General features: G+C 38.5%; 2 protein-coding genes across 2 annotated transcripts; both read left to right on the top strand.

Annotated features, from left to right (window-relative positions):
- The first annotated feature begins 1,431 nt into the window (after positions 1–1,431).
- LOC117409327 (programmed cell death protein 4-like) lies at positions 1,432–36,867 on the top strand. The gene is made up of 12 exons (XM_034015197.3): positions 1,432–1,678; positions 1,813–1,904; positions 9,134–9,427; positions 10,323–10,420; positions 12,505–12,618; positions 14,533–14,754; positions 15,289–15,386; positions 21,924–22,038; positions 24,082–24,189; positions 27,696–27,806; positions 30,515–30,654; positions 32,145–36,867. Exons 2-12 carry the CDS (start codon positions 1,859–1,861, stop codon positions 32,194–32,196), a joined length of 1,398 nt encoding a protein of 465 aa, XP_033871088.1. The 5' UTR covers positions 1,432–1,678; positions 1,813–1,858; the 3' UTR covers positions 32,197–36,867.
- A 3,827-nt stretch (positions 36,868–40,694) lies between these two features.
- On the top strand, positions 40,695–50,654 carry LOC117408679 (mannosyl-oligosaccharide glucosidase-like). The gene is made up of 5 exons (XM_034013880.3): positions 40,695–40,903; positions 41,655–42,054; positions 45,063–45,286; positions 45,992–46,185; positions 46,872–50,654. The coding sequence occupies exons 2-5, from the start codon at positions 41,670–41,672 to the stop codon at positions 48,634–48,636; spliced, it is 2,568 nt and encodes an 855-aa protein (XP_033869771.3). The 5' UTR covers positions 40,695–40,903; positions 41,655–41,669; the 3' UTR covers positions 48,637–50,654.
- The last annotated feature ends 10,294 nt before the right edge of the window (positions 50,655–60,948 follow it).

Genomic DNA, 60,948 nt, shown 5'->3' with positions numbered 1-60,948 from the left:
TTCCAGTCTGACCTTGGCGCACTTAAACTCCTCGGTTAGAGCGGAGACTGGTAGCTACAGTATTCCTTTACCATAAAGTCCCACTCTGCTCAGAACACCAAAAGAGTACTGCACGTTAAGATTAAGAGGGAGCAAAACAATAGTGCAACCGGCTTACCTCGTCACAGGGGGAACCACGGGAACACAGGAACACCAAAACACAGCTACACATCGACTACCTGGCGCTCTTGCACCCTTATGGTTCCCACGGTCCCACCTGTTACACACAGAATATATTGTTGCAACCCTATTGACTGATCAGGAAGACTGGAGATCAACGTGTAACCCCCAGTCCTGCTGCCTGACCAGTAGAGGTTGCCGAGGATTATAAAAGTGCTAAAAGTGAACTATACCTAGCAAACGCCTGTGCGGAGATCCCTGTGGGGCCCTGGTCAAGTTTAGCAGCTTGGTAGAAGCAGAGTTTGAATTTTTTAATTTTTAAAATGCAGTGTCTTCTTTCCACCAACAGATGGTGCTAAAACAACGTTCCTTAATGTAGACTACCACAACTATGAGCCTTAATGATCCAACAATCACATATCATTGCCCGGACCAGTCGCAAAGGATCACATATACATTTAGGAAAAAAAAACCGACAGTTTATTATTTATTCAAAAAATAGTTTAGTAAACATTAGTGTTTTGGACCTTTTTTATGGGCACCACCAAATATTTCAATTTACAGTGAATAAAATAAAATGTAACTTTCTAATTGCAATAATAAGAACAACAAAACACCAGAGGCCTACGATAACCAGCAGACATGTTGTATTTTTCTGCATTTGCATAAGGTTTTCAATTACAAAATGAAACATTTATCGACTTCCTTACATGTATTAAAACACTGCCTTTATATTATTGTCGACGACGAGAAACAATAACCTACCTTGAAATATCTATTAGTGTAAGAATACATTCGGTATCTGGAAAATAACATTACATTTATATTTATATTGAGAAAACAAAAACGAAGGTATAATGTTACAGCATTCTGTAGGGGTACTATAATGTGATTATATGTGTCCTCCTGTATTATGTAAAAAGACTCAGCGGTTGGTACATTCTGGCACATTACGTCATCATTCCTTGTTTTTACTGCAGCTGTCAGAGCACAGTCAATGTGCTTTGCAAGAAAGGTTTGCCACTGTCTGTCAAAAGTAATGGATGACTGTGCCTCCCAATGTGTATATCTACTTTTAAAAATCTGTCAAAAACGTCCTTGAGCATTTTCAAACACCCCATTCCCACAGCTGGCTTTATTTGTTTACTGTTCTGCTGCGTTTCTTCATTTCACTTGCAGCATGATTGGCTGAAACTCCAAACCGCCTACCTCTTTAACAACCAATCCACACTCACATTTTCACCGTGTGACACCCAGTGTTTTCCAAAGTTAAAAACATAATCTGTTTGCGTTCCAGAAGGTGTCTTTAAAAAATGTGCACGGGCCCTTTAATATTTGTGTAAAAAAAAAAATAAATAAAATAAATAAAAATAAAGAAGATAAGTTTTTTTTTTTTTTTTATTGTTTTTAGAAACACAGCATAAAGCTTTAACGTAACATTCTACACAAGTACTTTTTTAAATATAAAGACAAGTTTTTGATTTGTGCTGGTGCCAGTTTTAAAGACGGAAAGAGGAAGGTGAGATGTTTTTTTAAAATTTACTGTAAATAATTGTGGACAGAAACAATGCATAATATCTGAAAAGCGCAATTTTAGACAATTGTGCAAATGATTCACGTTGGGAAATTAACATTTTATTTTATTTTTTGCAGGAGTGAAAAAGCAAGAATTTGAAACATAACAATCACAGAATAGGAAATGGCGACAGAAGTGGAAGCATGGACCGCAGTGCCACAACGGGACGGTGAGGTTTATATTTTGTTCAAAATGTAAATGTGTATATAATATATATGTATATGCCAAAGCCTATTTACTCATTTGCATGTAATATTTCATTTTACTGCACACAATGCAATTTGCTTAACGCTGTTTATAGGGCGTAAATTGTGCAGACCGTACCATGTGCTGTTATCGTACAAGTTTGCGACATGCAGCTGTGTATTTAAATTAATGGTGAATTAAATTATATTGTAAGTCGTGGTTATATTTTTGCATTTGCATGTATAGTAAGTGCTGTACCAAAGCATTTCTATGGGCGATGCACTTAGTAATTTTTAAAAAAAATTTAAGACTTTAACACAGTTTTGTTTACATATTTGTATGTGCAATTTGCTTTTTATACAGTGTAAATAATAATAATAATAATAATAATAATAATAATTCAATATTGCACTGAAGGCAGCAGAGGGTTATTTTGAAAAAAAAAAAAAGTTTAATTGCTGGAAGACGTTTATAGTTCAAACTTGTTTTATATAGTTCGAAAATGTTTTGTATGTTCTCTCACTGCTGAATTCTTTAAGGAGCCTCCACATTTTCTGTTTTTATTTTGAATCGCCACTAGGCCAGATTTCCATTAGCTCGAAAAAAGATTGCCAGAAAGTTCCATAATGATAAGAAATGCCAACGCTAGAAAACACTGACTGTTTTAGTGTTTCACGCCATAATCGCAGTGTGTCATTTTCGATCGATTATGCTTTGAATTATTACAGTACATTACAACACAATTGCCACATATTTTTATTGCCATTTTTTATTTGTTCTTTTGTGTCAAGGACCACGCCCCCTTGGTTTGATCTGTCAATGGGTTGCAGGGCTGCAGTAATAACTGTACACAAAGGATGGCTTTTACAATACAAACACTGTAGTATGTGGCGATTTTGATACAAACAAACACAACGGATATTAAAATACATTTTACTATTGTCTGCTCCTTTGTGTCGAGTGTCGTATCATAAACAAAACGCCACTCACCTTTATGTAAAGGAAGCCTAGTGTGTGTGTGTGTCGTTTTCCTGTCCCGGCCATAGTGCACCATGCTGACCGTATTTCACATGTTGAAGTGATTTGTGGCATACTGTATAGGCATGTGATTATTTTTAGTTTTGGGTGTTTTTACAAAATGATTCCTGTTTTGATATTTTTACAGATCTCTTGCTACCTACCTGCCTGTAAAACCATTAAATAAGATAAAAAAAAAATAAATACATAAAAGGAATGGATGCAGGATTAGCATAGACTGTTTTTCTAAAGTTCCATAGAAAATAGTCTTTGGTAGAAGTCTTTAGTCAGTAGATAAGCACACACCCAGCCACAGCACACAAAAACACACCGAAGCACACATGCAGCGTACACACCCTCTCACTGCCACTGCAGGCCCTGCCATACCAGAAAATAATGAACTTGATAATGGAGCTTACACATTGTTAGGCTCCATGGCCAGCATGTGGTTACAGTCAGACAATTTCATGAGGTGACCATGTTTAGTAAGGACGTTAGTCTCTTTAATTTCCTAAATGTTTAAACATTAGTATTAAAAGAAAAAAAAAAGGTTTGGGAATTTTTGGAACCAATCAAAATTGAGAAGCCCTCCTCACTCCAGTGCTGTAACATTTTGTATGATAACTGGCTGCACACCTTTAATTGAGGCTATGTGAACAAGATTAATGTGTATATGGAAAATACTTTCCTTACTTACACTGCATGCATGCCACTTTATAAACATTACAGCTGACCCCTATTTGATACCCATGTCTTTGACACTTGAAAATTGTTTAAACTCTAAACTTATCAAACTTTTTTCTTTGTGGACCACCAGACTTTTTTTTTTTTTTTTATCAGCGGACCACACAATAAACAGTGTAACGGACTGAAAAAATATCACTGTAATACTAAGAATAACCGTAGAATTACCTTTCTTTGTTGTAATGTGATGGGTGGGCCTGTGTCTGTGAGCAAAGTTATTTTGAAATTGGAGTTTTAAAGAATGGTTCTAGTTTATTTTTCTTTAACACAAATTTACATAGATCGGGAAAAAACAGAGTGCTTTATTTTTAAATTGATAATTACAGCAGAAAATGATTTATGCAAATTAATAATCTGTGAAGTTACACCCATGAGGTACCAGCACAGTCTGAGCTACAAATCTCCAGCTAAAATCTTTATTTATAAAACAGAATGTTTGGATGCTGCATGCTGATTGGCTGTTGAGGATTTTTTACCCTGCAGTTAATAGTACAATGCATGGCGAAACATATTTTTGCTGAAGCACAGTTCAAATAAATATACACGTTGTTGTGAGAGGTCTTTTAAATTTTTAAAAAATGAGTGACATTCCTTTCATCACATTTGATCTTTTCAGAGGCATGACAGTAGAATGGCTAGAATGACAAGAACCAAATCTCTGTTGGGGGTGGGGATGCAAGAGACAGAAAGATTTAACAAGTAAACAACTTAATGAAATTGAAGAAAATAAAAATTCTTGGGCAGCAGGTGTTTTTATTGATTTGATGAAACATAAAGAAATGGTAATCGACTTGAAAACAGTGTAAACTGTAAAATGTAAACAATCTGTTAATTCTATAGAATCTTGTTTGAGTGATTCATTTTTCTCCAAAGCGGACGGATATATAATAATATATATACATATTTTTTTAAAAAATAAAAATATATATTTTTTTATTGTATGTGTTTTATAAGCAGGATAACACTGCAGGGCTGTCCTTGTCGTGTGTTATCCCTTACTTTACAAGCTGCTGTGTTGTGGACATGAGCGCAATACACGAAAACTCCAGTAAAGAATACATTTTAGACACTCAAAGTATACATGACAGAGAATTTAGACCTTTTTTTTCTCCATGTAGCATTTTCTTCCTGCTTTTGTAGCTCAGTTTTTAAGGTCTCAAATTTTGGGTTTGCAATGGGATCTGTAAACTATGCTGCCGCTTCCTTTCTGTAATTATATAACTTTTCCATGGACCACCTGAAGAGAGCCGGTGGATCACAGATTAACCACTGCTCTAAACTATACAGCCTTGATGTTTAAGTAAAATAAAGACTGTAAAGTCCTGTATTGTTGTGGTTCAAGCACGGGACTAACCACTAGGGAATTTCAGGCCCTGACTCACTCACTGTGTGCCCTTTAGCTTGGTGTCTGTGTCGCATTGGGCTATTGTGGATGGGGTGACACTAACATGAACACAGAGGAAGTTGGCAAGTCTTGACAGATGCCAGTAGCCATGGTACGGAGATACCCGTCCTTGAAAGCTGGCACAAATTAGGCAAGTAATGTAAAGTAGACTTTAAAAATATAATCTGACCCACAAACATACATTTATTATGCATGGAACTCCCTGTTCACAAAATATCTTTAAGCCCAGCAAATATATTTCTGCATTGAAGACTGACAGGTAGTCCATCCATCCATCTGTTAATTTGATTTAAAATAATTAAATAAATATTGAATTTGCACCACCTGTAATTTAAGAGCCCTAGCTGTATAGCATGCCTCACTTAAGCGCAATCAACTTTCTGGCCATACTGTATTCAGATAAGGGCAGTCAATGTGTGTCTTTGAGTACACAGCACCCGTAGGCCTGGGAAGAGAAGTCATTTCAACTTGCCTGTGTAAATTCTTCACTCTGTCATGGCACACCACTTTGCATTGCAAATGGATTATACACACTGTTTTTGATTAGACAGCCTTTTACCTAGCCTCCAGGCAGTGAGATGGGCATGCATAATTTACCAACACCCCAGGGTGACGTGTTGGGTCACTGTGCTGTCAGAGGTGCTTTTGTACGAGTTGCATAACCTGTTACTGATAGCTTTTGAATTGCAGCATCAGCGTGCAAGCCATACTGGCGGACGATATTGTGGAAAACATTGTATACTTCCACTAAACTCTTTCAGGTTTTATTGGACTCACTGACTTCACCCAGTGCAGTGTACAGTATTAACCAGGGGTTACATACAGGAAGATAATAAATAAAAGGGTTTAACAATATCTAGAACATTTTCGGGACTAAATCTGGATTAAAAAACAACAAAAATTTAACAATCTGAATGATAGTCGGAAAACCTTAGCCATTTCTATAAAAAAAAGGTGTGCGAATGGGTTAACTTAACTTGTATTATGTAAGTGTTTTTAAGCAAACAAGTGGAATAACTAATTAAATAATTTTAACGTGCCATTTCACAGTTACAGTACATGCATTTTGTTAAACAGCTGACCTAGCAAAAAATACAACCTCCACATCTGTGGTTAAATCTATGACAGAACATTTCCTCTGTACTTTTATACAGTGAACTGCTGCTGCAGTATTCGTGATTAATTGTCTGGTTTCATTCCTCTGTTAATTGGATAATGTGGGGGTTGAAGGGCAGATTTGATTGCTTGCGCAACATAAGAGGTGTAATTGCTGTAATTACACTGGCACAGGTAGAAAACAACAGAAAATAAGATTGTGATAAAGGTATTGTCAGGTGAACAATAACTGGCATGCAGTATCTTTGACTCTGAATCGCTGTGTGATTGAAATATCATTAGCATACTTGCATGATGCTATTGTTACAACAGAAAACATGTTGCTGTTAATACACAAAATGATTATCTGAAATGTAGGGTTAAAAGAGACTGTCTTCTTAAAGTGCCTGTGCAATGCTCTCTCTTCATCCTGCCTGCCACCTCCAGGGTTCATTGTAAGTTTGTGGATGATGCTGCATGAGCAGTACTGCAGAGATATGTATTCCATACCTCAGTGAGCAGTGAGAAGCTTTGTGTTTGTTGACTTGCATAAGTAGTTATTGTGACATAAGAACTGTTGTGACAACTGCTGAACTAAAGGTGTGTCAAGAGAATATAAGAACTCATCCGGTTCTGATAGATGAGTCCACAAGCTTGTGTCGTTGGCTCTTAACAGACCCAAAGGACCCAACAACAACTTTGCTTGCTAGCCCAATCGATACACTGTCCTTTTTTAAAAAAGGCTTTAAAGTCAAAATAACTCTTAAAATAAACTTTCCATGGCATATTTTTTCACTATGTACTGTTGGTCTCAAATATGTTTGAATCAAATCTATGTTTTGTACCTTATGTGGATTCCTGCCTCCTGTTCATGGTCTATGTAGATAATAACATGACCGGAATATAAATCTTGACGTGTTCTGAGTAGTGATACTGGTAGACATGCTCCAGGGTGTTCTATTTAAAGCAGCCACACCTGCGTCCCAGCTGTTCCTCAAGGAGTGGTAAAGGCAGGATAACCATGGATTTATACAGCAGTTATTTATTTTTTCACCCAGACGATAAAAAATGGCGTAGCAAACTGTTTTCATCCAATTTTATGTAGGTCCACGTTATGACATCCTATACCTCTACTAAAAGTCAGACTGTGGCAGCTGCAATGTTAAGATGTAAATCTGTGACAGGCTTTTTTTTCTGCATTCAACCCTCAATGTTCCTATTTCATTGCAAGGTTAACAAAGTCTTCAAACCAAATATGAAGAAGGGCTTCATTACTGAATGCCAAATGTGTGTTTTATTGCTGTAATTATGAAGAATGTAGCCTATACAATACATAGGTATTGTTTTTTATTTGTAATAATTTTATAATAAACTGTCATCATTTGGTTGATTTAAATCCAATTGGTGCTTCTTCTCACTGTTGTGGCTTTTATCTTGCAACAAGAGGAGCTGTTCTGTGAAGAAGCTTTCTAAACATCACTATTCATTCTTGGAAAATGCTTTTATCATAGGGAGTGAACACAACACAGCCAGAATGAACCATGGCTGACCCTGTACTTTGTACTGTATAATCTAAATAAATCAGATTGATTGTATGCTGCTGACACGTCTTTGTTGGGTGCAGGTGTTAACAGCTACATAGCACTGTATTTGCCCAGGTTGTGGCTGCACAGGGTTGGAGTCCACCTCGGTTGAAGCGTGCTGTGTGTTATCAGATAACTGCTTCTATTCTCTATCTGCTGGGCTACACTGCCTGTACTGTAAATCTATTTCAGCAATATTGTAAGCCTTTCAGAGATGGAAATGGTTTTGAATTTGAGATGTATGCAAGCTCCACCACTCTTACCCATTGAGGAACAATCTCCCTCAGAATCAGTACCTAAAGGAGAGATCATTACATCTAGCTGTTTCTAAAACCACGTCCAGCCCTCTTTGAAATGTGCATGATTTCAGCCAGAGGGGATAGTTGTATTTTCCCTCCTTGAACTAATGGTTTCCAACATTAAGTTAAATCTACTGAATCTGACCCTGAAAGTGCAACCTGTTATGTGTAGGAAATAGCTGATGGCTCTTAACTAATTTATTCATGTGCAGTCAGTACATCCTGGTGACCTTTAAAACTCAGAAGTGTAAAGCACCCCACTGGTCTCAGTAGCGCTCTTATAATCTCATCCTCCAGTGCACTAGAGTGTCCCCATGCAACACTATGCTGGACAAGGGAGTTTTCACACTCTTGATATATTGAAAACAATTACTAAACTTCCAGAGTAGTAAATTCCCTTTTAAAAGTAAATTATTCACATTAATGGAGAAGTTGCAGAACTTTGATTTGAACAAACAAAAAAAACAAACACACAAGTCTGAAGTGAAAACTTTGTTGGCTTTCATTACTTTAAATTAAATGTGTACAAAGTTGTGTTCTGTTGTAATGGTATGCTAATTTGTAACAAAATGAATAGTTTCTCTTGAAATTAAAGTGAAACACACAGTTTTGGCACCAAAAAGAGAAGTGAGGTAGGACCAGAAAGAGAAGCGAGGTAAGAAAGTTTTAGAAATAATAGAAAGCAAAACAGTCAGTTATTGTAAAATTACAGTCAGTGTTTCTTTGTTCAGAAGTGATGATCTGAGCACAGTAACAAATTGGGAATGAAGGTTGTTCATAAGACTGAAATGCCCGTAATTCTGAAACTTGAATTTTTACTGTGCAGGGGTATTGTAATCGCAGAAGATCAGCGCATTCAATTTGAGGATAAGAAATAAGAAAACTGCAGTTAACCTGCTAGAGCCGTGTTGCATTGGTAAAATGTGTGTTATTTAAAGTAGGCAGGAGCCCTGTTTCTGGTTTCAGGTGGTGTGTTTGGTTATCAGTTTGTACATGTGGTGCTTGTAACTGTATTTGTAATGTGTGTGTGTGTGTGTGTGTGTGTGTGTGTGTGTGTGTGTGTTTGCAGGTGCGTTCCTTGTGGGAGCCCCGGAGGAGGAGGAGGAGTTTGTGGACGATGACATGCTGGCGGAGGGGGAGGTGAACGGGAACTGGACCCCCCAGGAGAAGGCTCTGCACGAGGCCCGGCTCAAAGCCAAGGCCAAGCGGAGACTGCGTAGGACCTCGTCCCGGGATTCCACCCGGGAGTCCTTTTCCGAGACAGGAGGGGAGCCTGGCACTGACCCCAACAGCCCCAAGGGCAAGATTAGCATCAGCGACCGCAAGTCCAGGATGGGCAAGGGCCGAGGGCTGCCCAAGAAAGGTAAACAACCAAGCCAAAATATGCAAGCTAAAATTGTACCTTGTACCATAAAACAGGATCAACGGTCATAAGCAGTTTGTTCTGTATGAGTATATGCTACATTAACCCCTTGTTGGGCTGAAAAAAAACTGTGCAGACGATCTGGGAATGTGGGTGTGAGAGAGGGACAGCTACAACACCAATCAGAGCCACTATTTTCAAAGTGAACAGCCTATCCATCAAGCTGTGTAAAAGTCTGGTAGGTTTGCAAAGGGCTTGACTGTCTCTATTCAGAGTTTACTGCAGTTTAATGACGGAATGCTGTAGTTACATAGCTAAGACAATCAATGGTGGCTACCCAAAGACCACTAGGGGAATCGAACATAGCTAATGGAGGCTGCAAAGGGGTTAAAGCTCACACACCCAAAGCAACTGTCAGAATGGTTCTTGGATCAATCACATGTTTAGTTGAAGCAGTACAATACCAAATTATTTCAAAACATGCCATACATTTGAAAAACACTAAATATTGAGGGCCGTGAGTTAGGATTTGGATCCTGTATAGTAAGTACATGCAAAATTTGCTGTGGAGGTGTTTAATACTGTGTTCATTTTGCATATATCTAGAGAATTGTGTATCCAATTCAGTTGGAATTTGTTTTCGGACATGAGCATTTTTATCTGGGGATATAAAGACATGCTTGTCAGTCAGTCATGTGCATGGTTCACACTTTTATGTTTTGGCAGTTTTATAGTTGATAAAACTTGTTGCTGAGGGCCGGGGGGATACACTGGATTGGTGAGGATGTTGGTCACGTGATGTTTTTCTTGATACTCATAACTGTGGTTTTGTATTTCCAGCAGTGGCGGGGGATGTGTATGTTAGTAAGATGCATGCTCTTGTTGTGTGTTGCAGGGGGGGCAGGTGGAAAAGGCGTGTGGGGGGCAGCTGGGATGGTTTATGATTACGAGGAACCAGATGCCAGGGATCCGAACTATGATGAATCCTCACAGGTATGGGGTCTCACATTGATGTGTATGTAAAATGTGAACTATGATGAATCCTCACAGGTGTGGGGTCTCACACTGATTCAGTGCTCGAAGTAGGCTTTTTATTTTAGGCGCCAGCAGGCTCCTATTCTTTTCTTTATGGTCGCCAGAAAAAGAAAATGGTTGCCTATAACTGCATTGAAATGTATTAAATATAAATAAAAACTATTGTTCAAAATAATATAATATTAATGTATACATTTTTAACTTAACAATAATGTGCATCGGGGTGGCACGGTGGTGCATGGTTAGCGCTGCTGCATCACAGCTCCAGGGTCCTGGGTTCGATTCCGGCCTCGGGTCTGTCTGTGTGGAGTTCTCCCCGTGTTCGCATGGGTTTTGTCCAGGTACTCCGGTTTCCTCCCACAGTCCAAAGACATGCTGGCTAGGTGGATTGGCCTCTCCAAATTGCCCCTTAGTTACCCTGCAATGGACTGGCGTCCCATCCAGGGTGTAGTCCCACCTTGTGCCCTGTGTCTGTCGGGTTAGGCTCCGGCTCACCGCGATCCTCTATAGGATTAAGCGGTTACATCAATAAGCAGATACATAAATGTACTCATTTATTATTATTATTATTATTATTATTATTATTATTATTATTATTATTAATAAGGCTGGGATTTTGTCACGGATGTTGTTTTTTTTAATGCCTGTGACTTGCAATATATGTGGTTTTTGTTGACGTGTCTGGTTTTTCATTGAAGTGAAAGCATTCAACTTTACCAACACGACTAGTGTAAAATGTACGATAGCAGGCGCTCCATAGACAGGAAACCTCGCAATGTACAACATGCTGTATCAGAAATAATATGTAAATAAAAAACGAACAAAAAAAAACTTCTACGATGACAGAAGAAAAAAAATGAACTGTTTTCAAAAGGTATGCAAAATCAGCATTTTTTAAATTTATTTTTATTTTATTATCTTTTGTTTTATTTGTGCTGTCCTGTAATGCCGGGATGACAACATGGCGAAAGTAAAACAAACTCTTCTGATTGTACAGTAGTTATTGGCTGTGAAGCTAACCTATTTACATAATTAAATACCTGCACATTAAGTGATCAGTTTGCCGCTTCCATTTAGACTGATGTAGTGAAAATCGTAATAAAAATGTTTAGATGCATTTTCCTGGTTTTCTTTTTTTTTATGTGTCTAAAGATTACAGATACAGTAACATAACGATCTGTATGGACAGATGCGCCTATGACATAAGCACTAAAAAGCCGTATTATGTTTAACATGAGTCCAAAGGTATTTTTAATAATAATAAAAATAAAAAAAATACAAATTGTTATTAAATATTGAGAGGTACATATGTTACAAAAAAATAAAAATCCAGCACATAGTGGTTGCCTGTAGGTGATTAAAATAATATTTACAGTCTCCAAAAGAAAAAATGGTCGCCATGGTGACTAAAATGGTCGCTACTTCGAGCACTGTTGATGTGTATGTAAAATGTGAACTATGATGAATCCTCACAGGTATGAGGTCTCACATTGATATACAGCAAGTCTAAGTTAAGCCATAACTCAAGCCCATACGACTAGTTTCACAGACTAATCTTGGACTATTCCATGTTAATTTACGTAAAGTAATCCGAGATTAGAGCTAATCAGGGTCTGTGAAACCAGCAATACGGTTCTAGCCCCTGAAAGATTTCAATTAAGTATGTGTGTGTAATATATATAATATATATTAATTATATGAGCACTAGCGGCACACAACAAACTAATGAGAGCTGTGTTTTGACTGTTTGTACTGAGTTGCCATAGTGACTTGGTTACTAACCTGACCAATGTAAGATTACATTCAGAATGCGACTTACACTAGCATTGCCTCCTCTTGTTATAACTTAAATTCCCTTAAATAATAATTGTATGCCCTTAGAATGTGCTTAACATCATGTATTACTGTTTCTGAACTGATATTTTACATGTTTACTAAAATAATTATCGATGCACCCTCTAGTGTTCCTTTTTTATACTGGCCTCATTACACAATTTCATAAAGGCTTGTCTAATGAGTTAATTTGTGTTTTTCTGTTAAAGGGTGACACAGTTTATGCGACTGTGGTCCCTGAACTGGATGAAGAACAGCTGGAGAAGACGGTGAACCCCATTGTGCAGGAGTACTTCCAACACGGAGACACCAAGGAAGTTCAGGCAAGTGCTTCCTTGCAAAAGAAACGCAACTATATATATATTACAGGAGATAGTTCCAGGTTTATTATTTAAACCAAAAATGATAACAAAACAAAACTCCCCTTTGCACAGAAATGCGATATAAGGGAAATGTTAACTAAATTAAACAGCCAGAGGTCTTTCCGACTATCTCCTTCTTTAGGCCCTCCTTTCCTTTCCTCATGCCAGGTTTTCTGGTTCTGTAAAGAAAAGATTCCACCTCTGCTGGTATTGTGGTTATTTCCCTTTTTTGTGCGAGTCCTACGCGTTCCCATGGACCAACCCCGAGTGTTGCAACCAGAGCCCTTTTATGTGACTTGGAACGCCACCCAATCAGCGATTGACATTTAAATTGCCTGCTGATTCTGGAGTTTTCCAGCACATTCTGCTATTGCTGCCCCCAACAAAGATGGCGACCGCTCTTTTGGGACTTCGCCCAAAAGCCGGAACTTCCGCGTCACGCCCGCTCTGTTGAAAGGCTTGAGGTTGGCTCACAGCCCCCTGGTGGATGGGAGGTCGAATTTTAGCATAAGATTGCTTTACCTCGTCACATATTATTTGTTTATTTAGCAGACGCCTTTATCCTCAGCTGCAGAGTCACTTACAACTACGTCTCACCCGAAAGACGGAGCACAAGGAGGTTAAGTGACTTGCTCAGGGTCACATAATGAGTCCGTGGCTGAGGTGGGATTTGAACCGGGGACCTCCTGGTTACAAGCCCTTTTCTTTAACCACTGGACCACACAGCCTCCCCCCCTTAGAGTGGAGCTGAAGGAACACTCAGATTCACCTAACCGCCCCAAATGACCACCGTCCCGGGAAAAATAGTCTGCATTTTCATAACCGCTTCTTTGTTTCACTCAATAGTCCACAATGCTCTGGTTACATAATTCCGTTTGCTCCAAATCTTTATCACTTAAGATGGCAAAACAATTCTCGTTCACACCAGCATTAGATGTTGTGGCCTTGCAGGTGCATGTACTCCTAAAACTCTGTCCATTCTCTAATAAAGTTTTAATCTACTTATTCTGTATCTAATGAAGCAGTAAACGCATGCAAGTTTCCCATGACATATATAATAGATTTTAGTGGCAGAGTAGGGGAGGGAAGGTGTAGTCCTTGAGGTTCAGGACTGCGCCCTCCAGAATGCCATGAGAATGGAGCAGGTGGAATCACCTGGCACTAATTTAATGAGAGACACCTGCCTGGTAATTTAGACAGGCAGGTATATAAAGCAGGTCAAAATGTTTGGTCTTGGTGTGTGTGTGAAGGCTAGGCCTGGGAAACTTTGAACAGTGGTACATATGGAATATTGTATAGGGTGCTATATCAGAGTCTACTATATATTTTACATCTTTATCATAACAGAAAGCCTTTGAGAATAATGGATGTTTTATTACCATTAGATATGGAAATGCCAGAGGAAACAATGGCATGCTCAAATCAATTGCTGTGATGGTGTGTCACACCAAGCATTGTGCAGTTCATGCAAAATAGTGTCCTGAATAGCTGCTACAGGCTGATAAGGTGGTACTCTTCAAGAGCGTATCTGATAGGCAGGAGTGCTGGGTTTGGAGGTTTCAAGTTTCCATTCCTGGAATAAAAAATGTATCCAAGGAATTTACTGTATGCTGTAGCTTCAGCCTGATCTTTAGCCACATACAGTATTGTTTAGCAGAGGGGATCTTTTACCACTTAAACTGTAAGCAACAGGATTTAATTCAGTTATTGAAATGACGTTTTAAACATGCTGAATTGGATATACATTCTACAGTGATCTATAATTAAGGGAACGTGCCTTGCAACGAGAAAACAAGTGAAATGGCATCGCAGAGAAAATGGGTTCTGTGACCGTACTGCTTTCTAATGAGTTTGCTGAATATATTCTCCTTCCAGGCCCTTTTGAAGGAGCTGAACCTGGGCAGTAAGAAGTTTCAGTTCTCGTCGTTGGCTGTGTCGCTGGCGCTGGAAGGCAAAGCCAGTCACAGAGAGCTCACATCACGGCTGCTCTCTGACCTCGCGGGCAAGGCCCTGAGCAAGGACGATATATCGAGAGCCTTTGACAAGATGCTGAAGGACCTTCCCGAGCTGATTCTGGACACACCTGAGGCGCCACAGGTAACCTTCTCCCAACGCAATCCAATTATACAGCAATAGCAAGGAGAATATTCACATTGAATTGCTTTATTCATTCTATGTGTGTTACAAAGTGTATTTGTTTACCATGCATTGATGGCCAGTTCCTGAGGTCACAAAGCAGGTGTTTTTTGGCAAAACGTCTGGTTTCACAGACCCGATAAGCACTTGTCTTGGAGTTCTTTACACAAAAAAAAAAACATTGGGTAGTCCAAAATGAGTACTAATTGGGGTCTGTGAAACCAGCCCCAGGAATAAAAAAGGTGGCGAAGTTGTCAAACAGTTGTAATGCTGGATGAATGAACCGATGCTACAGACATAGCTTTACAGCTTCTCGTAGATAACTGAGTTGTATGCAAATATTGGGCTTTACTGCATCATTGTGTTTCCCATGTATTGTTCTGTGCCAGTCCCAGAAATCAGCTCTCTACATCTACATCTGCAAGGTAAGCCTCAGCAGTAACTGTGCCAGGTTCTGTATATTGCACTGAACTCTGCTCTCTCTTTATTTCTCAGATGCTGGGCCAGTTTATTGCCAGGGCGATGGCAGATCATGCTCTTCCAATGAATTTTCTTGACCGCTACAAAGGATGTGTGGACTGTGACCATGCAAGGTGAGAAATGCAAAGCAGGCCCCGTCAGTCAGTCATGTCATGAGTCCCATTGAAACCTGTGAGCGGCAATCTGAGATTTTCATGCCAAAGTTTTTAAACATCCCAGGGGGAATTCACAAAGCTGTTCACTCTGAAGTGTCATTAGCAAAATGTTTTCTGAAAGAGAAAGAAACCTCTAAAATAAAATGTTGTGACATCAACAGTGCTCATGACACTTTGGAGTAAACGGCTTTGTGAATTTTTCTCTCTTCGACAATCTTTATATACCAGCCCTGTTTTTCAGTTTTGTGACTTTTACTTGATTTTTTTGTTAGAGTTGTCCATCTGTTGTCAAAAAAATGCCTTGTTGACAATTTTTAGGACTGTTTTTAAGGATTTTTTTTTTTGTTTGTTGATTTTGACTTAAATGGTTTACAGTAATTGAAACCCTTTTCAACTGTTTTATTATATTTTAAAAATATTCAAAGCAATGCTTAATCTAAAATAATATTTGTTTATCAACACTTAAACAAACCAAAACACACAGTTTTGTGAATAAAGACCTACTGTCACATCAGTGTCACTAGCATAAGTAAGTACTGTAAAGAACAGCAAGGTATGGTAAAGAATAGCAAACTATGGTTAAAAAAAAAAAAAAAAAAATCAGTGTTAAAGTCTTATGTGGGTTATAAGGTAAAACCTTTAAGGACTACAGTTAATTCTCAGGTACTGGCTAGATATACATTATTATTATTATTGTTATTATTATTAATTTCTTAGCAGACACCCTTATCCAGGGCGACTTACAGTCGTAAACAAAAATACATTTCAAGAATCACAGTACAAGTAATAATACAATTAAGAGCAAGACAAAATACAATCACTTTGGTTCTAGCAAGTACAAGTATATGACAAAATACAATTCAATAACGGAGCAGATAACAGTGTCAGTGATAGTTACATCAGGATATAATTAAATACAAAATACTACAGATTAAATGACACTTGACAGATTACAGTACTCTAAAGTACAGGATTAAATGCAGTAAAATAGGGAGCAGATAAGAGCAAGTAAAGTGCATTTAAGGAAGAGTGATAAGTGTCCAGATGGAAAAGAGGAGTTTCTTCAGGTGCTGTCTGAAGAGGTGAGTCTTGAGGAGTCGCTGGAAGATGGTCAGGGACTGGGCAGTCCTGACATCTGTAGGAAGGTCAATCCACCACTGCGGGGCGAGGGTGGAGAAGGAGCGGGCTCTGGAGGCAGGGGAGCGTAGAGGAGGTAGAGCCAGTCGTCTAGTGCAGGAGGAGCGGAGAGGTCGAGTGGGGGTGTAGGGAGAGATGAGGGTCTGGAGGTAGCTGGGTGCAGTCTGGTCAAGGCATCTGTAGGCGAGTACAAGGGTCTTTAACTGGATGCGAGCGGTGATTGGGAGCCAGTGGAGTTGCGTGGGAGAAGCGAGGCAGAGAGAACACCAGGCGAGCAGCGGAGTTCTGGATGAGCTGGAGCAGACGGGTGGCGGACGCAGGGAGGCCAGCCAGGAGGGAGTTGCAGTAGTCTAGGCGGGAGAGTACCAGGGCCTGGACCAGGAGCTGGGTGGTGTAGTTGGTGAGGAAGGGTCGGATTCTTCGTATGTTGCTCAGGAAGAATCGGCAAGTGCGTGCCAGAGTGGAGATGTGGTGGGAATAAGAGAGGCAGGGGTCCAGGGTGACTCAGAGGTTCTTAGCTGAGGAGGGAGAGAGTGTGGTAGATTCCAGAGGAACAGAGATAGAAAGATCAGAGGAGGGGGAGGAGGAGGAGGAGGGAAAGTAAAGGAGGTCAGCTTTAGAGAGGTTGAGTTTGAGGTGATGCGAGTGCATCCAGGAGGAGATAGCAGACAGACAGATAGAGATACGAGAGGGGATGGTGGAGTTAGAGGTGGGGAAGGAGAGGAAAATCTGAGCATCATCAGCATAGAAATGGTATGAGAAACCATAGGATGCGATGAGGGGGCCCAGGGAGCGGGTGTAGAGAGAGAACAGGAGAAGACCCAAGACTGACCCTTGGGGGACTCCTGTTGAGAGAGGGCGAGGTGTGGAGGTTGCTCCACGCCAGGTTACCTGGTAAGTGAGGTTGGAGATTTCTCCCTCCTGCTTCTATAACATTAGCTTCTTGTTGCCAGAAATCCTTACAAGTGCAAGTGTGCTGCCGTGTGCCTGAAGCTTCTGTACTGTAGAGAGAGGAAGGCCTTCTGAGTGCAGTGAAGTGCAATGAAAAGAAACCATAACACATGGGTAGAATTTAAAGAACTGTACATGGGGCCGGGGGGGGGGATAATAAACAAAAAAATAAACTGCCAGTGAAAAATATTTAACGTTTTAGTAACGGTAATTATAGACCTCTATTTATTAACCATTTTGCATCCAAATCTGTTGAGCATTCATGCAGTCTTACAAAGAAGCCTGTGTGGTGAAATATCATATTTCCTGTGGGGTCCTGCCTGGGCTAAACTGAGGCACTGGGAAGGTTAGCTGACCTGTCAATCACGCAGGGATTAGTTTGCATTTCGATTGGCTCTCTGGGATACCCCTCTGAAGTACCTCTTCGAATACCTCTCTGATGCAATGTGCTTTTTCACTGGCATGGATCTGATTGGAGACCCCCGGAATGGGTCGTTTTGAGAAACATGAATAATGTACATGAAGCATACTTTTATATTCACCACAAATGAAGCATGATGCATTCCCTGAGGTGGATCTTTTTTCCTTAGCACTAGTTATTGAGTGCATAATAATCTGTGGGTAGGGTTGACAGTTAATCATGTGATTGATCTCTCTTTCTCTCGCTCTCGATCTCACTCTCTCTCTCTCTCTATCTCTCTCTCTCAATATATAAATATATAAATAAATGGCTGTTTATCGAAACACAATTGGAACCAACTAAAAATGCTAACTTGGCTAGTGGCACCAGCAAGATACAATTTTTTAAAAAACTAGACATGGTCAAAGAAGATAAGCAAACTAAATGTGAATAATTAAACAAAAATGGCAGTAGCACAACCTAATACATTACTGTTAACCTTCTGAGCACACCGCTACAGTTTTGTAGGAAAATGTGACTACAATAGAAAAAACGGGACGATTTAAAAATGTTACTGTTTGTGTCCGGGACAAAAAATGAAGGCTGAAAAACTAGGATTGTCCCAGTTTTCCCGGGTAACCCTATCTGTGGATATATGGGGGCTGTCGCACTTAGTTATATCAGGGTTAGAAACTAACAATATTGTGCTACTAGTCCAAAGGACTAGTACCTTTTGAAACTTGCTAGTCCTGATGTAAACTTGCTACTCCTTATGTGAAGTGCTTAAGATGGAATCAACAACAACAGTTGGGGTCCCTAAAAATAGGCTTAGATTTTATTTTGCTAAAAAATAAACAGTGTTATAAATTTAGATTTACATTTAAAAAAAAAAAAAAAAAAAAAAGCACCTTCCTAAATGCTCATACAGATCAATCAATCACCTGTTTGCACCTCGTTACTGAGCGACTAACTGTACTGTGTGCTGAGAAACTGACACTGACAGCACCAGACGGGATGACAAGAGGAAAAAATTCTCTCAGCTGTGTCACCTTGCCGACCATGAAGCTCCACCTGGAACTGACACCGATGACACAAATAAAATGTTTATTTTATTGTACATTACATGTGTTACTATTTACAAATATGCTGGCTGGCTGTGAATTACTGTCTACAATAATTAATGTGCTCACTTAGCCATGCGGGCTTCACTAAAGTCTCAATTTAAAGACAGTACATTTCACTGTAGACCTCGGGATGAAATTGTTAGCTAGGTGGCTTTTTTTTTTTTTTTTAATTAGCAGTGGGAGAAAAACACTTCAGCAAGTACAGTACAGTAGAATCTTCTGTATCTACTAGGTTTAGATACTAATGAGAGCATAACAAATACAAAAGAAAAATGAGGGAAACGCAGATCTTTTAAGAAAGCTGGAAAACTTTGTATAAATGGATTTTGTATTTTTTAAACGCTGCAATAACAGTTGTTCTTGTGAAGCATCCACACTATAATTTAACGGAACAGGTGATTTATTTGCACTGTGCAGGACCATATTTTCCCCCCATTGGTGCTTGAGCCCCGGAGCACTCGCTCAAGCATTAGTACATTAACACCATTAGTACTTCAATACAGTAATACAAATATGGTTATCATTTGCTTAGCCTTCAGGCTATAAAATGCAAAAAGCTGAAGTGCCCACCGCTACGTTCTAGAACATTCAATATATCACTCTCGACAGCTAAAATACAAATCCTATACCTTACAGCAATGCATCCAATATAAAAGAGATACTAAATTCAAATATATGCTTACCTTCCAGTATATGGAAGTGTAGTGTAGGATATATGAAAAAAGAAAAACTGTCTTCAAAAGGCAGAGACTTGTGAATACGACCAAACAGCAATCAGTTTTTCAGAGATCTTCAGAGCATGGACCACACAACTTGTAGTTAGCAAGTCGAGCGATACTTGACTGGGGTTTTACATTGGTTTTTGTAGAATTTTTCGTCCATTGAATACATCAGGAGTCCCAATTAAATCTGATCGTCAGTCTGCCTTGACATTTCTTACCTTTGAGTTCTAGATATATTCTAGAAGGATCCGGTCAACTTTTTTTTTTTTTTTTAACTAATTGAATTTGAGCTCATGGTTCACTATCTTCCACCCCTCCTTTCTCTAAAATGAGGTGAACTGGAGTTCACAGGGTCCTTGCTACCACATACAATGCAAGTATATTTGTATATATGAGAGGTGTTTTTAATATGTAACACCAGATCTATTTAATTATATTAACCTGGGTCAAAAAAATGTATGTCCCTCTTAGCCGCATATTATGTTACCTTTTCAGTGTGTTGTCAATGGGTCAGTTTAACTTCATATACAAATGTGTGTTAACAAGGTATTTGAGAAAGAGTGTCGGGGTTTATCATAAGCCTTTGAATAAGACCACTAAGCATACAGTGGCAAGTCCAGTTATTTTCATTTAAATTCAGGCTATAATAAACATGTTAAATATAATAGCCTTATATTAAGCTTGGACCAAGCCTGACCTCTCTCCTCTCTGTTTCTAAAAACTCGCCTGCTCAAGCAGGATTCAGACACCCTGTTTACTTGCCAAGGCTAGTGTTTTAATTAATATGAAACTCCACTGTAAGCACTTTTCCAAATTCACCGCATGAAGTAATTTTTTGGCCGATTCAAGAGACACCTGGACCGGTATCTTTTCAGATAATACCAAAAAAAAAACATCCTAATTTTTCTAACTCCGCTGTCATTATTTTCTTATAATATAGAGATACATATTCCTGTCTTTTTTTAAAGCACCTTCCGTTGGTTATCATTCAAGGTTAGCAAATCTCGCTTTTATGAGCCAACACCAATTTGTCATCTCCAACACGGCTTCTGTTACAAGCAGGCAAAGGATGAGGTCACAAAATTAGATATATTCCTTCAGCAAGTTTACTGTAGACTAAAGTTTATTAAATACAATCTGCACTATATTATCTTATTTCAAACTTAACAGTTCCTCTGTTTTTTATTGCAGTAAAACCTTTATATAAACTAAACATTTATATTCTTTAATGGATATTGTAATGTCTAAAAGATTTTTTGTTTAGTTAGAGAAACTGAACTAATTCTTAAATTGAGTAAATGAAATGCTCGCTCCTGCTTTTACAGTCTATTTGTATTACAGTAGATCCTTAACAAGCAAAAACACTTGTTAGTTTAAATATTATGTTTCTTATTAGATCAAAATACTTAAAACATTATTTCTCTTCAGAGAGTTTTGTCACTCTATTATTAGATCAGAATACTTTATTTAAAACCTCTATGCTTAGTAACAACACAATCAAATAAAATCAAATAGGTCTTTTTAGTTTCAAATATCTTTCTGTTTAAAAAGGGTTACCCTTTTGTTTTTGCTAATTTGCAATACCTAGCCTTTGTCTAGCTCGCCAAAAACCATGGCTCCACTTTCAAGCCAATCATGAGGTCCCTGCTTCTGCCAAGGCCACAGACTTCCATGTGCAATAGTCTTTATTACTTAAAACAGGGAAGATCCTATTTTTAAATCTGACCAGCTTCCAAGAGTTTGTACACTAATAGCAAAGGCATACAGACAGCCTTTTTTCTAACATTAACACTTGTTCAGTTTTCTTAGTTCAAATCATTGTAACCTGTTGATAATTTGCTGCAATATTATTTATGCTGGTTTTATATTCTTTAAAACACAGTACAATTATTACACTATTCTGACAGTGTCCGTTAGTACTGAACTTCTATCGTTTTTAACCAGATTATTCTGCCATTTATTACAATTACGGTACTATTAAGTAGAGCAAACATTTTAAAGGGGTACATGAGCTGAAAACTCCAGAAGGGGTACAGTTTAGAAATGTTTGGCAATCACTGGTATAGCAGGTATATGTCAGCCCGTCTGTCAATATTCCATTTTTACATGCACTTACAGTGGGTGTTTGTTGCTGACTTGCATGTTTCCTTGTTTATTGCAGAGCTGCCCTGGACCGTGCTGCGGTGCTGCTGTCTATGAAGCGAGAAATCATGCGACTGGACAACGTGTGGGGCGTGGGGGGAGGACAGAGGCCTGTGAGGCATCTCATCAGAGAGGTAGGAGCAAGGCGTGAAGCCCACAGCAGCAGCTTCTTAAATACAGGTGCATTTGTGTCCTTGGCGAGTCATGATCACAAATGTAGCCTATTTTCTGCAGAGGGGCCAGTAGGGCTGGAAGCTGGAGTCCTTAAGTAAGCTTCTGTGTGCTTTCAGTGCAGTCAGTTGCATAACTGTTTCAGCAGTAGACTGCCAGCTTGTGTCATTTCCTGTCTTCCCACGCAGTTTTTCACTCTAAAGAACATTCTGTCATAGGGAAAGAAAAACACACCTTTAGCAAGATACAATTTAAAACCACATTCATGCACTCAGTCAGTATTTCTTTTAATTTATTTATTTTTAAGAACAATAATGTGTATGACCTGCCCCATAGCAACATTACTTTCTGTGCTCAGTGTTTCTAGATAATTTTTTATTTATTTATTTTTAAATGTACAGATTAGCTGTCTCTAGATTTCTGCTATTGGTTGACTTGAAACAACGCAATATATTGATGTATTTTTATAATTAATTTAAAGCTATTTTTAAATAGTACACGACTGCGGTTTAAAGCTAGGAATTAGGATCAATAAGAACCCTACAGTTTAAAGTTCTGTTATATTCTGACGTTTTTTATGATTCATACAAACCTCCAGATGTGTGTTGTGATCATGGGCAGGGGTCATGTTTTTGATAAGGAAAAAACTTTAATGAAGTTTAAAGCACCCACCAAAACCAATATTTTAGATATTAATTTGAGCCTGAAGGTGCCTGCCCATGGTTCTTCCCCGGTTCTTTCTGTTCTCAGAGTATTAGTTCTTATGAGTAAAGGCCGCCACACACCAGACGCAATGTGATGTGTTCATTGGCTGGCAAGACACTTTCGCAGTCACATGGCCAAACACACTAGAACTGACACGGTGGCAATGCGACAGATTGGAAAACTGCCAGATCAATAAAACTATAAAAAATTGCTATTGACAAAACTATGATGAAGACTGGTACATGTTTGTCAACATGATGTAGTAATTATGATTATCTTCTGTGATGGTATTTCAACATATATGGCAACATACCAGGCTTATCCAGTTCCTTCGAAATCTGTATCTTTATAATTGTCATAAAATTCTGGGTATTTTTCTAAATATTATTTTTTCCTCCATCATTTTGGATACATCTTCACCATGCTGGATCACTTGCATTGAAGCTGTTCTCTGATTGGTCAATTCTCTAGTTGTTGCATGAAAAATCTCAAAAAGTAGGATTCAATTCTATATATTTCGTGTCATTTCGGTGTCACCTGTGGTGTGAAAGATACTTATCAAAAGTATAGGTTCTATTCATTTTGTCGTATCGCTCCGGTCTCGCTTGTCTCATCACGTCTGGTATGTAGCAGCCTTAAGGCTGTATTTTTTTCACGAGTTTTCACGATTCCCGTTCAGTTTACCCATTGCCGTGCAATATGTAGTTCCCTGTGAAAATTACCCTTTCTAAAAGAATAGTGTAAATGTACATATTTTTATCACATACAGCAAACATTGCCGGTTTAGAGCTGCATAATTTCTGTAAAATGTCTTCAACGAAAAAGACACCGGCTGCATCAAAGATCGGAAATATTACAGCTGTAGATCGCTATATCCAGTACAGGAAGGAACCATGACTGTTATTTTTACATTTATTCTTGTTTTTAATATTGTTTGATAATTCATTGATGGTGCAAATAGACTGTATTTAAATGGTGGACACAAAAAACAAAATATTCTACAATTTAGCATTTACGGTTTTGTAGGTATACATTTGTATAATAACTAGAGAAAATGATCAATTTTGAATGTGACAATGCTATTTTTTTCTGCTTCATAATATTATGTTTAATCATGAAATATCTTGAAACACCTATTTTTTAGACCGAAATGCTGAAAACTAAAAAATACGGCCTTACTTATGAGGCAAAGTGCATACTGCTGTTGTGGCTGTCCGATCACAGTTGATCGGTGTAATTGGGATGTGATCAGTCTGTCTGTCTCCCCCTGCTGGTCATGCAGAGCACTGCTTCTGTTTCAGGTGAACCTGCTGCTTAAGGAGTACCTGCTCTCGGGGGAGGTGTCTGAGGCGGAGCGCTGCCTGTGTGATCTCGAAGTGCCTCACTTTCACCATGAACTTGTCTACGAGGTTGGGACTTTTTTTACATTTTTTATTTTCGTTCATTGACTGATACTGTGGACTGCCTAGGTATAATCTTTGATTTACTCATTCCTAAAAGATGATGTAACCTTCCAGCCCTATAGTATGCAGCATCACAACTCAAAGACTGTGCCTCTGCATGTAGAATATAGTATAGCTGCTAGCCAGATACAGAGGAGAGATTAAAACAGCTCAATATTGGAGCAACAGAGCGTCAAAAAGGGGATGTATTAAACTTACTTTAATTAGCAACTTTCTTTAGTATTTTTATTGAAGTTTCCAAATTCACCAGACTGGTGTAGTCCATTTAGCTTGCTACCACACTGCAGATGCACTTTCTGTGTAACAGTTGGAGGGACCTGACCTGAAATCTGAAACTCCTTTTGCTTTTACATTGGATTTTACAGTGGGGTTAGGGGGGATCCTAACAGCTGCTACACAGGAAGTCATTCTGCAGTGCTGTGGAAGGATACATTCACTTTGTAAGATTCTAAGTGTTTTGCCCGAATGTGATAACATGTCACAAAAGGATGCAATGTTAACAGTCTTTATTATTTACTAATATAACAGTGTCTGTTATATTAAGCCATATGCGTACGTAAAGAAAATATATTGCCCCTTCCAATATGGACAGTCAGGTGGCATGGAGGAGATTGCTTCTTGTGTGTCTGGAGCCTGAACTGTGAGTTGTTAACATTCTCAAAAAGCCTTATATATTTTGTCCCTACCTACATAGGGTGAGAAAGGAAACCAACAACTATTTACTTGTCAGCAGTCTCCTACGGCTGCAGGCTATGGCAAGTTAATTAAAATAGCTCCTAGTGTGACCTTTCAAACTATGCTTCCATAACAATCACAAGTACACAATACATTCTCACCTACCTAACCTACTACTGCTGCGTTTACACTGCCACCTGGGACCTAAGCCAACTCAGGTCCGACTGATTGCTGAGATTCTTATAATTTTTCATGTGGCGTTTACACTGCGTTTGTGCCCTGAGCTGGCATAGGTCTAAATGCACACGCATACCATCTAAATTACAGTACATGATCGGGGACGTCATAACGACCACTGAAGGGATGACGAGTTTTCCCCTCCCCAAACCACAAAGGCGGAAGAGGCAGAGTGGCATAACAAACAAACAATACAGTGCCGTGTTCATATTGCAGGGACTCCTCTTAAAAAATATATACTTATCTTGGAGTCTATGAGAAAAATGGTTATTCGTTTAGCCAGTGTTTGACAAAACATAGCGATTCCTGACCCACTTGTTATGTGAAGGATTTCACCTTGAGTAAGAAGTCAATTTGCTGTTTATTACTGTAATAATAAAGACCCTTTTGTTTTCAAAATAACTATTCTGTTTCTTCACCAATATTATCTCACCTTGTGTATATATACATAATTGTATGAAGCTTCAGTCCTTTATTTTTAATTAAAATGGGCTAAGCAGCCACAGGAATACTACTGCTGCAAATGAATAAATAATAATAATCATCATAATAATAATTTGTTATATAAGTACACTATCTAAATTGTTTGTAATTATTAAAAACATTTAATTCCTTTAAAAAAAAATGAAATGACAGGGACCGCAAATAATTAACACAATCTTTATTTAAAACTTAGAACATAACATGTAAAACGCAATTGTGTAACAGATCAACTGTAATCAAAAAGTGCAGAGAGGGGATTGCACAGATCTCTCTATTCTACAGTGCTTGAGAGGCAGCTTTCACAGACAATGCCAGGTGTGAGGTGATGCTGGCACTGGGGCAGGTATACGTTCATTGTTCTGGTAAATTCCTGTGAGGGGTAGAGGTTGGGGGTGAATGGTCCTGGTTGCTGACATGATGGGAGTTGCACAGATCTTGGTTCGCCAGACCTGCCGCTATTTCTCTGTATATGTATTCATTTGTGTTTCCGCTTGGCGCACTCTGGATTTGAGTTTCGCCCTACAACGCTATGACAGCTCTGCTTTCTTGCTCTCCCCACTTCACGCTGCGGTAGTCAGAAACAAACAAACTAAAAAAATGATTTTGTGTTTTTAAGCTAATCATGGATACAATCAAAATTATTTATTTAAATAACAATAAAAACAAACAACAAAAAAGACGGTGTGTTAAAGTGTGAAACTAAACCAATAACTAACTGGTTTACAATAAAATAACTGGGAAAAACACAATCCAGGATAGTTTTTGGATAAAATTATTTTTGATAGCATTTTTTTTAAAATAATTCTCGCCGATATACTCAAATAACTACACCAGTGTCTGCACCTGTTTAACAAAGCAAAAAAGTTATCATCAAAAGTTTACATAGCCCAGTGTATGGATATCTGGGGTATGTACACTTCTGACGACAACTTAATAGTAAAACGTAGATATTTACAAATACTCCCCAATATAAACAGTTAATAAAGTCAAATCTTCAGGATGCTTGTGTCTCTTTTTGTGACGCTGCAACGGCACTGCAGTTTCTTCCTGTTTTAGATTCCATGGGGGAGGAGCCGAGCGGCACTCGCGTCGTGTGTGAGCCGTTCTAAAGACCGAAGACGGCGCCGAGCCACGTCTTTAGTTGGCCGTTTTTCAGACCGCTGAGAGTCACCCGTTTGCGTTTACACTGCAGAAAAAAGACCTGAGATTAAACTTGTAAAAGTCCTACTTCAGCAAGAACATATCTCATACCAAATTAATAGCATTTTACTCATAGCATGCCATATTAACCCAATAAATGCTTGATGCCCATAAACATTGATAATGTAACGGCTTCACCTGATTCAGTCTGGAAGTCTGGAAAACTATAGAATGTATTGAAGTTCTGATCCCCTGTGTGAATGGGTTATAATGACATTTATTGTGTGAAATCAATGACTGTATTTTTGCTGAGGTTGTACGATTTGAGAGCCAAATAGCCTAAGGCCCAATGTATATCTGTAGTGTTCCAAACCAAACTTCATCTACATTATTCCAGGTTGTGTAAACTAAAATGAATGAGTATGTGGGTGGTGGATCCATTGCATTAAACCAGTGGGTTAAATAGCCTTGGAAACTGCTCTGTCTGACGTTCTTGTGCACATTAATTCTCCCTTTTCAGAGCACTGTAGTCTTTATTGAGGAGGGGGCAGGGGGAGGGAGAGCATTAAAGCTGGTTTCACTGATAATGTTTAGCACTAATCTTGAAGTACCTACAGTAATGTTTAGTGTGAAGACCAGCGGCCACGCACGCACACACACACACACACACACACACACACGGCAAGCAGGCATCTTAACCGCTCAGCGACGGGTCAGAATCTGTAACAACAGTGCATCTCATTATAGTAAAATTCAGTGTTTCAAGTGCAAAAGACACATTTAACTGTACTTTATTGAAAGCTATCAATGCCAGTTACACGGCTGCATATGTTTTCATTCAGTAACATTTGTTGCCACCTTGCCAAGAGCCCATGTTTTGTGTTGGTTTAGTTAGTTTGTTTGTTTCCTCTGATCAGGCTGTGGTGATGGTTCTGGAGTCCAGTGGAGAGACCGCTGTGAAGATGATGGTGAAGCTACTCAAAGTGTTCTGGGAAACCGGGCTCATCACCATTGACCAGATGAACAGAGTAAGTGCAATGTGCTTTCACAGACCTGCTAACCTCTACGCATTTTGCGTATCTGCTACGCATTTTGATTTGGTAATACGCGGGTACGCTTTTATCAGAGATTATGTGCAAAAATACGTAATCCATATTTCACTCATTGCCTGTAGTTAGAGAAAGTGTTGCATTTAACGTCAGGCCGGCTTTAGGGCAAGGCAAGCAAGATAGATTAACCAATCAGGTTTTGAGTTTAGTTAGGTGATAGAATAACCAATCAGCTTTTGAGTTTAGTTGACGATCCAACCTCCGTTTAAAAAAAAAAAAAAAGGGGTTGACTGACAGAAATTCCTACCACCCAGTTTCTTTGTAGAATCACTGACATTCTACTGTAGCCTGTCAGGCTTTGTTGAGCTGACTTGCTTGTGTTTCAACTGCCAGTTTCTGACACACTGGAGGGAGTGTGAAGTACTGTGACTTGTGTGGAAATTATTTATTTCAAACTGGCTACGGTACCTTTGTTTTTTAATTAATGCATTAGTTATGCATTCATTTTTGTCTGGGGGAAAAACCCACTTGCGTTTAAAAAAAAAAAAAAAAAAAAAAAAAAAAAAAAAAGAAAACGTGCTCGGTTTAGATAACTGCATCGCATGAAAAGAAAATACAGCTGAATGAGGATTTTACGAAAATGGCGAGGGAGTAAGTACAAACATTTATTATAATAATATAGTACAATATTTAAGTTTAATATTCTGTTTTTGGCTCGTTGTCCCGTTTTTCACAAACGCCTGTTGCCATACAGGGATGTCAGTAAAATTCGATTTTTATAAAAATGAGCACATTGTTACTGTTGTTAATGTATTGTTAATGTGGGTTAAGGTACATAAGGCTTCTGTTTACTTTGCAAGTAGCTTACAATTACATTGTAGATAAATGCCGTTTCATTGTGCTTTAAACAAGTCAGAAACGGCTGGTTTGTGCTTTTTTATTGAAGTTCAGTAAGATCATTAATGTAGCATTATGGATTTTGTTAACGGTAAAATATTTTTTTTTTTATGTAAGGACTGGGAATCACCGACCCGCATAAGTCTAATCCTGTTTAACTGTAAAGCTAAATATTTATGAAAAAAACGGCCATACAAGTAAGCGTGTTAAAGTGGGACTTAATACTACTACGACTAATAATAATAACGTAATATCAGAGCTACCAATATATGCTTACTGATATTAACTTTTTATGAAGCGCTTACTACAAACGAAAGGGTCCAGTCTTTTTTTTTTTTTTTTTTATTCTCTTTTAATCGCTGAAATCCATTTTACCCTCCTGTCTGGATCAGCAGGAATCCTGTAGAAGGAAACTTTATATTTCTGTCCAGAACAAAAGAATCGGGCACTACTGTAATGTTACCGCGCTAGGCATTTTGGTCATCTTCCACAGTAATGCTGACTGTGAAAGAGTGTTCAGCTTGGTGACCAAAAACAAAACCCAACACAGAGCCAGCCTGAGCACAGACATGCTAAGTTCACTGGTAACGAACAAAGTCATGATGTCAGCAAACACAAACCTTTAGTGACACCTTGCTCAGGAAAGCCAAGTCAGCCACCTATGAAGCTAAACATTCAAGATCTGAAAGTGCAGTTTGACCTGTTGGATTCCTTTCTTTTCCAAACTTCGTGGATAGCTATTACATTTGGTGCTGATTCAGTGACTTTACAAGTTTTTTTTTCCTTTTTTGAAAGTGCTTTGTTTCCCTGTTTTGGAAGCTTATACATTTCAATTTATGTTTTGACAGTAAATAAAATACAAACATACTACAAAAATGGTTATTTTCTGTACTTGAAATAATTTTCAGTTGGTATAAATTAAAAAAAATTCATCTATACCAAGGTAAACCAAATTAAATGTAAACTGAAACAATCCTAGCTAATCTCTTTTTTTTTTTACTGAAAAATTCATACTCAAAACTCACCAGAATGTAGCATTTAGCCGTTTTATACCCTAAAACAATTCTAGGGGGAAGCCCCCTGGACCAGCCCCCCCCCCCCCCCCGAGATGTCCGCATGAAAGAGTGCTACTCAAAAAAAAAATGTCAAGGTTGGCAGGTCTGTTTATAATGCAAATTTTATACACCAATGGCCAAATACACAAAGCATTGACCACATTGCTTAACAATAATTGAAGAGATTCTACATGCACCTTTGTTTTTGTTGTTGTTGTTGTTGTTGTTGTTGTTGTTATTCAATCAATCAATCAATCAATCTGTTATATAGCGCCTTTCAGTGGACCACCATCACAAAGTGCTTTACAACTTTACAGATAAATGCATAATACATGCTATACAGTAAAAAAAATAATAATGAATAAACACAATCCATAATACATTAAATACAGTGGAAAGTGCATAATACATGAAATAGTACATTAAATACAGTGGAACGTGCATAATATTCTGTATTTAATTTTTTTAGTTCTGTAACATAAGCAGTGTGTTTTCCGTTTTTCAAAAAAATTATGCAAATCTAACCCGGGAGTAAACGTTTTGTGACTATGCCCCTAAATGTCATCAAAGAGAACTGAATTGAAGTGCTGTTGGTATTCATATACCTTTTTTCACAGAATTGAGACCAAAACAAATTATTTTAAATGGTCACAACTTTTTCTGTAAAAAAAAAAAAAAGTCAGGCAGGCATTCTATTCGCGGAGGAACTTAACGCATACACGCCTTGTCTTGAAGGGATTCCAGCGTGTGTATGATGAGCTGCCTGACATTAACCTGGATGTACCTCATGCCCACACCATCATGGAGAAGTTTGTGGATCTCTGTTTCCAGGAGACCGTCATAACCAAACAGCTTAGAGATGCCTGTCCTTGTAGGTGAGTATCCAACACGCTTTCTTATGGACTGGGACCATTGTATTTTGTGGGATTTCATTGTAGTAATGTACTGCATATGTGTATGTATTTGTACACATGGCAACCTTATGATAGGAAATTATGGTTTCATACACAGCAATGTATTTTATGTTTGACCGACCCCAGATAATACATAGTAAGTAAGATTTAATTGTTTGTGCTTGGTCTGAAGTGTGTTATGCTTAATCTCTCCTGCATATAAATACACTGTCAAAATATAGGAGCATGGGTTTATATCTGCTCTAGAGCTGTAACTTTGGCACATGTCGATACTATCATCTGTCCATACTTCATCCAAGAGACGTTCTGAACGCTTTTGAGAACGAAACTCGAAAGAATATTCCCACAACATGGTGCTCCAGTGTTTGATCAGCAGGAGAAACCAAACAGAATAGCCTTAATGTTGCGCTGTGCTCTACGTACAAAACTATTAGAATCATCCCTTTTTTATGCTACTGGTCAACATGTTGAGCAATTTCATAAACCAGTACTAAAAGTATTGCAATTTGAAATTCAGCGTTTCAATAAAACGAGGAGATTTCTTTATTTATTTGTTGGTGTTACAGATTGTAAGGAAGCCTTGTCAGGATTGGATTTATTATTTGTTACACTTCACAGATAATAATTCATATAACAGCACTGTACACCCTTGTCTGAAACTGGGGAAGGTACTGTACATGGTGTGATTGAAAATTTGGGACTCAAGTTTTCTGATGTGTATGTGCTAGATAAAGACGTTAGCATTGATGAAAGTTTGAAGTGTGTCTGCTTTGAAATCTATTACACAAAAAACAATTTCTAAAAATTGATATGCCTGCACAAGTATTATAATGCTGCCACTGTAAAAAAAAAAAAAAAAAAAAAAAAAAAAGGTATTTATAATTATATAGGTATGCTGCCTAATGCTGCCATTTGAAAAAAAATGGTTATGATCTATATTATAATGCTACAATTGTAAACACATTGTTGTTTTGTTATTTATGTTCTATTGAAATACTGTATTTCCGTTTATCATAATCACAATAAAAGTGTATTTAAAAGAAAATATAGCAAAAAGTGTTTTGGAAACTGTCCAAATTGCTTATTTGAGGTCTAAGAAAGAAAAATCTGCAAAAAAAGAGCATTTTTACATGGAAATTGCCAAAATAAATGGGCAGCTGGGTGGTTAACTGCACTGTACCTGAAAGTTACCAATTTGTAACTCTTTACAGCATTACATAGTGTAAGTTTGTGCAAGTAACCCATTATCCTCAGAGGCTTGTCTTCAGGAAATGCACACTTGTGTCATACATATATATAGAGAGGGGTGTCTATGTATTATGTGTGTGTGTACCTTCAATTTTTTTTTTAAATTAATGTAGATGGCCTAATAAATGTTTGCCATGTCAGGCTAACCTCATACCAGTGACAAAAGCTGTTACAACCGTTTGTTTATTTTTCTGGTCAACCAGGGGACGGAAGCGGTTTGTGAGTGAGGGCGACGGCGGACTCATCAAGCAGTAAAACAGATCCAGAGCACATCTGTGCCTCTCCTAGCTGTCGGGGGGGAGCCATCACAAAGACAGCCGACACCCAGCACCCCTCCCCAACTCCGTCCCCCTCCCCACCCCAGCCCTTCACAGCAGCGGCAAAGAAAAAGGCAATGCTTCCTTTCAGGGGAACGTGAAAAAGTGGCGATGCTAAATATATATATATATATATATATATATATATATATATATATATATATATATATATATCTGAGTTTGTCGTTCCATATGCTCTGTACAAAAGGAGGCAGGTGGGGCAGGGACTTCATGTTTTTTTTCTGCACTATTGACTGTCCTTTGTGTTTTTCATTGCATGTTATTTGAGTATCCATTCACTATGTTAAAAAAAAAAGTACTAATACAGAACCAATCTGATGATTATAATGTTAACTTAGGTTAAAACTTAAAAGAAATTAAGCCAAGTAGATAAACGTTGTGGCTAGTACCTTCATCAGTGTAATCAAGTCAAGGGGACTTGTACTCACTAAGGTCCTGGCTGAAGCATCTATCTACTTGTGTACGTGTAAAGGTGGTACTTCATGTTAAATTACTTAATGTTAAAATAGGCGTTTTCTGGTAGTAATCTGAGATCCAGAAGAGTTTCCATGTGTTTCCATGTGAGTAAAAAATTTCATGTGGGCACAGCAGTAGTGACCTTCTCAAGTACTTTACTGTACAGAACTGTACTACAGAATTCAGGGGTAAGTAAGCATTCTGTAGGCTTGGCTGAGTTCATCTAAAAGAAAATTAGAAACAGCTAATAGGGTGGAAACCCCTTGGAACAATTGCAAACGCCATAAAAGTAAAAACAAAACATCTTAAGTCATTTAGTTGTTTTATATTACTTGGGACCCTTCCTAAAACTGTTTCTCTAAAATGCTCCTGTCATTCAGTTAGGGACCAGGGTAAGAGGTTTGTGAAGAACCTCGGCCGCATGGTGGTGGTCTACTTTTAGCATCCTGTTTATATTTAGTCTACCTTGAAACTGTGGCAGGGAAGCAGAGTACGGCACTTACCGTTTCCTAACAACCACTTACCAGATGTAGGTGATGGCAACTTACCTGACATCTATGTTGCCAAGCAACAGCACATGTTTATGCATGACTTTCTCCACTCCAAAACCTTTCTTGTCATCAACCAGCTGCTTCCCCTAATGTCTGACATGGTCTGCTGCCAGGGGCATGATTTGACCCCCTAGGCATTGCTGAGGTAATATGACCTAGGAAGGGAAATATCCTGTCTGAATGCAAGTTCCAGGACCCCCTTGTAAATCTGGCCTCGGTGTCAATGGGTGAATCTCCTGGTTAAATAAGTAAATAAAATGTTTGTAACAACTGAAAACGCGGGTGTGCAATAGCTACTTAAGTAGCTGTTGGAAATGCACAGCGAGTACAATTTATTGAAGTATTTCACTTGAAGTGAAAAGATAATGAATTGAAATGAAAAGAACAATCTCTTTACAGAATGTAAGATTCCTGCAAGCATTTTGCATCTTCTCAATAATGTGATTCTAGGAAAAGACTGCTCATAGCACTTCCTGTACGGTGTATGTTGCTGATGGGTTGTAGTTGACTCCAGAGTTCTGGAAGCTTTTCATTCCTACCAGTAAACGCATGTTAAACACTTACAATGCCAGTCTTAATATACTGCATTCAAACATCTTGTGATTTCTTCATCTGTAAACCAGAGCTGCTGTAAGACTTCAAATTAGTTTTTATCCAGAAAATAAAAAGGAATGTTAACACATGTTTGTGTTAAATACAGATAAATAAAAAAAGGCTTTAAATACATTTAGTATAAGCCAAAGATTTTTGATAAAGATTTTATCCTAGTTAATTTGTTTGATTTATGTTTGGCTCGCGTGTTCTTTGTATGACTGTTGCTTTACATTTAAATTGAGTGGTTCCCTGGAACTTCTTTTGAGTCTTCCTGCAGCCTGGGTACCAATTCTCTGTACCACTGTTGGTAGTTGCTCTTCCTCATCTTTCTTTCAAGGTTTGTTGTCACAATATCCAGGCAGCTACAATATTACAATATTTCTGTTTATTATCTTCAAGACAATGTTTAGGTTTGACTGATAACTGCTGTATTGAGCAGAAAAGAATCCTGAATGTACCAAAGTGATGCCAGCACAGTATCATATTTCAACCTGTGTGTGTGGGATGTGGTAATGATGCATAATGTTTAGCATTCAGTTTTAAAAAAAATAGCTGTTTCATGATAAAAACTACTTCAAATGCATCCCTTGTCTACCCCAACAAAACAATGTTTTCAGTGCAACCCTATGCCAATCTACTAGTCTGCTCACTCAAGCTACTAACTGCCCCCCTTCCCCAATTGCATACTTCTGCATAAGAAGCAAGCTAGCCTGCCCATTTTTATAAGCTACAATCTTTTGCTAGTGGTGTGACCCTTTGCTGAAATCCTGTACACACCTCAATGGAATGTGAAACAGAATCTCAAAAAAACAAGCATTAATCTATACATGGCTATTCAGTTATATGTGTTTCCTTATCTCTTGGTGATGACCTCACATTTTATGTGGGTGCTCAGTTGTGTTTTCTGATGCAACTTCTTTAAGCATGTTAAAGCTGATAGAATAATTAAATAAATCCTACATGTAGTATAAAGCCAGTCACTAATATATATATATATATATATATATATATATATATATATATATATATATATATATATATATATATATATATATAAATTTACTCGGTGTGGTTTGAAGGAACCATTTGAACCATGATCAATGGTTTGCCAAAAGTAAGGTTACGAAAAATAAAGTATATAGTTTTATGTTGTTGCCCATATTATTTTGTTTTGAAAAAAAATATGTTGACACAGAATGTTATACAGTCAGCACTCGGATATCCGTTACGCAGATACACGTCAGTCATGTTTTACCGCCCATGTATTAAGAATAAAGTCAATCCTATTCTATATATAAAATGAATGCACTTACCCGTCGCATGCGAATTCCGACTCCATCACAAGTTTTCCCATACAACGTCCATCTCTTCAATGTTACAGGTTATCTGAATATCTGTCGCAGCCCGCGTTTAAAATAAATAAATAAAATTAAAAAAAAATCTTTAATGCCAAATCAGTCTGTCTTGTATTGTGCAGTTACAAATTGCTTCCTCCAGGTTCACCTGACGAAAATGCAGCCAAAACAAAGCGAACGAAACAAGCTATGGTAATGTAGCAGTTAATCATTAAACAGTTTTAGATACTGTGACATTATATATATATATATATAATTTTTTTTTTTTTATCTGATCTTTTGTTGCTTTTGTGTATTTTAATTTGCAAGTGAACTGTGACATTAGGGCCTTATCGAGCACTGTATTCTGCAATTTTGAATACTGACTTTGGATACTGTTTTAATTCAGGAAACTATGTTTTTGTGTTTGTTTGTTTTTAATCTTTTGGTTTTGCTAAATTGCATTGCCTTTTATGTTTTACGCAGTTCTGTGCGTGAATAACATTTAGATTTCATTTTGCTTTTAGGTAGTTTATAGGGAATTTTACATACTGCTACAATACGCACCAGATTTAAAAGTATGTGCTGTATTACAGTTAACGTGTTGTCTCTTTAGTTTTGGCAAGTGATATTTTCAGAATCATATCGTTCTGAATTAAAATACTACTTCTGTTAAAAATATAGTACTGTACCAACAAAACCAATACAGTACATCTAAATAGAAGCCTACTTATTTTAAAACAAAGTCCTTTCAGATATGTATTTTTGATATTGTCCATTTTTCAGGGAATACAAAAAAGATACAAGGGTTGGAACGGGCCAAAATGAAATAATCAGATATGCATTTAACCGTCACTGAAGTCTAAATTTTATAGGGTCGGATATGTGAGTGCTGACTGTATACCGGTATTGTTAACTTTTGTATGTTAGGGATTTTGGATGACTAGGTTTTGCTTCCTTCTTCCTATCCGTCTACTTCCCCTATCAGTCCTGAAATATTTGTAGTCCATCTGAAGGAACCCCTTTATTGAGTATACATGATAACAGACGTGATGACATATTTATATCCTACGTCAGACTGGGACCTAGGAGTCTTGTGAGGTTCCAACAGAATTTCTGACATCATGTTAACATATGGCGTTAAGAGGACTGAAAGGGTTAATGACCATTTTTAAGAATGAGCTTTCATTGTTTATAACTTGACGTGCAGAGTTTCTTAATAAAGAAATTCATCAGGTCCAAAACCAGTTCCTAACAAAAGGAAACTATGTCAGAAAGCACAAGAAGGCACAAAAAATCTGTTTTTTAAAAGTAAGCAATCATTTTGGTGTACATACCTGGTCATCCTTTTGAAAGATTGTGTTTTTGTAACAAATATTTTTTTACAGCGTTTCAGAAATGTTGGGTAATTTTCTGACATTTTGTTAAATAAAAAAAATGTTACGTGTTGAACAAATTCAGGGACACAATACTCCTTACACTGGTATTGTGTAGTGGTTGCCCCTCGGACCGTAGCCCCAGAGAGCTGTGTTTGTAATTTTGTTAATGGTAAACAGCTTTATTTCTGTTTTTGTTTTTTTTCTGTTGCAAGCTTACAGTTGTGCTGACATTTTGGGACAAAGTAATTATTTGAGTAAAATAATTTAATCCCAGTGTGCAGGGTCTTATTTTATTTTTTAAATAGAGTTGTTAAATGTTTAACCCCTTCAGACCTATATTATGTTCCAAGGTTGTGAAAAATATAATGCCTTTTTCCCCATCCTTAATGCAACCAGAAATGAGACTGAATCCAAATTTTTTTTTTTAAATCAAAACTCTTTAATTGTTAAATTTTTTGTTCATCTGAATGGACATCGGGTCCAAACAGTTGTAAAATATCAACATCATATGATAGCATCATATATACATATATACATGTCCTAAAACCATATTGCTCTGCTTAGAGAGCTCTGTCGTGGCACCTTGATAGAGGCCACAGAGGAAATACACCTTGACTCCCCATGGTTCTGGCTTCCCTTTGACATACTGAAGCACAGAAAGTTTCCCCCTGAAAGGCACAATCTGCTCATCAATAGAGAGATCTTCCTCCAAATGCAGCGCTAGACAGCGTTTCCTTATGGAGTCAGAGTGGTCTGACCTTGTAGAACACATCAGTGTCTTCAGGAGGCTTTATTGTTGTTCACCACATGCAGGTTGGAGTGAAGCTGGAAAATCGGTCACAAGACAGGGTATCCCGGAAAAGTCCGATATTGATACTGGAGGACCAGTACATTCGCACTCTTGGCAAACCCAGTACCCCCATTGCCATATGTAAACCGACAAGGACTTCAATCTCAGAAACTGATGCATGTTTATACCCCTTGACTGCATTTTGTTTTGCATAGATGTTAGTCATTGTTGTCATCAGCTCGAACATCTCACTGGGAACATACTGCTAGAACGGGCCATCTGTTCATATATTCCTTAATGTATCTATATAGGCTTTTTGGGAACACTTTAGCCCTTAAATAACAACTTCATAACACATTCATAAGCCATACATAACATGTTAGTAACCAATATATGAGCATTTATGGAGTGCTTATGTGAACAACCGCAGGTTGACATAGGGTGAGCTACTGCTGTTGAACCCTTATATGTGACATTTTATATTATTTTATTTATCTTATATGTGATATTATGTGATTATACTAAAACATGACTATTTTTCAATTTGACTTTTCTTCCTAACTGACTAACTGACTTTCTACACTCACCAGCTCTTGGAAATCTAGCAGCATCTCCATCTCCATCTTCCTCATCGCTCCCCAAAATGTCAACAGAGATATTTCCATTGTCGATTAGTTCAAGGGCTTTATATTCTGACGGCAATATTTGAAAAAATCCTGTGTAAAAACTTGCGTTCAAACATTTGATATTAAACTTTAATTAATATGTTCCATCTTTTAAATCTATTAAATCTTGGCACAAATATCTATAAATGTGAATAAAACTGTTGAAAATGTGCCTTACTTCGGCTGTGTCCTGCCATGCCTCTTCAATGAGGTGGATTTTTTTTTCAAATGACAACAAGCAGAGCTATACTGCCATTTGATTGGTTGTTAAACATCCAATCAAATGGACTTGAGGGTTCAAGTGGTGTTAACTGTTACAAAAAGCAAAAAAATACAAGCTGCCATGTGACGTCCATTGTAATGGACGCAGGGTCTGAAGAGGGTGTATGAGAACATCAAAACTGTTGTGTCAAACTAATTGAGTGCTCACAGTTGGCCAGAACAAATTCATCCTATATATTTTTTATGATAATTCGCTCACAATTCAACTTATTTTTGATAATTTTCTACAGCTATTTTCTGTGGCATTGGACTTGTGGAGGTTTCTGTGAGAAGAGGACAAGCTGACAACAAATCCTGTGTTGTCCATCTTTGTTTCAAATGAAACCTTTTGGTTTCCCTTAGAAAAATGTTGTGCAATATAGGAGTCTTACACTGAGGCAACACAAAGCCACTTCGTGTTTTGGGAGACTTCAGGCCACTGCAAGGCACACCAGGGGAGACTTGGGATGTGATACATCAAAGTTGCCTCAAACCAGGTCTCCCGGTCTCTTGGAAGCAGATACAATGTTTATTAATTAGTGTGGACTGAAGAAGAAACATTGGCAAGTAGTTCTCAGACTAATGTATTAGACCTTTTCCATCATATAAATAATCCCAAAACAACATCTGCTTTGAAGTTGGGTTTTAACTAGAAGTAACGGCTCTGTTGTATCCAAAGGAAACTGACAGGCATTATGCAAACAGGTACACTGGGAAATTCATTCTTTTTCACTTTAATGCGCAAGCGCAGCTTTCCTTCAGCTCTGATGTCAAAAGGAAACAGAAGAACCGGAAGCCATACTGGGAAGTTTTGTATCCGGCACTGTCAGAACATAGTCGTGCGAATGCAATGAACGCTCCTGTAATATGAAACAAAATGTTTGCACTTTACCATTACTGTACAAAACGAACAAGTGTGACGGTTCGTGCCTCGAGCGCGTGCATAATTTAGCTAAGCTCTGCCGCCGTCTATGGCGCTGCACCACTAAGCAGTCACGCAGCGGCAGTGTGGGAAGTCATTCAACCGTAATTGTAAACAATGGCTTTTAGTAACATATCATGTTTCTTTAATAGTAACACTGCTACATTTATGTGAACAAACCCAACCTGGCCCGAGTATTCCATGACAATTTTATTCCCGAAAACCTGTTTCTGTACGTCTGTATTCTTGAGGTCCGGATAGACCCATGGGGTCAATTGCAACGAACTGAAAAAGCAGCGTACGAACTGGGGGTGATCCCGTGCAAAAAAATGAATAAAAAGTAGAAGGGATTTGATCAGTATAGAGCAGTATGAGTTTCCGAAGTATTAATTCAAAAACAGTACAAATGGAAGCAGCTAAAATCGTTTTTTTTTTGTTTTTTTTTGTCCTGTTAATTTACTTATCTTAGTGGGTTTTAATGTAACTTCTTTTGTAGCTGCTTTTGTATTATGTGTATACTGTTGTGTAAATCTGTTATTTAAATGGTCTGATTGTTGCAGTTGTATGTGTGACATGCTATACAAATATATTGTGGTTTGTTCTTTTTTCTGCTATGTACTGTACAGTGCTTTGCGATACTTTTGTATAAAAAGCGCTATATAAATGCAATAAAAAATAAAGAAATAAACTCACTGCGCTTCCTATGAAAAAACTTTATGGGTTTAGATCCTATGGTAGGGTTGTCGTGTTTCGAGATGCCGAAACAGTCCGTGTGTGTTGACCGCGGTTATTATTCCCTTTAAAACAGCCTGGGCCGCCCTGCACGAGCTGCAACTGTCTGTATCATGTATAGACCTAATGGGTAATGTTGTAATCAAAAACAGAATTCAAAATTAAACCAGCTTTGCTAGTTTATTTCATGGCATTGCACTTGGTTGAATATTTTATAGGCAGTCCGTCCGAGTATTTTACCATGCATATATATATATATATATATATATATATATATATATATATATATATATATATCTTAAATAAAAAATAATAATTATTACGTGCACACATATAAATATATGTTAGAGACTAATTAATATTTACGTATAAATGTCGGCCTATTTGTAACATTGTAAAAACGATTATTAGCTCACAATATCGTAAAATATATAGATTGCTGGTACAAATATTTCAAATGTTGATTTAGAGCCATCCCGCCTTGCACCGTGTCTGGCTCCCTGTAAAAGGATAAAGCGGTTCTGATAAAGAATGATTTAGAGCCCCCTTGAGATCCTATTTGGTAACAACAACAATACTTGATCCTTATGACCGTACTAAAGGTAAAGCTGAGATCATCTAATCTCCAACTGTTGTTCCGCTTGTTTTTTCGATGCAATTGGTACTAACTTAGTTAGTACGCAGCTGGGGATGATCCCGAGATAATACAGTAGTGGCTAGTACGCAACTTAGTACGCAGCTCCTTAGTAACTGCAAGTTCGTTGCAATTGACCCATGAAGACCTCGACTCAGGCAGAGGGGCTTTTATCAAAACATTTTGCTTTCCTGTCCTGCGTGTCCGTGACGTGTTTTGCCTGCGCGGGCGTGGGTGAAATCACGTCTGTGGTGAGGGATTCGAACAGGAAGTGGTGTTGATGAGCAACCGTAGTTAGGTACAGAGGTGAGCTATGAACCCTAAAACGTATTTTTAAATTTTATTTATGTAGTCACGTAGACGGATATTACAATAGTATGTGCATGTATAGCTACAATGACCAGACCTGCAACGCAACGTAGCACGTTTATCGACAACACAGTGTGGTATCATGCACAGTGTCACTAAACACAAACTATTCATTGAAATTTTTGTCAAAAAAAAAAAAAAAAAAAAAAATTATATTTTAATCCATCGTTAAATGATTTGGATTAAACGTAGACGTTCTACAGTAATTAAAAAAAAAATACAAAGCCTAAAAATGATTTAGACGGAATCGGGCTTACTCACGTCTGCTCACATCCTTGTGCTTAATATTCTATATGAACCTTGAAATATTCCTATAGTATTTTTGTTTTTAAATACAGTATATTCAATTCTTAAAAAAACATTCACTTTTTTTACACTGCAGATGTGTAGTAGATCTTGGTAACAACTAAGCATAACTCAAAACAATTAACGAATCTTTTGTACTTAGACACATGATATATAGGCACTTGGTACAGAAAGATTCAAATCCTTTAGAAATACCTACATGTTTAAATCCTTTAGGATGACCAATATGTTTTTATTTTTTTAATTAAAAAAAAAAAATACCACAACTGTGCCATGAATGTTCTGTATTCAATGAATCAAAACATCCCGCTAAGCCTAAGCAGAGGCATATTTTGAACTGGGTGAGTGAACGCTTTGTGGTAATACCAGCATTTCTTTTCAGGTCTTAAAGGAAAGCATGGGCAGACAAAGGCATGGCAAGAGAGTGATCTCCAACAGCAGTAAAGATGGAAGCGATTCCGTTCCTCTTGGCAAGGAGGATAAGAAAAAAGACATTGCAAACTCCATCCTTCACCGCAAAGAGAAGAAGAAAAAGTTGGACATTGCGAAGGTCTTCATCAACATTTCCATCGGCCTCTGCATATTTAGTTTAATCTGGTTCTTCTATGCTATCTACATGCGCTCCTACATGGCCAGAAGGATCATTACCCCTCACCCCTCCCCAAAAATCTTGGATGCTAACAGCACCAGTCCAGCTGTGTCTCCTCATCTCTTCTGGGGTTCCTACAGACCGCAGGTGTATTTTGGGATGAAAACACGGAGTCCCAAGTCGGTTGTGACAGGTACTACCATTTTTTTTTGTTGCTGTTATTAATACTAAGAGGTATGAAAAATAATCTAATTGAGATATATATATATATATATATATATATATATATATATGTATATATATATATATGTATATGTATATACAGACGTGCTCAAATTTGTTGGTACCCCTCCACAAAAAACGAAGAATGCACAATTTTCTCTGAAATAACTTGAAACTGACAAAAGTAATTGGCATCCACTATTGTTTATTCCATATTTAATAGAAATCAGACTTTGCTTTTGATTTTTTATTCAACATAATATTGTAAATAAGAAAACAAATGAAAATGGCATGGACAAAAATGATGGGACCGCTAACCTAATATTTTGTTGCACAACCTTTAGAGGCAATCACTGCAATCAAACGTTTTCTGTAGCTCTCAATGAGACTTCTGCACCTGTTAACAGGTAGTTTGGCCCACTCTTCCTGAGCAAACTGCTCCAGCTGTCTCAGGTTTGATGGGTGCCTTCTCCAGACTGCAAGTTTCAGCTCTTTCCATAGATGTTCGATAGGATTCAGATCAGGACTCATAGAAGGCCACTTCAGAATAGTCCAATGTTTTGTTCTTATCCATTCTTGGGTGCTTTTAGCTGTGTGTTTTGGGTCATTATCCTGTTGGAGGACCCATGACCTGCGACTGAGACAGAGCTTTCTGACACTGGGCAGTACGTTTCGCTCCAGAATGCCTTGAGAGTCTTGAGATTTCATTGTGCCCTGCACAGATTCAAGGCACCCTGTGCCAGGCGCAGCAAAGCAGCCCCAAAACATAACCAAGCCTCCTCCATGTTTCACTGTAGGTATGGTGTTCTTTTCTTTGAAATCTTCATTTTTTCATCTGTGAACATAGAGCTGATGTGACTTGCCAAAAAGCTCCAGTTTTGACTCATCTGTCCAAAGGACATTCTCCCAGAAGGATTGTGGCTTGTCAATATGCATTTTAGCAAATTCCAGTCTGGCTTTTTTATGTTTTTCTTTCAAAAGTCCTCCTGGGTCTTCTTCCATGGAGCCCACTTTCGCTCAAAAAGCGACGGATGGTGCGATCAGAAACTGACGTACCTTCACCTTGGAGTTCAGCTTGTATCTCTTCGGCAGTTATCCTTGGTTCTTTTTCTACCATTTGCACTATCCTTCTGTTCACTCTGGGGTCGATTTTCCTCTTGCGGCTGCGCCCAGGGAGGTTGGCTACAGTTCCATGGACCTTAAACTTCTTAATAATATTTGCAACTGTTGTCACAGGAACATCAAGCTGCTTGGAGATGGTCTTGTAGCCTTTACCTTTACCATGCTCGTCTATTATTTTCTTTCTGATCTCCTCAGACAATTCTCTCCTTTGCTTTCTCTGGTCCATGTTCAGTGTGGTGTACACAATGGTACCAAACAGCACAGTGACTACTTTTCTCAATTTAAATAGGCTGAATGACTGATTACAAGATTGGAGACATGTGTGATACTAATTAAAGAAACTAATTAGTTTGAAATATCGCTATAATCCAATTCTTTATTATCTTTTCTAAGGGGTACCAACAAATGTGTCCAGGCCATTTTAGAATATCTTTGTAGAATAAGCAATAATTCATCTCTTTTCACAGCTTCTCTGCTTTATTCTGTGACATACCAAAGGCATGCAAGTATACATGATAAAATAGCTTTTAATTTCATCACTTTTCAGGAGGAATGAAGCATTATTTCAATGAGCTGTAAGGGTACCAACAAATTTGAGCACGTCTGTATATGTATGTGTATATGTAGTTGTAGCATTCAAAAGAGAAGCTAATTTAGGTGATATTTTAGTTCACAGTAAACATAAAAGAATAATTGACAAAATAGGTTCTACGAACATATGCACTAGTAGATGTAAAGTGTGTAAATACATAGACAAACGTAAAAATATAATTAAACATAAGAACACCACATATCCACTAAAAACTAATACCTACTGTAAAAATAGCAATGTTGTTTATGGAATAGCCTGTGAAAAATGTGATGAAATCAAATATGTTGGAGAGACTGGAACTACTTTATATAAAATAATTCAGAACCACCTTTCATTAATTAGAAATAAAAAAATGAATGAACCAATAGTACAGCACTTCACCAGTCAGGGACATGACATAAATGATGTAAAGTTTGTAGTATTAGAACAGCTCAAATTAGACAATGCGACATATAGAAGAATAAAAGAAAGTAAATGGATAAATAGACTGAACACGATTATGCCGGCAGGACTCAACAGAAAAGAATGAACTAATTAACTTCAATAAATATATAACATTTAAATAAATAAACAAAATGCATTCAAAAGTTGTGCATGCTGATGCGCTGGGGAGGCCAAATCTAGACTGATCCTCAGAGCCAGCATTGCATGATATAATAAAAATACAGGTTTATATAAAGTAGTGTTAATTAGAATTAATACAGATTCAAAGATAGAAGTAAAAATGATGTCACAATATATAGAACACCATTACATCATGTAAGAATAAATCATGAATTTGAATGTAAACAATAACAAGTAGTTGTCATGCCGTCAAAAACCTATAAATACCTCCAATGTTTGGATTCAAACACAGGCTCCCTTGAGAAAGAAAGATATGTACAACATATTGAAACGTTGGGCAGCTGGCTCTTTGAGCTAAAATATATATATATATATATATATATATATATATATATATATATATATATATATATATATATATGTATATGTATATGTGCCATTAGTAGTACATAGCATTAATACATTCCCAGGGGTGAAGGGATGAAAATAAATCAAATGTTAGAAGGGGTTCTAATGATTATTTCTGTTTTCTGATTTGAAAGTCATTACAAAATGTGTATAGGGGGCATTTCGTGAAGAAAAAGTATGAGTCCTAGCAAAACTAAAACAGAACATACCAAAATCTTTGTATAAATTACCAGTGGGCCCACAGAAAAGCATGAGTACAGCTGTCCCGGTAACAGATCCACTTTATTGTGTAGGTATGATGTGGATGCGTCAGTTTGGAGGGATGGATGTGAACCTGCGGCACACCTGTGAACAAGGAGATGGGCTGCTAAGCTACGGCTGGCTGATGCACGACGGGGTGAACTTCGGGATACAGGAGATCAGAGACACTGATTTCACTTTAACCACAGAGTTTGTGAAGAGACAAGGAGGGGAGCAGGGAGGAGACTGGACCTGGAGGATCACAGCCAAACAGCAGGTGAGGAATAAAGAGGGATACCCGGGTTTTCCACAGTGATGATATGACAATGCAATGCTCCCACGCTATATGGCTTGCTGAGCTGCGAATCAAAAAAGTGTGAATTAGTGAAGGACACTCCTACAGTAAATTACATGACAAGTTACTGTAAACATTACCTAACTGCAATAGAAAGGGAACACTGTAATTAAATACAAACAAATACAAAGCTGGATTATTGGTAATTAAACAATGTATATAATATAAATATTAAAAAAATGACTCTGCAGTGTGCTTTTATTATGTGAATGATTTGTGATTTTTGAAGTTAAAGGGCAACCAAAATCTGCCAGTTTATTGTTCATAAAAAGAAAAATTAGCCAGTCAAGTTAATCTTAAAACAGATAAGAAGCTCCTAGTTTAGATTTACATGTGTTTTCCACAGGTAACTTTGAAAGCCATCAAGTAAAGAAAACTGGGTTTGAAGTTTTTGATGAGCTGTGATCGAAAATAGAATTGCCAGGGTCTTGCTGTGATGAGGTACTATGAACACTGCTGCCTGATCCCTTGAAACATTTATGCTTTGAAACTTCAGTCCTATGCTGTTTAGGTACCTACTTGCAGGACTTTTGTAAGTCAAAGATAATACTTGGACTGGATTTATTTTAGAATTCAAACACAAACAGTTGGTCTTTGTTTTTTGTTTTATTCCCACTAACCCTCCAGAGCCCCGCACCCCAGGCCCCAGTGATCTCGCTGATGTTTTATGTGGCTGCAGACAGTCAGGGGTCCCTGCAGGCACACATCGAGGAGAGGAACCGCCTGGGGTCGGTGACAGGCTCCTCCGAGGAGCTGGGCCAGTTCAAAATCACCTTCCGCAAACCTTCTGCTGGGGAGAGCACGACTGCAAAGTATGCCAGGTATGTGAGGATCTTTCCTGTGATAAGGTACTACCCAGTGCATCCTGTTTCCATTTAATTAAAACATGCATGAGCACTTATACATTCTTCATTGACACAAATCAAGAACAGAGACACTGACACCTCAAAACAGCATCAGATCATTGAGACATACATCCTAATTTGGTTAACTTCATCTAATATGATTATCAAATACAGCAAATGTACACAGCAGGCCCCACTCAAAAAAACAAAAAAAGTATATAAAAATGCCGACATCCAAAGCAAGCCTTACAAATAAATTGCAAGAAGTATGTCTAGTTTTCTAGTCTGATTTTGCAATGAAACTGAGTAGTATTGTTTGACAAGCAGAATATTCCAGTCTAGCTGTATTTGTTTTAATTAGTTTACAATTACTTTTTTGTATGGTATGAGGTTCTGATGCAAATTTTAGACATATTATTATTGCATGTCTTTGAATGAATTGTGCACATGTTTGAATGATGGGGGAATACAGTAACAAATAAAAATGTTCGCTATAGCATAAGACCACTCATTTCTGACAAACGTTATGACTGTCGACAAAACATTAGTACTGTCGTAAAAGTACTAATGTTATAACATGCCTGTGTTCTTTTAAATGTGTTCCCTTTTAGCAATTGCAATTAAAAATAAAATGAGTATGAATGTATTCCATTTTTTTTCAGCTATAACCACCTTAACACTGTCAGTCCAGGCTTGGAGAAATTAACAGATATAGTCAAAAACAGTCTGAGTGGCAGGTTTGTCTACAACCCCCCCTCTGGTGAAAAGCGGTACTACATTGCAGTGGACACCTACAAACCCCCGCCACAGCAGCAGCAGCAGCGAGGGGAGAGCAGGAAGGAGAGTGACTTTGTGGTTCACCAGGTGACTATGCAGACCCCCTTCCAGATCGAGGTGCTCTTTGAGTCTGCCAGCTTCAGGGACCGGCCCAACCAGCTGGCTGCCGAGGTCTTGACGGAGGAGTTGGAGAAACTGAAATATGCTTTCGACGCAAAGTTTGAAGAAACCTTCGGTCTCCACAGGAAAGGGTACACGCCGGCTCAGATTAAGTTCAGCAAAGCCGCGCTGAGCAACATGCTGGGTGGGATGGGCTACTTCTACGGGCAGTCTGCTGTTCAGTCCAAATACAATGAGTATCCACTGGCTTACCCCGAGGGCGCCTTGTTTACTGCCGTCCCGTCCCGTTCCTTCTTCCCCCGGGGCTTCCTCTGGGATGAGGGCTTCCATCTGCTCCTCATCAGCAAGTGGGATCCTCAGATCACCAGGGAGTCCCTCGCCCACTGGCTGGACATGATAAATGTGGAAGGCTGGATCCCCAGGGAGCAGATTCTGGACGACGAGGCTCGCAGTAAAGTTCCAGTGGAGTTCATCGTTCAGAGAAACGAGAACGCTAACCCACCCACCCTCTTCCTGGCCTTGCAAAAGCTAATCGTCGGTTTTGCTGCGAAAGGAGTAGCAGTAGATAAGGACACCAAAGCCTTCTTAAAGAGACTCTTCCCCAGGCTCCAGACTTGGTTTGAGTGGTATAACACAACCCAGGCGGGACCCATCCCCAACTCCTACCGGTGGAGAGGTCGAGACAAGGACACCAACCTGTTCCTCAACCCTAAGACCCTAACGTCGGGCCTGGACGACTACCCCAGGGCCTCACACCCTTCCCAGGACGAAAGGCACGTGGACCTTCACTGTTGGATGGCCCTGGCTTCTGGAATCATGGCGGATGTGGCCAAGCTGCTGGGGGAGCCCCACCACGAGTATGAAAAGACACACCAGATTCTGAGTGACAATTCTGTGCTGGAGGAGCTCCACTGGTCCGAGCAGCTCAAGACCTTTGCCGATTACGGGAACCACACTCAGTCAGTGGCCCTCCAGCGTGAGAAGGTCTATGTCCCTCCTGGCCAGCCCAGGCACCAGTTTCTGACCGCCAGGCTGGTGCGCTCTGTCCGCAAAGCCCCCAAGCTGCAGTATGTCAACTCGTTGGGCTATGTCAGCCTCTTCCCTTTTCTGCTGCAGATCTTGCGGCCAGATTCCCCCAAACTGGAGCACATCCTCAAGGACATGCGGGACGACCAGAAGCTCTGGACCCAGTACGGACTGCGCTCCCTTTCAAAGTCCGACCCACTGTTCATGAAGCGGAACACGGAGCACGACGCCCCTTACTGGCGCGGGCCGATATGGATCAACATTAACTACCTAGCTGTCAGGGCACTGCATTACTATGCCAATACTGAGGGGCCGTATAAAGAAAAGTCGGCATCGCTCTATCAAGAGCTGAGGACTAATATCATTGAGAATGTTTACAGACAATACATGGAGACTGGTTATATCTGGGAACAGTACAATGACAGTACGGGGAGGGGGCAGGGAAGCCATCCTTTTACCGGATGGTCTGCTTTGTGCGTGTTAATGATGGCAGAGCAGTACTGAAATGGGCTCTGCTGGGATGTCATCTTCTTTTTTTTTTTAAATAAAGCAATTGCTTTAATACATTTTCTATCTGAGATCTGTGACACAATATTTCTCTAAAATTGTTGTCTAGTTTTTTTTCCTTCATTTTGAATAATCCTCTGGAATGCCACAATGATTCTTTTTCTTAAGCTGTTTTGTAAATAATCTTTAAAGAGCTGTTTTTATTGTGCTAATTATCTTATTGTGGTAATAATTGATGAGACAGGGCTTGTTCTAACTGGAGTTAAAGAAATTGTTCGTTCTGTACATGGTGGGACAAATTAGCACAACCAATTTATCAAACTTCACTGTAACAAAACTTAGTTAACCTGCATCTTGAAACGTAAATGCTGTAACATCTTCTGAAGTTGTTTCTCGCTCATTTTGTAACGTTGCTGGTGGTATTTTCCTTTAATAAAATGGTGAAAAATTGCACACTGGGGTGAAAACGCAGAATGTCAATTAAGCTAAAGGGAGATCGCATTATGTGTACGAAGAGATGTCACAGTCTTCTGTGTGGATAAAATGTAAGACCAGAGGCTGAGGATTTTACCCAAGGGAGGGAGTTGATTATCTCTAAGTACATTACAGTACATTCACCCTCTACCTATAGCTACAACATTGTGTGACAAGGGCTTTGGACTTGTCTTTTAAGGTCCTAGATTTATTATATATTAATGCTCTGCTATCAGCGTGACAGTCATTCAGTGACAAGCTTTGCTGTGGCTGGGAGCCTATGTGATATTTCTCACAGGATAACACGATTGCTTAACATCAGCATTAAAATATGAAAGTGCTCGACTGATGACCAGATATGACCCAGAATGTTCACCTGTATTTTGTATTTTAACTACTGCACTGTTAAGTAGTGTAGTCAGTGAAATAAGTCCTATTCTCCCATGACTTTATTATTATTATTATTATTTATTTCTTAGCAGACGCCCTTATCCAGGGCGACTTACAATTGTTACAAGATATCACATTATACATTATTTCACATTATACAGATATCACATTATTTTACATACAATTACCCATTTTTACAGTTGGGTTTTTACTGGAGCAATCTAGGTAAAGTACCTTGCTCAAGGGTACAACAGCAGTGTCCCCCACTGGGGATTGAACCCACAACCCTCCGGTCAAGAGTCCAGAGCTCTAACCACTACTCCACACTTTAGACTCCTACAGCGCCAGCCACTATATATTTTGCTGCTGGCTCTGTACAGTTTTGAAACTGCAAGTAGTTCTGGGTCATTGCTAGTATTTGTGGTGTCAATAGCAACCCAGGAGCTCAGTAAAATGTGCCCAGCACAATATGCATATTTTTTAGCCTCATTTGAGATGCATGCCATGCTAATGGTTTTATCCATGAATTTGTTTTACAGTTTGTAAATATTCAAGCGCATTATCCCCAACTGTAAAAAAAAAAAAATCAGTCAGTTTTGTTTACCTTCCTATTCCATGACAAAGAGAAATTAGTGGATGGATTTAAGAGCGGCTGTGAGTTGCAAGCCATGTGAAGATGTAGTGTTCTGGCTTGGCTGGTGTCACCGACAGACATGGATCTTTGTTTTACTGTGTTTGGTTTATTGGGCATGAAGCTCGAATTGCCACTGAGAGCAAGCAAAGGGTATGGGGTTGTTGCAAATCCGGTGGCCCACTGCAGCTTGGGGTGGCTATGTAACACTACAATGAATTGCAGAACCAAACCCATGTTAAGAATCTGTCCATCTAAATACTGCAGCAGTCACTGCTCTAGGATATGTTTAACAGTAAAAACATTTGAGCTCAGGTATTTTCATTTGTTTGTATATGTATGTTGTATTTCGATTGTTTTAATTCAATGTGAATTGGTGCTGGTAAAAGACATAGGAGACTGAAAAACAATGCTCTCCAAGCAGCTAGTGTGATTTTAAAAACAACCTGGGCTTTGTTTTGTAAAATCCTGTAAAAAAAAAAAAAAGAAAAAATTGTGAAAATAAAAGTTGTTGAACGAGTATGAATTGTGATGTGCTCATTTCACAGGCTTTTCTTTGAGCTTTTTAAATCGGTGAAAGAAGGCAGATTTGCGAAAACCAAACATCTCTAAATGTGCGGAAGCCTTTGAAGCAGACCTGGGGTCAATTATAATTACAACTGTACCATAATTGTTTGATCAACTTGCAAGTACAACTAGATACAATTACACTAAAGTAACTAATACACACATAACATGTTTACTCTATCAAGCAGTAATCACAGCTACAAATACAGAAACATACTACTGTATAATGTTTTTTCATACAAATGGGGTCACTAAAAATGGTTGAAAATAAGAGAATAATGTTCATTCAATGTAAAACACATGGAACTGTGAATGATTAAGCTTGGAAAGTGTGTAATTAATCAATATGGTAATTACAATTATGCAGGTGTGCCAAGATTCAATTGCAAATGACACAATTACATTTGTAATTGACCGTAGGTCTGCTTTGAAGCATGTTTTAAAGTAGTGGTTGTGACAGAAACAATTACTGGTAATTTGATTACCAAGGTTATATGTTTGTCATTTTTTTTCATGTGAATAGTACATTACCTTCATTATCCAATGTGGACATCTTAGCATATGGGTCTGATGATTGGAGAGGTATATTTTGAAACGGATGGTTAATTGCAGGGAACAGTAGTTAATGCAGAGCTGCACCACACTGATGGGCCAGGAGAGGGAGACAGTTGTCCATGATTGCTGTTCTGAGCCACTGCTATAATAACTTTAAAAAGTTTATCATCGAGAGACCATTCAGCTAGTAAATGCTTGCTGCAGTAGCTGATTATTCCCCAAAATTTGTTTAGTCAGTTTTTAAAAGAACCAAATGGTCCAGCAGCTGCAACGTGCCGTAAACTTGCTACTGACGGGTTTTTTTTTCTTTTTTTTTTTTATATATAAACAGTCTCCAAGCCTCTGACCAAAGTCTCCCTCTTCCTCTGGTCCTGATCATACATTAAATACAAATACATGCAAGTCTCTGCACAGAGATACACCTAGAATTGCCACATGTAGTTTATTAAAGGAAAGTGTTAAACAAACAAAGAAAAGCAAGTACTGTTCTTTAGATGGTAATTATTCCCCAAGTAAGGTAGTTCAAAATACTTGTCAAAAGCACTGTTTTACTATATAAAAAAAGACTTCACTCTGAAGCAAATGCAAAGGCTTTGTTTTATTCAAATAAAATAATAATAATAATAAAAATCAACAGCATAAACGTAGTTACAGGAAGGACCAGTCAAGAGTTTCCTGTTTTATACCATTAAAATGGTCTTATTGCCCTAAGAAATTGTGTCTTTGCCTTTGTGCTTGCTTGTAAATATGGTCCATTGAGTTAGAGGGAAAAACAATAATGTAACTGCTGCTTGTGCAACAAGTAATTTATTGTTAGTTTTAAAATATTTATATTTTTTACTTTAATATTCAGGCAAGTTTTACACTTGCTTCGGACTGAGTATATTATTTATATCTTTAACCAGGGTTGACAGTGCGGGGGCAGGGAGAGTATAAGGAAACAGTTTAATTACTGTAGCGTTTCGATGGCAGGCAGAAGAAAGGAGAAGACACACTTGGTTCAAGTTCAGTTCTTTTATTCAGGACGCGAGCTCTAGCACCCTGTCAGATTTGCACATACTCTTTTTATTTATACATATGCTCTGAGCACACTCTTAAACTCGGGGGAGATGTTTAAGGAGGACAGAGATGTTTTAAACTCCTGTAAGTGGTTTTGTTCGTGCACTGGGCATGCTATATGTCCAGACAACTAATTTAATAATCAAGAAAACCACACAGACTCATTTCATTTTAAATTTTAAAGGATCAGAGCAGTAGTAGTAATGCTCTTTCGGTTTATTAAATGCTTTAAAAATTCGATTGGTTGGTTGCGCAGACCGTAAATCCCAAGTAAAAAGCAATCTGGGCGATCCAGTGCTTTTACAGGTTTAACAGCATTAGTACTTCAATACAGTAATACAAATATGGTTATCATACGCTTAGCCTTCAGGCTAGTCATGCAAAAAGCTAAAGCGCCCACCACTACATCCTATAACATTCAATACACCACTCTCTTAAAACTAACATAATAATTTCAATACCTTATAGCAATGCATTCAATATAAAAGAGATATAAATTCAAATATATGCTTACCTGCCAGTATATGGAAGTGTAGTGTAGGATATATGAAAAAGAAAAATTGTCTTCAAAAGGCAGACTTTCAACTTCAATCAAACAGCAATCAGTTTTTCAGAGACCCTCAGAGCATGGACCACGTCAGCTTGCAAGATCAAGATCAATGGTATTGAATGGGGTCTTGCTCTGGGCTTATATAGGATTTTCCCTCCATGAATACATCAGGAGTCCCAATTAAATCTGCTCATCAATCTGCCTTGACAGTTCTGATCTTTGAGTTAATGCTATATTCTAGAAGGATCCGGTCAGCTCTTTTAATTGGAGTTATAAAAAAAACCTTCAAAATTAATTGGATATAACTCATTTCCAAAATCTCATAGTTCTCATTTTCAACCCATCGTTTCCAAATTGTCCCGTTATGTTTCCACCCCCTGCAACATTTTTGATTGACATTTAGTGATGTAATTCCCTCCCAGCTCCAATTCAGGCTTTAGAATTCAGGCCAGCCCGAGGAGTGAAATCAGACCAGAGAATTGGGAGCCAACTTGAGTAATTTAAGTGTGTGTGCGTGTATGCATGTGTTGCCAGTTGTCTCCTAGGTTCTTAACATCTCCATTTAGTGATCTTTTATGTTATTGGAAGGTTTACTTTTTTTTTTTTTAGCAAACGCCCTTATCCAGGGCGAATTACAATTGTTACAAGATATCACATTATTTTTTACATACAATTACATTATTTTTTACACATTGTTTTTACATACAATTACCCATTTATACAGTTGGGTTTTTACTGGAGCAATCTAGGTAAAGTACATTGCTCAAGGGTACAGCAGCAGTGTCCCCCACCTGGGATTGAACCCACGACCCTCCGGTCAAGAGTCCAGAGCCCTAACCACTACTCCACACTGCTGCCCCATTACTTTTCTAATAGACTTCAGATTTAATCAACTTCTGTTCCCTTGTTCACAATGATCCCACTATTTCCATTTTTCTGTACCCCGTATTGCTTATTAGAGAACAAAGAATTAAGACGACATTATTTCTCTAGTTGGGGCTTTCTACATTTCTAGTTCTGAGGTAACTGCAATGGGGCTGCCCCATTTTTTAAAATATAATTTTTATAATTTATATTTCCCATCTTATTGTTAATGAGTGAAATTAAAGTTAGTCAAAAAAGTTTAAACATGTTGTAGATAATATTAGTTGAAAATGTAAAGGTAAATGAGAAAAGCTGCAGCCTTGTCTATTTGTACCTGTACTACATCTCAATACCCTGGTTTCCTAAACTGATTATTTTATATTGCTCTTAAGAGGTTCTTGCTGCAGTACGCTGACAGAAGCGGGTGAATTAATGGAATGGAGTGCTATTCAGATGCAAATAAGAAGTGAGATTCATGAGTCAGGATGGAGATCAAAGAAGAGTATTTTGTTTGTGTAAGATACTTTTTTTAATTAGACAGTATTGTAGGAAATAAAAGGATGCAGGAAACATTTGAGTTGTGTTCCTGGTTAGAACATGTTCAAGGCACCATTTCCTGCAATCTAACAATGAAGATACAAACATCAATATAAAGTGCTATATATCCTGGCATTTTTTATTTTCCTTGTGGAAATGTAGCTTGAGAATGAGTTGTACCCATCCCCACTGAAGAAAACCACTAATTAGTTAGGGCAGCTTGGTAGGCAAAATTGTTATTTAGTAAAATATGAATGATAAGCAAAAGATGCCGGCAATGTAAGACTTTTTTTCACCAATAAACCTGTTGCATTGAAAAAAGCATTCATTAGCATTTCCTAAATCATCTTAATGTTTAGTCTGCAAGTGCCACGCCCAGTGACAGCAGAATTCCCAGCAGTCCATCTAAAATTACAAATATATAATGCAGCCATTTCACTATGTCAACTCTAAAGAAAAGTGAATCACGTTCTTCCTTAAAGTGGTTGTAACAAACAAAATAATTTCATAAATCCTCTCATGGACTTCTATTCACTATATAGGTGTCATAGCAAATATGTATTTTCATTTAAAACAGGACATCTGGTACTGCACTGGATTAACCACTGTATTAAGGAAAGTTCTCAGTTGCCTTTCCTTCCAGGTAGTCTGTAACTGCTTCACTTCACCCCAGCAGTTTCTTTGGGGTCAAAGCATTCTTTGGCTGTGCAAAGAGTGTCAGACAAAGATCGATGCAAAGATCGTGCAGTTCAGCCCAGGACCAGGAGCCTCAGGACTCCCTTATTAAAGAATGGACCCAGCTTCTTCTACAACCTGTAAAGTGTAACTGTGTCTCATGGCAGACATTCACGGTACTAATCATGTACAATCAGACGGGAAGTGACTCTTTAAAGAAACTGTTCATGTCTTTGAACTTTCACAAAACTTTGTTTGGAGAGTGTGTCACTTTCCATTGCTCTCAGAGTCTACTACATTTAATCTTTTTTTTTTGTTATGCATCATTTTCCACAAGTTAAACTTTATACAGTATTAACACAAGCAACCATTCAAAAAATGGCACAGTATGAAGCTCCTCTTTGTTGAAAATGTTGATCCCCAACAAATGTTGTATTATATTATAAAGCAGTTTAAATTAGCCCTTGTGGCAAAGTGGGTTGCAGTGCGCAGGTGTAGAGTTGATGCGGTGCCAAGTAATGACAAACACGTAAGTTCACGGTTCAAACAATGTTTATTTTGATCTCGTTTATAATCCAGGTCGTTATGACAGCAAATGATAATACCAGACAATACACAGCAATGTGTATAGCACTGTTAAACACGGGTTACAGTCCCGAAATAATAAACATACTATTAACCATACATAAGACACACACACGATCACAAGTCCACAGTGAGTGCTAACATGCAAGTGGTGAAATACAATTTATTCATGCACAGTGGTGAAGTGTTGTACGGGTTTGGTGCTGGCCTTAAGCGACAGCTCTGGATCGTGCTAGCCATCTAACAAGAACAAACAAGTATAATTAGACACGACAAACAAACAAAACACTCACAGTACATTTTTGGTTCGCCTTTTGGTTCGCTCACAATCATAATAAAGGAACAGATCGCTTAGCTACGTCACCTTTTGTACAGTCAGTCACGCCCCCTTGGTTAGCAAGTGGAACTGTTTCTCTGCCATTCCACGGTTGCCACATTGCTACCTTCTGGGGCGATGACTTGGTGTACTGTAGCTCCGCCCCCTTTCTAGATGGCCGACTTCCACCTTTCCCTTGGAATGAATTGTCAGACCATCCAGTCCGGGATACTCTGTTCCCTTTACACAGCGCCTTCACAGGTTGGGAGGGAGAGTTATAACCAAGATTCATTCTTTCTCTGTCACAGCCCTATAAAAGAACATTATTGTTATTATTATTTATTATTATTATGTTATTTGTCAGACACCTTTATCCAAGGCAACTTACAGGTGTTGCAGGGCAATACAAGGTTACAGTGCAAAAACAATATTTAAATACAGTATAGTTTAACATACATAATATACCATGTGTAATTTGCAAGGGGAGAAGCAGATCATTAAACCTGAGCATAATGATACTGTTGCAGGTCACACTTTACATTGTCTATAATTAATGTGTATTTACTTGGTAGTTATTTAGTAAATACATGTGTACACATAATTACAATATACTTCATGTCTAAATCTTTTGCACTGTATACATATAAGTACATAATTGTATCAGAAAAGGGTTGGGGTTAGGTTTAGAGTTCATTATATAGTGCAAAAAGATTGACACATTAAGTACATTGCAACTATGGATAATAACATTGCAATTATATGTAAGTACACATGTTTTTACTAAGTAACTACTATGTAAATACACAGTAATTTGAGACACAATGTAAAGTGTTACCCTGTTGCACTTGTTTATTTTTATTCTTGTCTTGTGATATGAAGGCAGACTTTTACCTGTTTATTATTTTTTTTACTTTTACCTCACATACAGCTGAAGGATCCTGCATGACGTCAATCCCAAGCAGGTAATTGTTACTGTTAGGCTGTGTTGCCATGGCAAAGAAACATTAGTAGGCCCTGCTGTTAGCGGAAAACGGCACAGAAACAGTTTGTATCAGAGCTACTAAAAAATGTTGATCGATTTGAATAAAAAACTGTTTGATCGAATTTTCTAACTTTGGACAAATGACGAAGCCAGTTAGAAAATGTATTTGAAGAAATTTGTATTCTTTCTAAACGTTTATTGCACAAGCACACAATAAACTACATGTACTGAAATAAACAGTTTTCTCAATAGTAATTACTTTTTTAATTTGCGTTTAAGGGAAAATATGCGGGTGACTTTATTAAATATACAAAATATTCAGAAACTGTAATAAATGTTGATAAAAAATACAGTACTGTGCAAAAGTTTTAGGCAGGTGTGAAAAAATGCTGTAAAGTAAGAATGCTTTCAAAAATAGACATGTTAATAGATTATATTTATCAATTAACTAAATGCAAAGTGAGTGAACAGAAGAAAAATCTAAATCAAATCCATATTTGGTGTGACCACCCTTTGCCTTCAAAACAGCATCAATTCTTCTAGGTACACTTGCACAAAGTCAGGGATTTTGTAGGCATATAGTCAGGTGTATGATTAAACAATTATACCAAACAGGTGCTAATGATCATCAATTCAATATGTAGGTTGAAACACAATAATTAACTGAAACAGAAACAGCTGTGTAGGAGGAATAAAACTGGGTGAGGAACAGCCAAACTCAGCTAACAAGGTGAGGTTGCTGAAGACAGTTTACTTTCAAAAGTCATACACCATGGCAGGACTGAGCACAGCAACAAGACACAAGGTAGTTATACTGCATCAGCAAGGTCTCTCCCAGGCAGAAATTTCAAGGCAGGCAGGGGTTTCCAGATGTGCTGTCCAAGCTCTTTTGAAGAAGCACAAAGAAACGGGCAACGTTGAGGACCGTAGACATAGTGGTCGGCCAAGGAAACTTACTGCAGCAGATGAAAGACACATCATGCTCACTTCCCTTCGCAATCGGAAGATGTCCAGCAGTGCCATCAGCTCAGAATTGGCAGAAAACAGTGGGACCCTGGCACACCCATCTACTGTCCGGAGAAGTCTGGTCAGAAGTGGCCTTCATGGAAGACTTGTGGCCAAAAAGCCATACCTCCGACGTGGAAACAAGGCCAAGCGACTCAACTGTGCACGAAAACACAGGAACTGGGGTGCAGAAAAACGGCAGCAGGTGCTCTGGACTGATGAGTCAAAATTTGAAATATTTGGCTGTAGCAGAAGGCAGTTTGTTCGCCGAAGGGCTGGAGAGCGGTACACGAATGAGTGTCTGCAGGCAACAGTGAAGCATGGTGGAGGTTCCTTGCAAGTTTGGGGCTACATTTCTGCAAATGGAGTTGGGGATTTGGTCAGAATTAATGGTCTCCTCAATGCTGAGAAGTACAGGCAGGTACTTATCCATCATGCAATACCATCAGGGAGGCATCCGATTGGCCCCAAATTTATTCTGTAGCATGACAACGACCCCAAACATACAGTGAAAGTCATTAAGAACTATCTTCAGCGTAAAGAAGAACAAGGAGTCCTGGAAGTGATGGTATGGCCCCCACAGAGCCCTGATCTCAACATCATCGAGTCTGTCTGGGATTACATGAAGAGAGAGAAGCAACTGAGGCTGCCTAAATCCACAGAAGAACTGTGGTTAGTTCTCCAAGATGTTTGGGCCAACTTACCTGCCGAGTTCCTTCAAAAACTGTGTGCAAGTGTACCTAGAAGAATTGATGCTGTTTTGAAGGCAAAGGGTGGTCACACCAAATATTGATTTGATGTAGATTTTTCTTCTGTTCACTCACTTTGCATTTTGTTAATTGATAAATATAAACTATTAACATGTCTATTTTTGAAAGCATTCTTACTTTACAGCATTTTTTCACACCTGCCTAAAACTTTTGCAAAGTACTGTGGATATATATATATATATATATATATATATATATAGTAACAAACTGGCGGGGTACCCTGCGGGATACTCCTTTCCACGGCTTCCACCGACGAGCACAGACACGTAGAGATTGCAGGCAAGTAACTTTTATTTACAATATTCAGACACAACAGACTCTTTGAATCACTTAATGCCCTGTACGGGTCACTAACTGTCTCACTTCTTCGCCCCTCTCTATCTACTATAGAATACCAAGTCCTACAGGTCGGAGCCTGTAGAAGTCCGCTCCCGAGGAAGGGTCAGCGTAGACTCTCCCAGTGGTAGGAGCGTTGTAATCCACGTAGTCCAACCGCTCCCTCCGCTGGTGTAGTCCTGCAACACGGGTAAGTATCCACAGACTCCTCACTCACTGCAGTCTCTCTGACACAGAGGTAAGGACAGCACCGACTCCCTCTGCTGGAGTCTCGCTGCAGCACAGGCAAGGACAGCGCCGACTCCCTCTGCTGGAGCCTCGCTGCAACACAGGAACAGGTAAGGACAGCGCCGACTCCCTCTGCTGGAGTCTCGCTGCAACACAGGTAACAGGTAAGGACAGCGCCGACTCCCTCTGCTGGAGTCTCGCTGCAACACAGGTAACAGGTAAGGACAGCGCCGACTCCCTCTGCTGGAGTCTCGCTGCAACACAGGTAAGAAACAACGGGAAGACTCTTGGCTGGAGTATGTACTGGGGCCCTGAATAACAGCTCCTGGATGGCCACTCCTGTGTCCCACCTCCCGAGCAAGACGTGCCCAACGGCGTTGATGACTATATCCAGACTGTGGGGAAGAACCCCGGCAGCCAGTGTCCTGGGAGGTTCCAGAGCACCCCTGTGTAAAACGTGCTTATTTTCTGTCACAATAAACTGTGTCCTGCAAACCAAACTGTTGTTTCAGTCCGCTTTCTTTTCCTTTTATTTCTACCCGCTGCTCCTGCAGCGCGTACTCACACAATCCCTTTCCAGGTCCCGGATACTCCACACAGACACACAGACGGCCGCTGTGACGGTGCTCAACCGACACGGAAGCTGCGGAACTGTTTTACTTAACACTGAGGAGCGCCGTTCATCCAAGCGTTTAAATAAAACAAATTGTCCTCGTAAAACAAAAGGGCTACCTCACCAAGAGGAAAAACGCTCACAATTTAAACAAAACAAAACTCTTGTTCACCAAACAAAAACACGTTCACTTTACCTTGCAAGTTTTATAACACTCTCTATTTTTCTGGGTATTTCCTGCAGGACAATCCGGCGGTGCTCCCCACGATCACACCCGTCCTGTCCTACCCTACTTCCTTATATACCCCAGGAACCCCGCCCTACTAATTAGTGCTCCGGTTCCTGGGTGCTGTTTGTTTCATTTTCCTCAGTAGCGCCGCCATTTCTTAAAGGCGACGTTACTTCTTTCTTACAATATATATATATATATATATATATATATATATATATATATATATATATATATATATATATAATGGGATAATAAACATAAAAATTACATTGAATATTACTATGATTATTTATTTACTGCAATGTTAAGCACATCACTAATTGCCTGTTTGCAGTTTTTGTTCATAAATAAATTGAACTGATAATCAAACAGGAAAGCAAAAACCAAAATATCAATATCAATATTATTCTGCTGTTTGTTATAAAGGCACTTGTCATTTGAAAGCAATGTGAAGATTTAAAATCATCCAGTCTGATAACGAAAACTGCTAATGAGGTTTAGGACGCATGCTTATTATTTCTGCCAAGAGTTTGATATGCCAGTTACTCTGATTACTGTCATCTCCTTGAGAAATATGCTGATGTGCTCCGTAGCTTTCTTCCTGTGTGCAGTAAATTACAGTGTCATCAGCAGTGACTTAATTCTCATTATGCAATTCATCCCCAAATACCGAACAAATCAGTTCTCATATCTGCATATATCAAGCCTAAGCAATAAACACAGCACATGCACTTTTCTATGGTAGGTCCACTGAGTACAAATCATTTATGTTTCAGTATACTGTAGTATTTTTATGCTCTGAGGATTATTTCTCTGTAGCAATGCAAACAGTTTTGAATACAATTCATGATTACCACTTTCACCCCAGGCCTCATTCATGCTGAAATATGAATATGCTTTTTATTATTTTCAAAAGGCTGATTACGTTTTACAAAGGACT

This window comes from Acipenser ruthenus, chromosome 2 (assembly GCF_902713425.1).
Source record: "Acipenser ruthenus chromosome 2, fAciRut3.2 maternal haplotype, whole genome shotgun sequence".
In the NCBI taxonomy this organism is placed as follows: Eukaryota; Metazoa; Chordata; class Actinopteri; order Acipenseriformes; family Acipenseridae; genus Acipenser; species Acipenser ruthenus.
This window is presented reverse-complemented; position numbering and strand designations above follow the sequence as displayed.

What these genes read in the sequence shown, in the direction of transcription:
- LOC117409327 (XM_034015197.3), top strand. Translation starts at nt 1,859, where the DNA reads ATGGCGACAGAAGTGGAAGCATGGACCGCAGTGCCACAACGGGACG. An exon ending in ACACACCTGAGGCGCCACAG is followed by an intron (nt 14,755 to 15,288) that starts GTAACCTTCTCC and finishes TTTATTTCTCAG; the next exon opens with ATGCTGGGCCAGTTTATTGC. An exon ending in AGAGATGCCTGTCCTTGTAG is followed by an intron (nt 30,655 to 32,144) that starts GTGAGTATCCAA and finishes CTGGTCAACCAG; the next exon opens with GGGACGGAAGCGGTTTGTGA.
- LOC117408679 (XM_034013880.3), top strand. Translation starts at nt 41,670, where the DNA reads ATGGGCAGACAAAGGCATGGCAAGAGAGTGATCTCCAACAGCAGTAAA. An exon ending in TCCCAAGTCGGTTGTGACAG is followed by an intron (nt 42,055 to 45,062) that starts GTACTACCATTT and finishes TTTATTGTGTAG; the next exon opens with GTATGATGTGGATGCGTCAG. An exon ending in ACGACTGCAAAGTATGCCAG is followed by an intron (nt 46,186 to 46,871) that starts GTATGTGAGGAT and finishes ATTTTTTTTCAG; the next exon opens with CTATAACCACCTTAACACTG.